The sequence below is a fragment of the Capricornis sumatraensis genome, chromosome 4 (assembly GCF_032405125.1).
Source record: "Capricornis sumatraensis isolate serow.1 chromosome 4, serow.2, whole genome shotgun sequence".
NCBI lineage: Eukaryota > Metazoa > Chordata > Mammalia > Artiodactyla > Bovidae > Capricornis > Capricornis sumatraensis.
In genome coordinates, this window is record NC_091072.1 from 103261443 (window position 1) to 103333531 (window position 72089).

General features: G+C 36.1%; 3 protein-coding genes and 3 pseudogenes across 3 annotated transcripts; all 6 read right to left on the minus strand.

The window, feature by feature from the left end:
* Window positions 1-5783: 5783 nt before the first annotated feature.
* On the minus strand, window positions 5784-6722 carry LOC138077890 (olfactory receptor 6C1-like). Its single transcript, XM_068970258.1, has one exon. The coding sequence runs from the start codon at window positions 6720-6722 to the stop codon at window positions 5784-5786; it is 939 nt and encodes a 312-aa protein (XP_068826359.1).
* Window positions 6723-14072: 7350 nt separating this feature from the next.
* LOC138078685 (olfactory receptor 6C3-like) lies at window positions 14073-15787 on the minus strand (annotated as a pseudogene).
* Window positions 15788-23045: 7258 nt separating this feature from the next.
* On the minus strand, window positions 23046-28603 carry LOC138078687 (olfactory receptor 6C1-like; annotated as a pseudogene).
* Window positions 28604-31619: 3016 nt separating this feature from the next.
* On the minus strand, window positions 31620-32558 carry LOC138079039 (olfactory receptor 6C74-like). The gene has a single exon (XM_068971854.1). The coding sequence runs from the start codon at window positions 32556-32558 to the stop codon at window positions 31620-31622; it is 939 nt and encodes a 312-aa protein (XP_068827955.1).
* Window positions 32559-43715: 11157 nt separating this feature from the next.
* Window positions 43716-44654, minus strand: LOC138077824 (olfactory receptor 6C74). Its single transcript, XM_068970115.1, has one exon. The coding sequence runs from the start codon at window positions 44652-44654 to the stop codon at window positions 43716-43718; it is 939 nt and encodes a 312-aa protein (XP_068826216.1).
* A 16189-nt stretch (window positions 44655-60843) lies between these two features.
* On the minus strand, window positions 60844-61686 carry LOC138077692 (olfactory receptor 6C74-like; annotated as a pseudogene).
* Window positions 61687-72089: the final 10403 nt, after the last annotated feature.

Consider the following 72089-nt stretch of genomic DNA (forward strand, 5'->3'; position numbering starts at 1 on the left):
TTTAATATTTTTGAGTAATAAAATAGATGTGAAATCTTACAAAAAATAGCACTCAATCTACTTTAGTTTTAGTCATATTCTTGACATTTTAAAGTTTTCTACATATACACTCCATTACTTATCCTTAGACTTCATTATTGTTGCAGCTTCAAGGTTCTTTCATAATTCTAAGTTATATAAGAACGTTATTAAATATTAAAAGTAACAAGGGAAAAATAAAATACAAGGGAACTTCCATCAGGTTATCTGCTGACTTTTTAACAGAAACTCTACAAGCCAGAAGGGAATGGCACGATATATTTAAAGAGAAAGATGAAAACGGAAGAACCTACAACCAAGAATACTCTACCCAGCAAGCCTCTCATTCAGATTTGATGGAGAAATCAAAAGCTTTCCAGATAAGCAAAAATTGAGAGAATTCAGAACCACCAAACCAGTTTTACAACAAAGGCTAAAGGAACTTCTTTAGGCAGAAACAAGACAAGGAAAAGACCTACAAAAAATAAGCCCAAAACAATTAAGAAAATGATAATAGGATGATACATATTGATAATTACCTTAAATGTAAATGAGTCAGATGTACAACCAAAAGACATAGACTGACTGGGTGGATGAAAACATATGCATGTATGTACTTCCAATTACTGTATCACTCTGTTTAACCTCCCAAACTGTATGGAATTATTTTCTATTATTAGGTTAATCATGTTCCCATTATAGCTTGTAATTTCAGGGATCTTTAAATTTTCTCTGGCTAATGATTGTGAAAACTGATAAACATCTTTTACTATTATAATTATTACTATTGTAACTATTACTCCTTAATGCCATTGTATCATGATTGGTCAACAATAGAATTCTATATCATCAACACTAACATTTAATAGGAAAATCTATAATCACTTTTTAAAATAAAGATGCATATCTGAAATATCTTGGATTTTTTTGAAAAATACAAATGCCTGGGTATTGCTTTTTTCCTCCAAAGCTCCAGATATGTTTCTAAGGAGCAGCCATGTTTAAGAAGAACTGGACCATAGGATGATCTTTTACTTTTATCTAGTTGGTTTCACTTTTTCTTTTTTTTTTATTTTTTATTTTTTAATTTTATTTTTACTTTATTTTACTTTACAATACTGTATTGGTTTTGCCATACATTGACATGAATCCACCACGGGTGTATACGAGCTCCCAATCCTGAATCCCCCTCCCACCTCCCACCCCATATCATTTCTCTGGATCATCCCCATGCACCAGCCCCAAGCATCCTGTATCCTGTATCAAACATAGACTGGTGATTCATTTCTTACATGATAGTATACATGTTTCAATGCCATTCTCCCAAATCATTCCACCCTCTCCCTCTCCCTCATATTCAGTACTCCCATCTCATTCAGCTTTTGTTTTCAGATTTCTCCATCTCTTCTACTTTTTTTTATGTCCTTTCTCAAGCCTTTATAGCAGAGTACAACAGTTTTCATATACATATATATAAATAGTATTTGTAGTATATATATATATAAGAAAATTTATGAATTTTTTCCTAAATAAAAAATTTGACATTTTGACTCAACTTGACTTAGTATTGATAAAATGCTATATTTCTAATTATAAAAATAGATATACAACAAGCAACAAAGTTTTATTGTATCACACAGGGATCTATAAACAATGTTGTGTAATATCTATAATGGAAAATAATTTGAAAAATAATATATGTGTATATGTGTAACTGAATTACCTGGCTATGTACCTGAAACATTGTAAGTCAACTATACTTCAATAAAGTATATATGCTATGAAATTTTTAAAAAGAAATGTAGCTTTATGGCACTCAAGGATGAGATTCTGCAATGCATTTTAAGATCACTATAGAAAATTATTCTAAATCATCCCACCCTCTCCCTCTCCAAACATGTACAATATCATATAAGAAACAAATCTCGAATCTAGGTTCGATGTAGGGTGCAGGATGATTGGGGCTGGTGTACTGGAATGACCCGGAGGGATGGTGTGTGTGTGGGCTAGGGGTGGGGGGGCGGGGTGACGCGGTGTGGGGGCGGGGGTGAGGGCAGGCAGGAGGTGGAAGCGGGGTTCAAAGGGATTGGGAACACGTGTACACCCAGGGTGAATTCATGTTGATGTGTGGCAAAACCAATACAATATTGTAAAGTAAAAAAAATAATAATAATAATAAATAATTTTTTTTAAAAAAAGGAAAATTATTCTACACTATAAAGTCTTTTAAGCATGTAAAGTGAAAGAAAGTGAAAGTGAAGTCGCTCAGTCGTGTCTGACTCTTTGCAACCCCATGGACTGTAGCCTACCAGGCTCCTCTGTCCATGGAATTTTCCAGGCAATAGTACTGGAGTGGATTGCCATTTCCTTCTCCAGGGGATCTTCCCAACCCAGGGATCGAACCCAGGTCTCCCGCATTGTAGACAGATGCTTTACCATCTGAGCCACCAAGGAAGTCATCAATAAAAAGTCACAGACCGTTACAATGTTTACTGAGCTTAAAAAAAGATTAGAAACTCATATATATATATGTATATATATATATAACTTCTTTACATTATTAATAGTACTTCTGATAATAATGAGGAGCAGGAAAAGAAAGAGGAGGGTAGAGATAATTTTTTTTTCAGCAATTACTATAGTCCAGACCTAAATCCCAGGGACGGGGGAACCTGGTGGGCTGCTGTCTGTGGAGTCGCAGAGTCGGACACGAATGAAGCGACTTAGCATGAGCCGCAGAAGCAGCAGACCTATTTTAAATGTTTTCTTCATATTGCCTCTTTGAATCCTACCAACAACTTTATGAGGTACCTGTAATTGTTATTCTCTTGCAGAAATATTTATCTTATCTTTTTCTCTGGAAATATTTTATAAGATTATTGCCCAATTGGTCAAAGTTTATGGGAAATTTTAAGACAGCAAGTGGATAGACTATCTATAGCCTACTGGGCAAATAAGGCTCATGAACTATTTTTATTAAAAGCTTTATTAAACATGCCTTAGCCTTTTCATTTACATGTTGTTCATAGCTGCATCCACACTACAGAGGGGGAGAGTTAGTTACCTCAAGGACTTATGGTCTACAAATTCTAAATTATTAATATATTATCCTTTTATAGAAAAAGTATGTCTTGACTGGTGATGTTGATAATCAAAATGCTCATACAGACTGCAAACAATTATAATAACCACTAAGGACTTTGCATAGTGTTATGTAGGGAGCTGCATTATCTGATAATATCAACATAAACTTTCTCATATCTTTTGCAATAATTTTACAGTTCTTTCAATTACCAGAACTACACCTATCTACAGTCTATGGTCGGAGAAGGCAATGGCACCCGACTCCAGTACTCTTGCCTGGAAAACCCCATAGATGGAGGAGCCTGGTAGGCTGCAGGCAAAGGGTCGCTAAGAGTCGGACACGACTGAGAGACTCCACTTTCACTTTTCACTTTCGTGCATTGGAGAAGGAAATGGCAACCCACTCCAGTGTTCTTGCCTGGAGAATCCCAGGGACGGGGGAGCCTGGTGGGCTGCCATCTATGGGGTCACACAGAGTCAGACACGACTGAAGTGACTTAGCAGCAGCAGCAACAGTCTATGGTATATTTTTTTGAGTCATTAAGATGTCACAGTTACCAATCAGGTCTAACTTCAGTATTTTCACATGTTTCCAATTAAGCTTAGAAATTATAGATGTCCAGCATGATGGGAGGAAAAAGTAACTGCATTACTTCCCTACAGTGTGGAAATCTCCTCAGTATGGTTTATAAGTTATTTTCTTTGTGTTTCAGCAAATGGTGTATCTAAGGCTCTCAGCTGAGTATAGTACATGAATACCAGAACTTAGTTCAATGAATTATGATTACATTCTTTCTATAATAATAGTTTAAAAGTGTAGGATGAGTTTGAGAACTCTTCGTTATTATTTCAGTTTTTGACTTCATGGAAAACATAGAAAAAAAAATATTCAGGGCCAGAATTGTATGATCTTGTACAATTGTTCATATAAATTCTAATCAGTACATTTTTCCATGTGATGTCATACTCTAATCTTAATACAAGCATTTTTAACAAGAAAATCTCAATTTTGTGTATAGTAAAACTTTGCTACTGTTAGTTTCTCTACTACTGATTAGGCATATCACTTAAACAGGCAATTTAAAAAAATTGTATGCATAAGCTATTATCTCAAAATAGCCACAGATATGAGAAAGTTATAAAAAAAAAAACACCTTAGTTATTGATTATCAAAAGACCAGCTTAACATCAAGCATTTATTTAAATATATAACTGACCATAGCAAATGTAGTCATAGTTGGTATCCAGCAACTACAAATTGGCAATTGGCATGGGTACTTGCCATATAACCTCTACAAGGATTAAATCATGTGCTGCTGCAACTACTGACCTTCACCCTCCCTGAAGGAGTGAGGGTAGAGAGAAGAAATGAGGCACTCTCTGCTCCAAGAAAACTGCAAGGACAGGTCTTCAGATAGTTAGATACACTCAGGAGCTGATTTTATGAGCCCAATTCTTGTATCTCCTCATAACCAGGAAAGTACAAAATTCTTCATGGTGCAAATTGTTTCTCATGACTGGCAGAAGCTTCATAAGACCAGCAGAAATTCTAAAATAATATATGCTATCCTTCCCCCGTACCTCTTTGGAACAGTTTCTCAGTTTTCTCAGAGTTATTTGAGGCACTGTCTCCTGGGTTGCTCATATTGCCCACCTAAAAACTTAACACACAGCTCTCAAGTTTTTCAAGTTGTCAGTTTCTTCAGGCTGTTTAAAAGAATTGCTATCGTATATATGTTAATATTGGCATTCCCCTAAAGCAGGTTCTGTATGATAATTTTCCCTAAGCAGCTATTCACTATAATAGTTTTTTGAATTGAAGAATAATATAGTGCTGTTTGAATGGCATCATAGACTCAATGGACATGAATTTGAACAAATTCCAGGAGATAGTAAGGAACAGGGAAGCCTGGTCTTCTGCAGCCAGGAGTCTGAAGTCCATGGGGTCGCAAAGAGTTGGACATGACTGAGCGACTGAACAACAGCACAGAAAATGTTAAACTCGATAATGGGAAAAGTTTTTTGATTTCTCAAGAAAATGTAATTACATTTTTCTTTTAGTTGTACTGTTTTTCACATAGTTAAAAAAGTAGGCCACAGTATGAAAAGATGAGTGCATGCAAAATTCTAATTAGACTGTCATATTATGTTTATAGTCTTTGTGTAGTAAATTAAAATAAGATTAAATATGATTTAATACTCACTTAATTTCTAGAAAACCTGATTTCTAGTGAGATTGTAAAACACTATTCTCTCTTGTGTGCACCTGCTCTGCCTCTTTCTGACTTTAATTTTCTAAAAGTTAGTGTTAAATAATTAAATTAAAAATGTTTCAAAGTAGGAAATACAATCACTCCCACAGTTACAGACTAGAAAAACCAGCCCTAAAGGAAGAAAAGTACATGAGAGAAGGGCTGCGATTTGAATGGAAAAAAACTGTATACTGTATAAGCATATATTTGTGTATATGTGTATATATATGAAGAATTCAAATTTGAATAGCAAAGAGAAAATATACGTATACAAATATCCTTGATAAACTGCTGGCAATAAAAATATGAATGATGAAAAATGAATCAAGGGAGGCTGTGTGGATATTAATAGATTTTGAAATTCCTGGATTTTCATTTAATTGCTTTTCATTCATTTGTGTCTAATTCATAAAACGGGACTTTTATTTTTCATTTGCTTGAGAAAAATACAGTCCTCTTTGCCGTGTCCATGAAGGCTCGCTTGACTTGCTGATTTCTTAGGGTATAGATAAAGGGGTTCAGCATAGGAGCTATGGAGGTGTTTAGCACAGCCACCCCCTTGCTCAAAGACACCCTGTCCTTTGCTGATGGATTCATATACATGAAAATGCAGCTGCCATAAGAGATGGAGATGACAATCATGTGGGATGAACACGTGGAAAAGGCTTTTGTCCTCTGAGTGGTAGAAGGGATCCTCAAAATTGTTCTGATGATATATGTATAGGACAGAATTATTAATGCTAAAGTGAACAAGAGAATAAACACAGCACAGGAAAACCCTACTATCTCTAGAAATTTGGTGTCTGAACAAGAAAGGTATAATAAGGGGAAATAATCACAACTAAAATGGTCAATAACATTGGACTTACAGTAATCAAGCTGTAGGAAGAGCATTACTAATGGGAATATGATTAAGAATGAAGCCAGCCAAGAGGCCAAGACAAGCAGTGTGCATACTCTGTGATTCATGATGGTCATGTAATGCAGCGGTTTGCAGATGGCAATGTAGCGGTCATAGGACATGGCAGCCAGAAGATAAAACTCAGTGACTCCCAAGAAAATGAAAAAAAATAACTGAGCCATACAATCATTAAAAGGGATGGTTTTATCTCCTGTAATAATAGTGGCCAAGAACTTGGGTATACTGACAGTTGTGAATGAAATTTCTAATAAGGAGAAATTCCTGAGGAAGAAATACATGGGGGTTTGGAGGTGGGCATCAAGTAGGGTCAGGGTGATAATTGTCAAGTTCCCAGTGATGCTGAGCATGTAGGTGATGAGCAGAAAGATAAAGCTCACAACCTGAAGTTGTGGGTCATCTGACAGTCCCAGGAGGATAAACTCTGTTATTTCTGTGTAGTTTCTCATTTTTTCTTCTTCTTCTTTAGAGTAACCTTCAGGAGAAAACATAAACAGAAGACACAGAAAAGGGGATTATCTATGTTCAGCACTGGGATTGGTCTCTGAAAGTAAACCTATTGTGCCCTGCTAACATAATTCAGGAGGTTGTTTAAAAGTTAATGAAATAGATAACTTGCTTTGAAGTAAGTTTTTACTACATGTCAGATTTGTGATTCACAAAGAATGCTACTTTATAAAATCTCTAGTTTACAAATTGGTATCAGGCTAAAAATATTTTTTAAAATCTTATACAAACAATATATCCTTCACATGAAAAGCAAGGATTATAATCTATGTTTTTCTCAAATCTAGGAAATACAGGAAGAGAAAAGCTACCTGTTGAGTCTTTAAAAAGAGTCTCCACAGGATCCCCTCCTATTGGGATACTCTTTGTCTTTTCTTCAACCTCAGTAAAATCATCCTATCCTAATGTCTGCCACCTAGTTTCTCATATAATGATTGTTTCCTAGCGTAATATAGAAAAACCAAATGTGTCAGGAGAAAGGCCACTCAGTTGCATATGTTTCCAAAAGGAAAATCAAGGAAGATAAATCTTTAGCTACAAGACAGATTTCTAAGTTTTGAGTCAGACTCACACTCAACTTCTCAACCTCCGACTCCTCTGAAGCCCCAGATAAAGGAATAAAGGAATCCAGGTCATGTATCTGTTTTGATGGTCTTCTCAGATATTAGATAGTCAAGAGTAGAAAGGAGGCAGAGTGGGTATTAAGTATATTGGATCTGTGTCATGAGCTAAGGAAACCAAAGTGTGTCAATATCTAAAATAAAACATTACCTTCAGGAGAACACTTATTTTCTTCCAAATCTCTCTATCTAAATATTATTAGCATTCTCTCTCTATCCATATGTGTATATCCTGATTTTTACATTATATTTTTATTTTATCTACATTAATATTCCCTTAATAGAAGTTCTATTTTGTCAGTCTACTAGTATAATTCATGAAAGAGCAATAAAGTCTTTATTTTGTCATCATAATAGTAGCAGAAATCATTTAACCAGTTTATTTCAATATCTGAATCATTGACTACAGTAAGTCTTTGACTATCTGGATCACAACAAACTGTGGAAAATTCTTAAAGAGATGGGAATACCAGACCACCTTACCTGTCTCCTGAGAAACCGGTATGCAGGTCAAGAGGCAACAGTTAGAACCAGACATGGAACAATGGCCTGGTTCCAAATTGGGAAAGGAATACATCAAGGCTGTATTTTGTCATCCTGCTTATTTCACTTCTATGCAGAGTGAAGCGAAGTGAAGTAGCTCAGTCGTGTCTGACTCTTTGCGACCCAACGGACTGTAGCCTACCAGGCTCCTCCCTCCATGGGATTCTCCAGGCAAGAATACTAGAGTGGGTTGCCATTTCCTTCTCCAGGGGATCTTCCTGACCCAAGGATCGAACCCAGGTCTCCCACATTGCAGGCAGATGCTTTAACCCCTGAGCCACCAGGAAAGCCCCAGAGTACATCATGTGAAATGCCAGGCTGGATGATGCACAAACTGGAATCAAGATTGCCCGGAAAAAATATTAACAACCTCAAATATGCAGATGATACCACTCTAATGGCAGAAAGTGAAGAGGAACTAAAGAGGCTTTGGATGAGGGTGAAAGAAGAGAGTGAAAAAACTCGTTTAAAATTCAACATTTAAAAAACTAAATCATGGCATCCAGTCCCATTGGTTTATGGCAAATAGAAATGGAAAAAGTGGAAGCAGTGACAGATTTTTCTTTTCTGGGCTCCAAAATTACTAAAGACAATGACTGCAGCCATGGAATCAAAAGATGCTTGCTCCTTGGAAGAAAAAGCTATGACAATCCTAGACAACATATTTAAAAGCAGAGATATAACTTTACCAAAAAGGTCCATATTGTCAAAGCTATAGTTTTTTCAGTAGTCATGTATGAATGTGAAGGTTGGACCATAAGGAAGGCTGAGCATCCAAGAACTGATGTTTTCAAATGATGGTGCTGGAGAAGACTCATGAGAGTCCCTTGGACTGCAAAGAGATCAAACCAGTCAATCCTAAAGGAAATCAACCATGAATATTCAATGGAGGGACTGTTGGTGAATGAAGCAGCAACACTTTGGCCACCTAATGTGAAAAGCCAACTCATTGGAAAATACCATGATGCTGGAAAAGATTGAAAGCAAACGGAGAATGGGGCAGCAGAGGGTGAGATGGTTAGATACCATCACTGACTCAATGGACATGAATCTGAGCAATCTCTAGAAAATAGTGAAGGACAGGGAAACCTAACATGCTGCAGTCAATGGGGTGGTGAAAAGCTGGACATGACTTAGTGACTGAATAACAATAACAATAACAAATTTCAATATCAGTTATTTTGTGAATTCTCATTAACTTGTAGCTTTTACATTCTAATGTCAGGAGAGAAGTTTTTGCAATAGAATACTTAATTTCAAGGTGTGGGTTTGTTGATTTGTTAGCATGTAATTTATTGTAACGTTGTAAAAGTTCTCACATTTTTTTTCTCTACAAACCTGAGCTCTCTTTTCATTTACTCCTCTGTATAGCAGAAAGTAGAGCTGCTGCTGATTTAGAGAAAATTCCAACTAAGGTCAATGGTGGCCAGTGCACTGGGAAAAAAATGTGATGTTCACATTAAAATGAACCTATCGTTTTGCTAATCCTCAATGACTAGAGAAAAAAGTTTAAGAGCATTTATAAGAAAAGCAAGCCTTACAAGCATAATGTCTTAGGCAAATTTATGGCAAGTCAAGTATTTGATAGATATTTAAAATTTAAAACTCATTGTTCTCAATGAACAATCCTCTGCAGTTAACAGCTATTTATGACTCTCATCTGTAAATCATTTTTGGTATGTGAGGTGTCAACCATTCCTGGGATGTTTTTGGTAATGTAATAAAGAATATATCCAGGTCTCTAAGTCATCATTTCATACTTTCCTTACTAATGGCTCATTCGCGTTTTTTCAAGTTCCAAGGATCTTAGATAGTAAGCTTCATGTTCCTTTATGTCTCTTTCTTTTTAATGAATTCTAATGTGTTGGATAGCTCAGTGTCAAATTAGGTTTGTGGATCTTTGAAAAAGAAAATCAACCTATATAATAAGCAAATATTTGTCATTGAGTTAAATAAAATTTGGAGTTAAATAACATAACTGGAAATTATTCTGAGGACACATCTGCTATTCCACAGTAAATTGTAAGAATGGCTTCTTTGAGAAAAGATCACCAGCATTCCCTAACTGCTACAATCTGAAAAAGCAACAATATGTAAACGTCTGTTAAGGATTGAAAGATTGTTTTCCTTATTTTATCTAAATTGTGAGACATGGGTGGGAAGCTCCATAAATTCCACACTATAAATGGAAATATAAATTAGCTTCTCACATTCTCTATATGTACTGACTTTACTATTCCTAGCTTTAAAACTCCTAAGAAGTCATAAGTAATGCTATGAACAAACATAAACTCAAGAGAGTTTGCACCATCAGTATTAATAAAAGTGCATATGTGCCCAGTCATGTCCAACTCTTTGCAACCCTATGAACTGTAGCCCACCAGGCTCCTCTGTCCATGGGACTTCCCAGGCAAGAATATTGGAGTGAGTTTCCTTTTCCTCCTCCAGGGGATCTTTCCAACCCCAGGATCAAGAAACTGGGTCTCTTGAATCTTCTGCACTGGCAGACGGATTCTTTATCACTGAGCTACGTGGGAAGCTCTAGGATTATTACACAGAATTCCAATTATCTGCCTTTCCCTATTAGTTAAGGATCTTTTTTGGTGTTAGGTTTATAAGTTAGGATAATTTGTCATAGAAGAGAACAGAATATTGGTTAAATTTTATATCTTGGGTAATAGTTTGGATTTATAACAACCCTAATTGCTTTCTAGAATGATTTGTTCCACTGCTGACTGTGCTTGCTGACATCTAATACCAGGGAAGAAATTCATTATGACTGTATTAAAAAAAATTCATAAGAAGAGTCAATTTAGATTATTTTCAGATTATTACCTTAAGACTATTTTTGAATAGTCCTACAGTTAGTTCAGAATTCTGTTTCTCTGACTCCTCTAAAAAAGGCAACTTTCTTTTTCTTAATGGAAAAGGGGAGTCAAATCAAATTAGTCAGATCAACACACAAACTCGTATGATTAGGAACAATGAAGGAAAAAAATGTAATCACCTAAATCACTATTTGTATCTGTGGGTTTCCACAGAGATATTCTGCTTATGTTGCTGCTGCTAAGCCACTTCAGTCATGTCCAACTCTGTGCAGTCCCATAGATGGCAGCCTACCAGGCTCCTCCATGCATGGGATTTTCCAGGCAAGAGTACTGGAGTGGGGTGCCATTGCCTTCTCCATAGAGATATTCTATTTCTCCCTAAATGTTTGTTTGTTAACTAGTATCTATATTTGAAGATAATTTTTAACCTAAAAGGGAAAAGAAATTCTTATAAAAATATAGCATCAGGTCTTAATTTTAATTATTTTGTGTGGGATTATTGGGGATTTGCATTCCAAGAGATCTGGATTAAAAATACAACTCTCTCTGAGTTATATGTTTTTTTCTTTCCCACTGTGAAAATGAGGATAATATTTCATAGAATTATTGTGATGGCTAACTTGATTAAAAGTAAAATTAAATTATATAAAATTTTAAAGCATGTATTCCCACACAATCAATAATGTTCTCTTTATTATTCCTACAAATAAAATAAATTATTACATTTGAGGAAGATGGTCCCACTATAAACAATAGCAACCATTTTGGAGGAAACTTATATGAGAGACAGTGCTGCGTGTGTACTTATTTCATTGATCTCATTGATTCATTGCAATAACCTTATGTTACCTTTGAAGAAACTGACAGTGAGAGATTAATTATTATAAACAAAAGCATACAGCTAGTTAAAGGTCAAATTGGAATTCTATACTATTTCCTCCTGAAACTGAAGCATGTGATACATATCAGACATATATTCAATGAGCAGGACCAAACTCAGAGTAATTTTCTGAAAATTAATAAATTAGTATGACAAACAGGAAACATAAACAGACTCATTCTTCAGAATCCTTGATATATACAGGAAGGAAAGGCAACCTCAAATTATTCATCATTTATTTCACTTGATGAAATGCTAAGCTAAGAATTAATAAATCAGTGCTAAGGAAAGGAGAGTTTACATTGGATTTTACTCTACAATCTTACCTCTATTTCTACAAATGCCTCACATTAAGTGGCAGAAACTATTAAAAAATATTGATAACTACTTCAAGTTTAGGTTAAGATATTTAGCATTTGTAAAAATACTCTATCTCAATACACTTGCAATTATCTTCTTTCTATAGTTATTTTTCTTTGATGTAATTTGCTTTGTAGCCATGGGAGCAAAAATGGTGAAGGGTAGCAAGATATCATTACTGTGGTTCTTCATGGACATGATTTTTATATGGATTTTTAACCTGCATAAGCCACAAGCAATTTTATCACAACATATGCCCATCGCTCATGGGAAGCACTGCAGTGAATCAAATGTGCCAACAGAGCCAAGAGGAAAATACTCTAAGGATTGTACATATGTTATTAATATTTGTGCCAATATTGAATTAGAAAACCTGGTGGGCAATGTCCAAAGAGATAGAAAAGCATGAGAAGCAGGGTAAAAACATATGGAATATGTTTTTGGAAGAGGTTTTCTGAATTCGGTACATCAGAATTTCCCTAAAGTATAGATATTTCTTGGTCTTGTTGACTGCAATATTGGGATGAATGAATCTTATGTGCAAACACTACATTTCCTTTCTTGTGTAATAAAATGTCCCCATAAAGTGGCTCACTAAGCTATTAAGTATAAAATAAATTATTCAAAAGATTAAATAGAGAGCAATGAAAAGAAGAATGAGATAAAATATCATGCTCAGTAAATTCCCATAGAAGGCATGAGAAGAGTTAGATTAAATAAATTTTAAAGTCTTCAATATGTTCCAAGAATTTTCACAGGTCATTTTCCCTTAATAATGGTGCTAATTGTTGAGAAGTATCTACTATCCAGAGGCCTCTTTTCATTTGATTGGTGGGCTGGGTTCTGGTAATTAATGAAAGCATGGAGTGGAGTGAAGTGACGTGTAGTCGCTCAGTCATGTCCAACTCTTTGCGACGCGATGGACTGTAGCATAAAACCTAGGAAATCTGCAAAAATTTACAATTCAGATTCCTTTAATCTAATTTTAGAAATGACAAAAAAAGATCTCCACATCTGTTGACTTAATCACTGTTATTTTCAACAAACATTGAGAACCTGCTGTCTTTGATACTATAGGACACTGTAGATACAATAGAATCAAAATAGATATGAACCCACCTTTACTCAGCTTGCTGAGGAATCTCCAAACACAAATCTGAGGACAGACATACTCAGAAAAGATTGGAGAGGCCCTCAGAGTCTCTAGGTGGATTGAGTAGTGATCATTTCCCTTGAACAAACCCAGCTTTAAAAGACTGGGAGAGGTGGCTGTTTTATCAAATGTGTACATAACAACATCAATTTACAAGGGACATAAAGAAGAGAAAATGATGCAAATAAAATGAATCTCAAAAAATAGACCCTAAATAAATGTAGGTTTATGAACACTTGACAAAGAATTCAAAGTGTCGTAGACATGAGTATTAAATTCTGGAAAGTGGCAGTGTTTTAGTTATATTACATTTATTTTTAATTATTTGATCATAAATATAATTTACTATGTATTTTAATGGAATTCACATATAAATTCTATAAAAATACATAATATCATGATCAATATTTACCTTCTATATATATATATTGAATTTCATGAAATAAAAGTCTCTACTTTAAAAGTGCAATGCACGACTACATATTATCTCTTTGGACTGAATTTCATGTACTGTTACATAGAATATATAGCTTCTTTACACCATAGGAAACTATCAGTGTTCACCTTGAAAATACATAGGAAATTATACACTCATTTTGAAACGCTATATTTGAAGCATAGTCTGGTACTTTATAGGATCCTTTCAGGGACTGATTAACAGAAGTAAAATGATCTTTTCACAATGTGCTTTGTCTTAAAGAAACACATTTCAATCTACAAAAATTCTGTAGGAGGAATAACTTTATATATTTTGAAATGTTGATAAGCAATGCACTGGAAAAACTTAGCTTGGAAGTGAAAGTAACAGATTGGGAAATATAACTGTCATATGGCAGGTTAAGAGGCTATAAAGAGCAAAGGTGAATGAATAGATGGTTAGGAATTTCAGGATTTAACCTGATTGTTCTTTAAATGTCCTTTATTTTTGACCAAAAAAAAAAAAAATTATTGGCAGAAAAGACTGCTTTATAGACCAAGTCTTTGAAGGCTTGTTTCACTTGCTTGTTTCTCAGGGTGTAGATGAAGGGGTACAGCAAGGAGGGCCACAGAGGTATTGAGAATGGCTACTCCTTTTGAAGAGGAGCTAAAAAGCCTCTTGATGAAAGTAAAAGAGGAGAGACAAAAAGTTGGCCTAAACCTCAACATTCAGAAAACAAAGATCATGGCATCCGGTCCCATCACTTCATGGGAAATAGATGGGGAAACAGTGGAAACAGAGTCAGACTTTATTTTGGGGGGCTCCAAAATCACTGCAGATGGTGACTGCAGCCATGAAATTAAAAGACACTTACTCCTTGGAAGAAAAGCTATGACCAACCTAGATAGCATATTCAAAAGCAGAGACATTATTTTGCCAACTAAGGTCCATCTAGTCAAGGCTATGGTTTTTCCTGTGGTCATGTATGGATGTGAGAGTTGGACTGTGAAGAAGGCTGAGCACTGAAGCATTGATGCTTTTGAACTGTGGTGTTGGAGAAGACTCTTGAGAGTCCCTTGGACTGCAAGGAGATCCAATCAGTCCATTCTGAAGGAGATCAACCCTGGGATTTCTTTGGAAGGAATGATGCTGAAGCTGAAACTCCAGTACTTTGGCCACCTCATGTGAAGAGTTGACTCATTGGAAAAAAACTCTGATGCTGGGAGAGATTGGGGGCAGGAGGAGAAGGGGATGACAGAGGATGAGATGGCCGGATGGCATCACGGACTCGATGGACATGAGTCTGAGTGAACTCCGGGAGATGGTGATGAACAGGGAGGCCTGGCGTGATGCAATTCATGGGGTCGCAAAGAGTCGGACACGACTGAGAGAGTGAACTGAACTGAACTCCTTTTGTCAACGATCCGTTTTCTTTGGGGAGGGATTAGCATACATGAATATGCAGCTTCCATCAGAGATGGAGATGACAATCATGTAAGAAGAACAAGTAGAGAAGGCCTTTTTTCTCTGACTGGCAGATGGAATTCTCAAAATATCCTGCTAATGTATGTATAGGACAAAATCACTAATGCCAAGGTGAATAGCAAACTAACCAAAGCAAAGTAAAAATCCATTACATCTAGAAGCCATGTATCTGAACAAGACAATTGTAAAAGGGGGAAATAGTCAAATGCAAAGTGATCAATGACATTGCAAGCACACTAATCCAGCTGGAGGAGATGCATAAGGGGCGAGAAAATGGTCAGAAACCCGCCCAGCCATGCACAGAGCACAAGCAGGCTGCAGAGTTTCCTGCTCATGATGGTTGTATAATGCAAGGGCTTGCAGATGGCAACATATGACAATGGCAGTTAGAATGTAAAATTCAGTCACCCCCCATGAAAACAGAGAAAAATAGTTGGGCTGCACAATTGTAAGAAATAATTTTGTCCCTGGTGATAATTGCCGCCAGAAATCTAGGGATACACACAGCAGTAAAGTAGATTTCTGAGAAAGAGAAATTTCGGAGGAAGAAATACATGGGCATCTGGAAACGGGAGTCCACCCAGGTTAGGGTGGTGTAGACAGGTTTCCAGTGACACTTAATACATATGTGATAAATAAAAAGAGGAAAATCACAATCTGAAGGTCAGGATCATCACAAAGGCCTAGGAGGACAAACACTGTGATCACTCTATGGTTCATTTTTCTCTCTCTCTCTCTCCTTTTTTTTTTTTTCTTTCTTCTTTTAAATATACTTAAGTGGAAAGTACATTAAAGAGAATAGATGAAAGGTATAATTTATTGTAACCAATATCATCATTATTAATGCAGTTCTAAAACTTTATAATTCATGTCAATGGTATTTTATTTTGATTATCTTATTTGCACTATTACTTAAGACATATTTGTGAATCCTGCTTTAAATACTAATTCTCTGATTCCAAATCTAGCAGATGATAGGAAATCTTCATACAATAAGTTGCATTCAGTTCAGTCAGTTCAGTCGCTCAGTTGTGTCCTGCTCTTTGCGACCCCATGAATCGCAGCACGCCAGGCTTCCCTGTCCATCACCAAATCCCGGAGTTCACTCAGACTCACGTCCATGGAGTCAGTGATGCCATCCAGCCATCTAATCCTCTGTCATCCCCTTCTCCTCCTGCCCACAATCCCTCCCAGCATCAGAGTCTTTTCCAATGAGTCAACTCTTCGCATGAGGTGGAGTTTCAGCTTTAGCATCATTCCTTCCAAAGAAATCCCAGGGTTGATCTCCTTCAGAATGGACTGGTTGGATCTCCTTGCAGTCCAAGGGACTCTCAAGAGTCTTCTCCAACATCACAGTTCAAAAGCATCAATTCTTCAGCGCTCAGTCTTCTTCACAGTCCAACTCTCACATCCATACATGACCACAGGAAAAACCACAGCCTTGACTAGACGGACCTTTGTTCCAAAGTAATGTCTCTGCATTATAAAGAGACAATAAGTGAAATAAATCAACGTTTTTCTCCTTTTCCAATTAAATCATTGTAGTTTTGTTGGAATAATCCTATAAAATATATCTTTTTTTTCTTTTTTTCTGTCATGTATTTATTAGAAGATCAGTTCAGTTCAGTCGCTCAGTCATGTCCGACTCTGCGACTCCATGAATTGCAGCACGCCAGGCCTCCCTGTCCATCACCAACTCCCAGAGTACACTCAGACTCCTGTCCATCCTCCTAAAACAGAAGTGGATGATCTCACTTCCTTCACAAGATCAAAATGAAACATAAAAATCTAAAGTAACAACCCAATACTTTTATGATATAAGAAATTAATGATTTACTTAGCAAATAAAATAAATGTTTAATGATGAAATAATTTAATTATCAATTTTATTTTATCAGCATTTATGAATGTAAGTATCAAAATAATATGAGAACAATGTATATATTTTACATATGTATTTAGAATAAATAACCTAATTGCTTTATTTAATAGGGGACATATTCACTTATTCAATGATTTGTCTTATAATTCCATTGAAATCATTAATATTTGGCATCTACTATGATTTGCTAGGAATGTACATATGGAAACAGTTTTAAGTTTTAGCTTAAAATGATATGCAGTATTCATATACTTTTCATTTTGCACTGAAGCACAAATTGAAAAGTAAGCCCTTGCCTCAGATCTTAGCAGCTCTGTTACCCATATTGTAGCCCAGTACATTTTCTGCTTGAATATCATTGTCTCTTAACTATTAAGCTTTATGAAAAATGTTTTATTCCCTTGTAGTTCTGCTCTACATTTTTCATGTGCATGAGATGACTGATTTAAAGGGATATTCCAGATATGTATAGCAAAACCTCTCCTATGCATTCATAACCTCTTCACTTAATTCCCAGCTCTGCTGTATATATCTTTCTGTGTATTTGGTTTGCTAAAAATTGTGAAAACTCCCTTCTCCTTATTTCATATATTCATACTTCTGCTATCAATAATAGAATGCAAAATCATTACTTCTCTGCTAGACACTATCAAATATCACACTAATCAAATTGAATTTTTTTCTCTGTTTTATGATGATTCATGAGAATAAAAATGTTCAGAAACCTTAAGAAGATGTAGAAATATACTATCCTCTTCAGTAACATCAGTCTAGAAGATTAAAGGAGAAATATTTACAGAAAGAATTGCAAGGGATATGGCAACATTTAGTTTTACAAGTATAGATTCTGGTGTCTTTGGGACTATGGACAGAGGTTCGTGACATTGTATATGATACAGGGATCAAGACCATCCCCATGGAAAAGAAAAGCAAAAAAGCAAAATGGCCAACTGAGGAGGCCTTACAAATAGCTGTGAAAAGAAGAGAAGCGAAAAGTAAAGGAGAAAACAAAAGATATAAGCATGTGAAGGAAGAGTTCCAAAGAAGAGCAAGAATTCATAAGAAAACCTTCCTCAGCAATCAATGCAAAGAAATAGAGGAAAAGACAGAATGGGAAAGACTAGAGATCTCTTCGAGAAAATTAGAGATACCAAGGGAACATTTCATGCAAAGATGGGCTCGATAAAGGACACAAATGTAATGAACCTAACAGAAACAGAAGATATTAAGAAGAGGTGGCAAGAATACACAGAAGAACTGTACAAAAAAGATCTTCACGACCCAGAAAATCACGATGGTGTGATCACTCACCTAGAGCCAGACATCCTGGTATGTGAAGTCAAGTGGGCCTTAGAAAGCATTACTACTAACAAAGCTAATGGAGGTGATGGAATTCCAGTTGAGCTATTTCAAATCCTGAAAGATGATGCTGTGAAAGTGCTGCACTCAATATGCCAGCACATTTGGAAAACTCAGCAGTGGCCACAGGACTGGAAATGTCAGTTTTCATTCCAATCTCAAAGAAAGGCAATGCCCAAGAGTGCTCAATCTACCACACAATTACACTCATCTCACATGCTAGTAAAGTAATGCTCAAAATTCTCCAAGCCAGGCTTCAGCAATACGTGAACCGTGAACTCCCTGATGTTCAAGCTGGTTTTAGAAAAGGCAGAGGAGCCAGAGATCAAATTGCCAACATCTGCTGGATCATGGAAAAAGCAAGAGAGTTCCAGAAAAATATCTATTTCTGCTTTATTGACTATGCCAATGCCTTTGACTGTGTGGATCACAGTAAACTGTGGAAAATTCTGAAAGAGATGGGAATACCAGACCTCCTAACTTGCCTCTTGAGAAACCTATATGTAGGTCAGGAAGCAACAGTTAGAACTGGACATGGAACAACAGACTGGTTCCAAATAGGAAAAGGAGTATGTCAAGGCTGTATATTGTCACCCTGCTTATTTAACTTCTATGCAGAGTACATCATAAGAAACACTGGCCTGGAAAAAGCACAAGCTGGAATCAAGATTGTGGGGAGAAATATCAATAACCTCAGATATGCAGATTACACCACCCTTATGGCAGAAAGTGACGAGGAACTAAAAAGCCTCTTCATGAAAGTGAAACAGGAGAGTGAAAAAGTTGACTTAAAGCTCAACATTCAGAAAACGAAGATCATGGCATCCGGTCCCATCACTTCATGAGAAATAGATGGGGAAACAGTGAAAACAGTGTCAGACTATGTTTTTGGGCTACAAAATCACTGCAGATGGTGACTGCAGCCATGAAATTAGAAGGCGCTTACTCCTTGGAAGAAAATTTATGACCAACCTAGACAGCATATTCAAAAGCAGAGATATTACTTTGCCAACAAAGGTCTGTCTAGTCAAGGCTATGGTTTTTCCAGTGGTCATGTATGGATGTGAGAGTTGGACTGTGAAGAAGGCTGAGCGTGAAAGAATTGATGCTTTTGAACTGTAGTGTTGGAGAAGACTCTTGAGAGTCCCTTGGACTGCAAGGAGATCCAACCAGTCCATTCTGAAGGAGATCAGCCCTGGGATTTCTTTGGAATAATGATACTAAAGCTGAAACTCCAGTACTTTGGCCACCTCATGCAAAGAGTTGACTCATTGGAACAAACTCTGATGCTGGGAGGGATTGGGGGCAGGAGGGTTAGGGGACGACAGAGGAAGAGATGGCTGGATGGCATCACTGACTCAATGGACATGAGTCTGAGTGAACTCTGGGAGTTGGTGATGGACAGGGAGGCCTGGCGTGCTGCAATTCATGGGGTCGCAAAGAGTCAGACACGACTGAGTGACTGATCTGAACTGAACTGAATAAAATAGATGTAAAATCTTACAAAGTAACAGTGTTAATCTACTTCATTTTTAATCTTGATATATGAAAATTTCTACATATACTTTTTTTTGCTTTTCCTTTGACTTTATTATTTTTGGAACTTCAGAAAACAAGGTTTTTTCACATTTCTAGGTTGTATGATAACTATTATAATGCACATAATGCCCTCACAGTTTTTAAAAATTGCTGTTATGTGGGATTAACTGAGTCCTCACTATCGATAGCAATATTTAATTGCAGTGGCAATTTTGTCCATCTTATTGTTCATCTTGGCCTTTGCATGTCTTTATCATGTCTTTGGCATACTAGTGAGAAACATCACAAAATACAATCTTTTGTTTCTTTCAGGGTCTAGTCATTGAATTATTGTTCCTTATTTCCTTTGTTTTTGTTTTTATTTTTCCCCAAGACTTTGATAGTGAAAATTGTATGTAATCAGCTAATAATCTGCCATACATTGTTATATAATTATTAATATATGAATAACAATCATATAATAGATACTTTATATTAAATACATTTATATATTTCAATGAAATAACTTTATTTAACATAAAGAATACAATAATGAATTCATATAATAAAATAATAATAGAGTCACTAATGCAGAACTAGAGCACTGCTGGGGGAAGTCTGCATGAGAGTTATTTACTGGAAGAGAGGCATTAGGAAAGAGTACAAAGAAAAATAGAAGAAAATGGTAGCATAACTCGTATCTGTGACAGGACCTGTACTGTTTTTATTTAACTCAGTAAAGGAGCATTTTGGCAGATGTCTCCCTATATCACAAGGATTGATACCTTTGTCCACTTCATCTTTTTTTCAACTCTATTGAGACACATTTGACATAGAACATTGTGTAAGTTTAAAGTGTACATGTTAATTTTATACACGTATATATTGTGAAATGATTACCACAGTGGGTTAGTAAACATATCTATCACTCACATAGTTCCTATTTACTTTTTTTGTGGTAAGCGCATTTAAGATTACTCTCAGCAATTTTCAGTTATGTAACACAGTATTCTGATATCAGCTTTGTGGTGATAGCGATCTGATGAATGTGTTTACCCTAAGAGCTCAATTAACAAGCAACAGGGAACTCTATATTCATGAAGGACACATGCACAGTAGTGTTTCACTAGATTAAACCCTCATCCTCATGATAGAGGCTTAGTCCAGGTTTAGATCCGGGGATTTTTTTTCTTTTGCAATGATACTCCAGAAATATGCTGAATTGATTTTTTTTTCATCTTTAGTATCCATTGTTGATCAATGGCTGGAGCCACTATTTTTTGTGGTACAAAATGGCTCTATTATTTTTAATCTGCTTTCCAATAAAATTTTTGTGCCATAATATCACTAGCACTTTATATATTTTTCCTGCTTCTCGGCAGTCAGGGATGATAGTTTGAAGTTATCTGTTTTTATTGATTAATGTTAACACTACAAAATTAAGCAAGCACAAGGTTTTTGTTTGTTGTGTTTTTTTTTTTTTTAAATCAGTTTCTTATATTGGCTATTGTAGCTCACAACCTCATGCAAGTACACAACTTTTCTGAGCATCAATGTACATACTTGTAAAAATAAGAAAATAGTGTCTCATCTGCCAATTAGTTTTGAAGTTTATATAATTATTTTTTAAATTTGTGAAAACAAATATTTAGACAACCACCATTATTCTTATACTACCTGGAATTTTATGGGAATACTATAAATAATATATATTTCTTGTAGAGAGCATTTATTCTTTTAGTTCATATGCTCAACTAGCTAGGTCAATTTATCCCTGGAATGAGGAATTGTTCAATATATGAAAATCAATCAATGTGAGACACTACTTTAATAGAACAAAGGATAAAAATCACATGAGTATCTCAATATATGTAGAAAAAGCATTTGGCAAAATTCAAAAACCTTTCAAGATAAAAGCTCTCAACAAACTAGTAATAGAAGTTACCTTGACACAATAAACAGCATATATGAAAAACCCACAGGGAATATTATTTGTTGTTGTTATTCAGTTGCTAAGTTGTGTCCAACTCTATGTAACCCATGGAATGTAGCATTACAGGATCCTGTCCTTCACCATCTTCCAGAGTTCACTCTAATTTATGTCCATTGAGCTGGTGATGCTATCTGACTATCTCATTCCTTTGCTGCTTCCTTCTCCTTTTGCCTTCAAGCTTTCCCAGCATCAGGGTCTTTTCCAATGAGTCGTCTCTTAGCATTAGGTGGCCAAAGTATTGGAGCTTCAGCTTCAGCGTCAGTACTTCGAGTGAATATTGAGGGCTGATTTTCTTTAGGATTGACTGATTTGATCTCCCTGTAGTACAAGGGACTCTTAAGAGTCTTCTCCAGCATCACAATTCGAAGGCACCAATATTCTGGTGCTCAGTCTTTATGGTCTGACTATCACATCCATACATGACTACTGGGAAGACCATAGCTTTGACTATACAGACCTTAGTCGGCAAAGTGATGTCTCTGCTTTTTAATACACTGAGTTTGTCATAGCTTTTCTTCCAAGGAACAAGTATCTTTTATTTTCATGGCTGCAGTCACCATCAGTTCAGTTCAGTTCAGTTGCTCAGTCGTGTCTGACTCTTTGCGACCCCATGAATCACAGCACTGCCAGTCCTACCTGTCCATCACCAACTCCCAGAGTTCACTTAGACTCACGTCCATTGAGTCAGTGATGCCATCCAGCCATCTCATCCTCTGTCGTCCATACACAGCCAAAAATAATTTGGAGCCCAAGAAAATAAAATCTGTCACTGTTTCTACTTTCTTCCCCCAGCTATTTGCCATGAAGTGCTGGTAGTGGATGCCATGCTGTTACCTTTTGGAATGAGTTTTATTCCAGCTTTTTCACTCTCTTTTTTCACCCTCATCAAAAATATGAAACATTATACTCAAATTAAAAACTGAAAACTTTTTTTTGTAAAATTAGAAACAAGCAAGGAGGCCCTTATATTCAATATAGTACAGAAAGTATATAATTGGACAAAATTGATCAATCAATAAACCAGTCATCTCTATTTGCAGGTGACATGATTTATAATAGAAAACTCTACACACTTTGTAAAAAACTTTTAAAGTTTCAGAACATAGAATCAACATTAAGAATGTAAGATGCATTTTTATACTATTAATAAGCTATCTGAAAAAGAAATTAAGTAAAAAATGAAAGTTGCAATAGTACCAAAAGGAATAAGGTACTTTGGAATAAACTTAACTAAAAAGGTAGAAGATACATGCATTGAAAAATGCAAATCTTTGAAGAAACTAAAGACATAAACACATGGGAAAAAATTCAGTACTTATGGATGAGGAAACTTATGTATATGTCCTGCTCCCCAACAAAATCAACAGACTCAGTGCAGTCCTGTCAAATACCAATGGCATTATTTTTTACAGAAACAGAAAAAAAATTCTAAAATTTATAAGGAATCACAAAATACCATGAATAGCCAAATAAATCTTCAGAATAAAAACTAAAGCTGGCTTCCAGATTTCAAAATATATTGAAAGCTATGATTATTAAATTGATAGAGTACTAGCATAACAATAGCCATCTTAATCAATTACACAGCATGGGGAGCCCAGAAAACACTCAGGTACATACAGTGAAATAATCTTTGAAAAGGGCACCAGAAACCCATAAAAGGGGAAAAGACAGTCTTTTGAAAGAGTAGTTATGGAAAAACTGGGCATCTACATGCAAAAGAAGGAAATTCTACCCTTAACGTTACACTGCACACAAAATCAACTCAAAACAGATTACAGCTTAAACATAAGACATAAAGTTTTAAAACTCTTTAGAAGAAATCGTAGCAGAAAAACTGAATGATATTGGACTGGGCAATGACTTAATGGATATGACCCCAGGAGCATAAGCAATAAAAGTAGATAGAACAGTGGGATTACATCAAAATAAAAAGCACTTTCACCACCAAAGAAAGAGTCGAAAAACAGCAGGGTGAAGAGACAAGCTATAGAATAGAAGAGAATATTACAAACACTGTATCCGATAAAGGATTAATGTCTAAAATATGTACGAAAGTCTTACAACTCAGTAGAACAAAACCAGGACAAACCTCCAAATCTAATAACTTAATTAATAAAAGGACTGAAGACTCAAGTATACATTTTCCCAAAGAAGACATAAAAGTATAAGGAGATAAATGGCCAACAGATATATGCTAGATGCTTAATGCCACTAATGTTCAGAGAAAGGAAGATCAAAAGGACAATATTAAGTCACCTCACACCTGTCAGGATGGCTGTTATCAAGATGATAAAAGACAAGTGTTGATGACGGTGTGCAGAATTTAGAATCCTGATACATTGTCGGTGGGAATGCACATTGTGCAGCCACTATGAGAAACATACAGATTTCCTTCAAAAATTAAAAATAGAACTACCCTGTTATCTAGCAACCCCATTTCCAGATATGTATCTAAAATAATTGAAATCAGGGTATGTAAGTGATAGCATTGTTATGTTCACTGCAGCAGTATTCACAATTGTTAAGATATGGAAAGGAACCCAAATGTCTAGGGAAGGATGAATGGATACAGAAAATACAGTAAATGCATTTAATGGGATAGTACTGGACTATTACTCAGCCTTAAAAAAGGAAAAATATCTCAATACATAGAACAGCATGGATGAAGCATGAGGGCCTTATGCTAAGTATCATAAGCCAGTCATAAAATGTTAAAAACTGCACGAATTCGCTTAGGTGATAAACCTAAAATTCTCAGACTCCTAGATTCAGATAGTGGAATGGTGGTTGCTGGGGGGAGAGGGAGAGGGAAATGTGGATATTGCTAATCAACTGACATAAAGTGTGTTATAGTCAACAACACTGTATCGTGTCTTTAAATTTTTCAGTGGATAAATCTCATATTAAGAGTTCTTATCACCTCAAAAGTATCATCTGTATATATCTGTAGTTTTTAGATGTGCAGGATAATGTTAATAAACATTATTATAATTTATTGATAGCTAACTATGTTATATGCTTTACAAATTCATTTTCATTTCTATAGTAAGTTATATATACCTGGCTTACCTGAACTTACACCTGACTTACTGATGGGAAAATATTTTCTTAGAGATTATAGAAACCTTAAGTTTTTCAGATATTCACCTTATTTAATATGCAAATTGTATTTGAGATAAGATAGAAATGGGGAACCCACACTTAACTTCCCTTTAACATTTGAATCCCCTTCTATTTTCCATCACTCCCATCCTCACCCCTCCCTTTGTTTAAAAAAAAGAAAACGTGGTATATCTCTCAAGTGTGTGTATCTCTTAATGATTATTAAATATGTTGCACCACTAATTTAGTTTGTACTTTCTATTACTAAAATGTGGTTTATATTAATGAGGGTTATTTTGGTATCTGTAATCACTACACCTACACACATACACCCACATTTCCAAATACTTTAGGCACCTATTAAGGCCTTGATACAGAGAAGGCGATGGCACCCCACTCCAGTACTCTTGCCTGGAAAATCCCATGGATGGAGTAGCCTGGTAGGCTGCAGTCCATGGGGTCGCAAAGAGTCAGACAAGACTGAGCGACTTCACTTTCACTTTTCACTTTCATGCATTGGAGAAGGAAATGGCAACCCATTCCAGTGTTCTTGCCTGGAAAATCCCAGGGACAGCGGAGCCTGGTGGGCTGCCATCTATGGGGTTGCACACAGTGGGACATTACTGAAGTGACTTAGCAGCAGCGGCAGCAGCAAGGCCTTAATAAGTGGAAGAGTATTTTAGCACATGAAATCCTAATTTTCTATACAAGGGGAGGTTCTGCTTTGTTATCAAGATTTTAGCTTCTACAAAACTTAAGTGATTTTGTTATAAAATAGTTTAAGGTACAAATAAACAAATAAATATTTTAGGGATTAAATAATTTAGATATATGCCCTGTTTCAAACTAGTCCTGAACTTGGGAAGGAGCTGTGTATATATTTCAGCTAGATAAGAAAATTGAGTTTACTTTATGTGGAATAGGAGAAAGTGAACTTAATCCTACATATCTAAAATAGTTATTTCTTCACCATATTCTACCACATATATGTGTGTCTACTGACTTCTCTTGAGTTACTATGGGATTTGGAAATAAATAGTGATCCATCTACCACTATATTTACAAAAGTACATATTGCTAAAAGACTATGTTTTTAATTAATGAAAACATTATTCAGTTCATTCAGTTCAATCGCTCAGCTGTGTCCGACTATTTGAGACCCCACGGACTGCAGCACGCCAGGCCCTGTCTATCACCAACTCCCGGAGATTACTCAAACTCATATCCATTGAATTGGTGATGCCATCCAACCATTTCATCCTCTGTCATCCCCTTCTCCTCTTCCTTCAATCTTTCCCAGCATCAGGGTTTTTTCAAATGAGTCAGCTCTTCGCATCAGGTGGCCAAAGTATTGGGTTTCAGCTTTAGCATCAGTCCTTCCAATGAACATTCAGGACTGATTTCCTTTAGGATGGACTTGCTGGGTCTCCTTGCAGTCCAAGGGATGCTCAAGAGTCTTCTCCAACACGACAGTTCAAAGCATCAATTCTTCAGGGCTTAGCTTTCTTTTTGGTCCAACTCTCACATCCATACATGACAGCTGGGAAAACCATAACTTTGATTAGATGGACCTTTGTTGGCAAAGTAATGTCTCTGCTTTTTAATATGCCATCTAGGTTGATCATAACTTTTCTTTCAAGGAGCAAGTGTCTTTTAATTTCATGGCTGCAGTCACCATCTGCAGTGATTTTGCAGCCCCCCAAAATAAAGTCAGGCACTGTTTCCACTGTTTCTCCTTCTATTTGCCATGAAGTGATGGGCCTGGATGCCATGATCTTCGTTTTCTGAATGTTGAGCTTTAAGCCAAATTTTTCACTCTCATCTTTCACTTTCATCAAGAGGCTCTTTAGTTCTTCTTCACTTTCTCCCATAAGGGTGGTGAAGAAATTATTAGGATATACCTTATTAACGTGTGCCATAAATAATCTTTCTGTTTTTAAATGAAAATACTCACATTTTTAAATAAACTCTACAGCATTTAAAAACATTTCCCCAGATAAATAGTGAAGAGACTTCCCTGAGGCTCTAGTGGCTAAGAATCCATCTGCCAATCAGGAGACACAAGTACAATCCCTGGGACAGGAAGATCCCATATACCATGGAGCAGCTAGGTCCCTCTGCCACAACTACTGAGCCAGTACTCTAGAGCCTACCAGCTACAACTACTGATGCCATGCACAATTATGGAAGTCTGCATGCCTAGAGCCCTTGCTCCACAACAAGAGAAGCCACTGCAATAAGAAACCCATGCACTGCAACAAAGAGTAGCTCCATCTTGCCTCAACAGAAGGCAAGCCCACGAGAGAAAGCCCACGAGAAGCAATGAAGATTCAGTAAAAAAATAAATAATAAACATAAATTTTTAAAAAACTATAAAATGGTAAAAAGAGTTTCTGTCAAATATACTGTAAATGAAATTCATAAGATTATATTTCCTGTGTTGAGTAAACTAAATATCACATCCAAACTCAAAACAGGAATTTATATTAAAGAATTTTTAACTTAAGAAATTGTAACTAACAAAATGTTCAGAAGAATGGGAGTCAGAAAGACATAAGAAAAGTTGTTCAAATTGAATGAGAAATGTATAAACAAATACGATTTTCAACTCCTAGGAATAAAAAGAATAAACAAGATTGACAGGGAAGTCATTGTGATTTGAATAAAATTCTTGATTATATATTTTTTAAACTTGCCCTGCAAAATGTCTCTAATTTATTATAGCACATCATTTTCATTTGCTTCTGAAAAATAGTCTTTCTTGCCACGTCCATGAAGGCTTGTTTGACTTGCTCATTCTGTAGGCTGTAAATGAAGGGGTTCAGCGTGGGGGCTACTGAGGTGTTTAGCACAGCAACCCCCTTGTCAAAGACACTCTCTCCTGTGCTGAGGGTTTAATGTACATAAAAATGCAGCTGCCATAAGAGATGGAGATGACATTCATATGGGAAGAACATGTGGAAAAGGCCTTTGTCTTCTGACTAGTAGAAGGAATTCTTAAAATTGTTCTGATGATGTATATATAGGACAGAATTGTTAATGCCAAAGTGAACATTAGAATAAACACAGCACAGGAAAACCCCATCATTTTGAGAAAGTTTGTGTCTGAACAAGACAGTTGAAGCAAAGGAAAATAATCATAGGTAAAATGGTCAATAATATTAGACCTACAGTAATCAAGGTTTAAGAGCAACATGAGTGCAGGGAATATGATTAAGAATGAAACTAGCCAGGAAGAGAAGACAAGCAGTGTGCAGACTCTGTGATTCATGATGGTCATGTAATGCAGGGGTTTGCAGATGGCAATGTAACAGTCATAGGACATGGCAGCCAGAAGGTAAAACTCCGTGACTCCCAAGAGAATGAAAACAAACAAACAAACAAACTGAGCAATGCAGTCATTAAAAGAATTGGTTTTATCTCCTGTAATAATGGTGGCTAGGAACTTGGGTGTACTGACAGTTGTGAATGATATTTCTAAGATGGAGAAATTTCTGAGGAAGAAATACATGGGGGTTTGGAGGTGGGCATCCAGCAGGGTCAGGGTGATAATGGTCAGGTTCCCAGTGATGCTGAGCATGTAGGTGATGAGCAGAAAGACAAAGATGACAACCTGAAGTTGTGGGTCATCTGACAGTCCCAGGAGGATAAACTCTATTGTTTCTGTATGGTTTCTCATTCTTCAGTTGCTTGTTTTTTTTTTTTTTGTTTGTTTTGTTTTGTTTTGTTTGTTTGTTTTTCCTCCTTCCAGGAGCCCTACAAGAGAAAGGACAAGGAATACACTAGAAGAGAGGATTACCAAATATGATGATCAGGGATGTAGAGCACCTTTTCATGTGCCTGTTGGCCATCTTTGGGAGAAAAATAATGTCTATTCAGGCCTTCTGCCCAATTTTTAATTGAGTTGTTTGCTAAGGAATGGCAACCCAGTCCAGTATTCGTAACTGAAGAATCTCATGGACAGAGGAGCCTGGTGGGCTACAGTCCGTAGGGTCACAAAGAGTTGGACAAGACTGAAGTGTCTTAGCCATCATGCACTGTTTCTGGACTTTCTATTCTGTTCCATTGATCTCTGTGTCTTTTTTTTTTTTTTGCAAGACCATACTGATTTGATGACTGTAACTTTATAGTATGGTCTGAAGTAAGGGAGTGTGAGATCTCCAGCTCTGTTCTTTTTTCTGAAAATTTCATTGACTATTTGAGATCTATTGTGCTTCTATAAAATTTTAGGATTATTTGTTCTAGTTTTGTGAAAAACGTCATAGGGATTTTAACAGGGATTTCATTAAATCTGTAGATAACTTTGGGTAGTGTGGATATATTAACAACATAATTAATTCTTTTAATCCATAAACACAGGATATCTTTCCATATATCTGCATCATACTCAATGCCTTTCATCAATGTTTTATACTTCAGAAAAGGATTATACTTCAGAAGATCCTCTCTGAAGAACATTTCTATTCTATTTCAGAATAGAAATATTTCACATCCCTGGTTAAATTTCTTCTTGAGCAATTTATTCTTCTTGGTGAAATTATTAATTATTATTAATTATTATTATGAATAGGATTGTCTTCTTGATTTTTCTTTCTAGTGGCTTCACTGAGCTATCCTTTGCTCTTATGCATAATGATAATGATTTTTATATCACACTATTGTTTCCAAAATTATATGATTTACATAAAATACCTACCAGTTTCTGTCATTTACTGAGTAGTTAATAAACTGAGTTCTTATCTCTAATAATATATTTGTTGTTCAGCCTACTTCAGTAGAGCTGAAAAGGTGAAAGCATTTAAGGATAAAGTATTTTAGCATTTCACATGGAAACCTTCTTAAGAAGTAAGTTGTACTTCTATTTAAAAGTTGTGTTAGATTTCCCATCCTAACACAACTTTTAAATAGAAGTACCTCCAATTAAAATAAATAAATTTATATTAAAAAAATAAAATCACACTTATTATTGTGGAAAAATAGATTGGATTGTGAATGGAAAACAAAAGTTGTGTTAGAGATCTAATTTAATAAAAAACAAACAAAAAAGTAGTAGTAAGTTCTCTGAGGATTCAGGATTCAGAGGGATGGTACTGGCATGAATAGAAATAATCAAATTGATATTTCATGGACAAACTGAAATAATGAAGATGACAGATGATGTAACTTTAATCTACCTTGGTACAGAAAGAAATAGGAATTGGGACATTTTAGTTTAAAACTGCTGCATCCTTATCAAGAGTTTCAGTACATGCTGTATGTTAAATACAGAGTAGATGATATATCTTTAAAATATATAAAATATTTCAGAATAGCTCAATGATAAAGTAGTGGTTTAACTTGAACTTATGTTTTTAAAGGACATTACTCTAATTAGCACATAACAGAATCAAAATTAGTAAGGAATTTAGAGAGACTTTGGCAACCCACTCCAGTACTCTTGCCTAGAAAATCCCATGGATGGAGGAGCCTGGTGGGCTGCAGTCCATGCGGTTGCTGAGTTGGACAGGACTGAAGCGACTTAGCAGCAAGTCTTATTTTAATTAGATTGTCTCAAAATGTATATATGTATGTACTTAAATTATCACCAAAAATGGAATGATTTGTTTAAATATACATTTTCCCTAAGATTATGTTTAAGATCCAAATAGCCTTTAATATATAGTTCATTTTATGGTTTTTAAACAAATATATAAAATTGTCTGGTCAATTACATATTATATGTAGTTTTCTTCCTGCCTATCATTTATTTTGCTCTTAAGGTAGTATTCAAATATACTTTCTTTTTTTAAATATAAATTGATTTATTTTGATTGGAGGTTAAATACTTTACAATATTGTATTGGTTTTGCCATATATCAACATGAATCTGCCACAGGTATACACGTGTTCCCCATCCTGAACCCCCCTCCCTCTTCCCTCCCGTACCATCCCTCTGGGTCATCCCAGTGCACCAGCCCCAAGCATCCAGTATCATGCATCGAACCTAGACTGGCAATTCATTTCATATATGATATTATACATGTTTCAATGCCATTCTCCCAAATCATCCCACCCTCACCCTCTCCCATAGAGTCCAAAAGACTGTTCTATACATCTGTGTCTCTTTTGCTGTCTCGCATACAGGATTATTGTTACCATCTTTCTAAATTCATATATATATACTTTCTTATAAAGCACTAATTTCTAAAGAATGTATTAAAATGATAATCATATTTAATAAACACTTAAAATATGAATATGAATGTTATATTAATTTGTTTTAATTTTCATTATTTTAAATAGAATGTGCATTAATAAATTAGTAGCATGAAAAATATACATGAATATTAGATTTAAATAGGTATTAAATGATAACAACTAAAAGGTAGTAATAACATGACATTACAAGCTGCTTCAAATATAGTTCAAATGTAAGGTTACTTTTAGGCTTGACTAACTAGAACTGAGAGATAAAGAAACAAATTAAAAATGTGTCTCAATTTCTTTTACATGTACAAAGAAGGTGAGATTCAAAATAAATATAGAAGAATATAAATAAAATTAAAATTCTAGCACAAAATTTGTGTAAAAATAAAGATTAATGTTGTAGAAATTAGAGTAAAAGCACAGGAAATATGTATTAGAACTGCATTGGATATGCTGTTGTTGATTGATGCCTTTTTGTTTATCTTCTTTATGTATAGTGCAAATCATATTCATTTCTTTGAGAAAGAAACAACTCTGTGTATCATATTCATTAAGGCTTTCTTCACTTGTTGGTTCCTTAAGGTATAAATGAAAGGATTCAAAAGTGGAGCAACAGAGGTGTTGAGCACTGAAATTACTTTGGAAAAAGATATTCTTTGTTTGACTGAAGGTTTAACATACATAAAGATGGAGCTGCCGTAAGAAAGGGATATCAAAACCATGTGAGAAGAACACGTTGAAAAAGCCTTTCTCCTATGACTAGCTGAGGGACTTCTTAGAATGGTCAAGGCAATACAGGTATATGGTATGATCACCATTACCAATGTGATCACCAGTGTCACCACAGCTGAGATGAATCCCATCATCTCAATCAACTTTGTATCTGAGCAGGAGATTTGTAGGAGGGGAGTTGTGTCACAATAGAAATGATCAACAACGTTGGAGGCACAGAAGTCAAGGTTTAGGCCATAGAGGAGTGGTGGAAAGATGACAAAGAATCCAGCAAACCAACAACTGAGGACAAGTTTCATGCAGATTTTACTGTTCATGATGGTTGTGTAAGGCACGGGCTTACAGATGGCAACATAGTGGTCATAGGACATTGCTGCCAGTAAGTAAAATTCAGACGCTCCAAGAAGAAAGGCAAAAAACACTTGAGTCACACAACTGTTATAGGAAATGGTTTTGTCTCCTGTTGCCATCATAACCAGCAATTTAGGGATGCATGTAGTAGTATACAAAATTTCTAAAAAGGAAAAATTTCGAAGGAAAAAGTACATGGGGGTCTTCAGGTGAGTATCTAGCAGGCTGAGTGTGATGATAATCAGATTGCCAGTGATGCTTAGCAAGTAGGTGAGTAGTAGGAAGATAAATAAAACAATTTTCATTTGTGGGTCACTTGTTAAACCTGCTAGAATAAACACTACCACCCTTGTATGATTTCCCATTCCAGTTTTCTGACAATTGCTCTGTCTGAATAGAAGAAAAAGAAAAAAAAAATGAACCCAAGGGAGACATAACAGGAATAATCATTATTTAAGGTAAAGTTAGGTAATGGTAACCAACTCCAGTACTCTTGGTGGAGAATCCTATGGACAGAGGAGCCTGGTAGGCTGCAGTCCATGGGGTCACTAAGAGTGGGACACGACAGAGCAACTTCACTTTCACTTTTCACTTTCATTCATTGGAGAAGGAAATGGCAACCCACTCCAGTGTTCTTGCCTGGAGAATCCCAGGGATGGGGGAGCCTGGTGTGCTGCCATCTATGGGGTCACACAGAGTTAGACATCACTGAAGCAACTTAGCAGCAGCAGCAGCAAAGCAATTTTTCATGTACAGCAAAACAAAGTTCATTCATGTTTTAAAAGTGTTTTATTTTTTCAGAGATAGTAATAGATGCATGCGCAAAATATCTGGATAGATTAATTAAAAGTTCAGCTTTCAGTTCTTTTAGAGAATTATCTGTATAACAGTAGTAATTGTTGATAGTTCTTATGTAAGTCGATCAGGGATATAAAGAACTTTTAAAGTATAATAAATGCTTTTTCTCTCATTATATCATCCAAGAGTTTGGGTATATGCCATTTCCTGTTCAATTAAGTTCTCAGACTAGAATCAAAATTATATATATCATTGAAGCCCAGGTTTCATACACACACACACTATTCATCCTCAATAAACAGAGCTAGGAGAAGGCAATGGCACCACACTCCAGTACTCTTGCCTGGTAAATCTCATGGATGGAGGAGCCTGGAGGGCTACAATCCAGGGGATCTCGAAGAGTTGGACACGACTGAGTGACTTCACTTTCACTTTTCATTTTCATGCATTGGAGAAGGAAATGGCAACCCACTCCAGTGTTGTTGCCTGGAGAATCCCAGGGACGGAGGAGCCTGGTAGGTTGCTGTCTATGGGGTCGCACAGAGTCAGACACGACTGAAGCGACTTAGCGGCAGCAGCAGCAGCAGCAGTACATCTTTTCCATTTTACTCAATTAATCAAACTCAAATGCCTGATTTTAGACTCATTTATCTTCATAGCTAACCTGATCCAATTTCATATAAGTTAATATGGGGCATTGGAAATAGTCTTATTTTCTGTTCTTGGGTTTCCCTGGTGGCCCAGTGGTTGAGAGTTCACCATGCAGTGAAGGGGACACCACTTTGACTTTGGATTCAAGAGAATCTCATATGCTGCACGGTAAGTAGGCCCCTGCATGACAACTACTGAGCCTGCACTCTAGAGCCTGTGCTCTGCAACAAGAGAAGCCACTCCAATGAAAAGCCCGTACACTACAACTATACAGAGTAGACCATACTCCCAGGAACTAGAGAAAGCCCACACAGCAACGAAGACCCAGGGTAGCCAAAAATGTGTATGCGTTAGTCGCTCAGTTGTGTCCAACTCTTTGTGAAGCCATGGACTGGCTGCCAGGTTCGTCTGACCATGGGATTCTCCAGGCAAGAATACTGGAGTGGGTTGCCATTCCTTTCTCCAGGGGATCTTCCCAACCCAGCGATTCAACCCAGGTCTCCTGCATTACCATGTAAGCCACCGGGGAAGCCCAGTGAAAAATAACTAGCTCAATAAATAGAAATTTTTTTAAGTCTTATTTTTTGTTTTTTATAGTATTTCCATCTCCTCAGTCTCTGATGTAACCTATGATTCCCATTTTGTATGCTAAAACAAAATCTGCAAGTACAGTCTGTACAGTCAATGTGTGTATTGAGAAATTGCAGTTTTCCTCTGCTGGTTATGATTCTGAGAATGGATGTGGTAGAATAAAGTGAAAAATAAGGATAAGGGATATAGAGGCAAGGAGATAAATATAAATATGGCATCATGAAATTGTATGAAGTGGAGGAAGTTAAGAGAAATATAAACATAATGCTAAAGCTCTATGTAAATCAAGAGAGGTAAGAAAAGTTTTTCAGGGATAGGGTAGTGAGTTTGAAGGAAAAATTAAAGTAAGGTTAAAATATGTAAATATTAAAGGAGGAAATTTTTATGAATGAAATTTCTCTCCATCTGCTTATATTCCTTATACTTACCTTTTTGTTCTCTATCTAAAATACAGACTGAAAACATGAACAATTTTGAGAGTAGCATAGTCTAAAAAAAGACGATTAACTGGCAAATTTCAATACATAATGAATCACATAATAGGGTGACACAAATATTGAGAGACACATATGTCCCTATTGTAAGGATATTAAGTGTCTGGGTAATGTGCAATTAAAGAAATATTGTCTATTTACAACTATTCCCCTCACTGGCATATATTGTGAGACAGATTGTTCAGGTTTGTACAGCCAGTAAAAGTGGACATGAAGATTAACTGAAAATGTGTTCTCTCTAAAGCTGTCCTCTTAGTAGTAAAACATTTTTATGAATAATTAGAAGCCAGAATATAGTATATTTGCTCAAATTCATGTATCAAAACCATACATATTAATATATATAAATTTATGAATGAAAAGAGATGACATTTTTCTTGGACATTATTTGAACATTCAGAAAATTGTGCAGCAATCTGTTATAATTTTTTTCTCATTTACACAATTTATCATAATGGCAACGATTGTAGAATGCATATATCTAAATAATCTTATAAGAATTTTATCATGTTACATCATTCCTTTGTCCAGCTTCACCAATCATATCACAGCAACAATTCCCCAATAGAGACTATAAAAAATTTACATTACAAACCATTAGAAAGAAGGTCTATGAACACAGTTAGGGTTAGCTGTATTAGATATTGTGAATACCAGCTAAATTTCAAAAAAAAAAAAAAAAGAATTTTAAGACTAAATTTTTGTTATGTTGCATTACACTTCTTTCACTGTTTTTTCCCTAAATCAAAATTTAAAAGGTAAAATAGAACTAATGTGTATATACCTATACACACATATGTATATAAAAGAAAACATTATCTTTACATTTTAAGACATACCAATTCTTTTCATATGTTGAGTCTTAAATCATTCTGCCAAAAACATTTAAAAATCCAACATCTTTTTTACAGAAGATATATATACATATTCATTCATGTGAAATATCTTTGCCTCAATATTTAGTTTTCATCATCATGCTGAACAGCATACTGATATTTCATTCCTCTCCAAATGCATTTCACTCCACTTCACAATCTGTGATTATAGTTTGTTACATATATTGCAAAGTTTGAAACAAATTGATTAGAACTTTTAACACAGTTTTTAGGCTACTACTTTAAAGTCCCCATTATATACTGAATACTTTTCTATGTACTACCCAGAGTGACATACAAATTAATAAACTCTTGACCACATGTAGTGTTTATGCCTTCTGTGCCCCAAAGGAAAATATCTGAAGATGTTGGAGAATTCTCAGGAGGATGAGTTTCATGAACACTATTTCCCAATGGACAACAAATTTGTATATTAGAAACTGTTCTCTCTAGGCACTAAATAATTTAATATATATATAGATATAACTGGTTTTAATGTATTTCCAAAGAATTAAGTATAATTTGTTTAATATATTATTGCCCTTCCACACATTCATGTTTTGAAATCCCAGATACAAAGATAAAGATTTGAAAGGAGAAAGAAAAAAGATTATTTTATTTTAATTAGTAATAAATACTAAGAACATTAGATGGAGAACATAGCTTGTTATAGAAAACACTGTATCTTAGGCTAAATGCATAATTATTAACAATTCAGGCATGCCCAAAGAAAAGTTGTTCTTTTTTGTTTCCTAAATAGTGTCTGTGGTATTGTCTAGTAGAATGCAAATTAATAGTTCACAATAACTGAGCATTCTCTATTTCTTCACTATAAATAGAATGTTCATCTATGTGTACATGTAGCTAGCCTTTCTTGCAACTTGTTGTGGTCATTTGACTAAATTCTGTTCAAAAGATGTAAACGGAGATACTTTGTGCAACTTTCAGGCATATCCTTTGATAAAAGGGGTTTGTTCTCCTCTTTCTCTCCCCCCATCCCCACTGTTATAATGCAGTTGGGATGGAAGTATTCTGAGCCATGAGTATTCGAAATTTCAGTAGGAATGGTGAATCAACAAGACAGAACACACTCAGGTTCCTGAGCTGATCATAGGCTACATCAGCATAGAAACACAAAGACTTAATGAAGGGTTTTCAGCATACCAGCCTGAATATTTAAATAAGATAAAAATAAACAATTTTTAAGTTACTGTGATATTTATCTTTCTCATACTCTACCAAATCTAGAATATCATACAAACCTAAGAATGGTATGAAGTTTTATTCCACTTAAGAGGCAAACAGGTTAGCCCATCACCACTTCACAAATATTGACAAAACAACACAGCCTACTGTCACAGAGACAGAAATTTTATTATTCACTGCATAGGTGAAAGCATGAGCTTCCTGTTCTCATATTTCCCCTTTTCCTCTAAATTCCATGAGAACCCCTAGTGGATGTTGTTTACAATATGCTCCCTTATCAATAATAACCTTAGAGGAACCCCAAAGTTAGTTAATCCTCAACTTTTTAAAGGGAAAAATCTGTCTAAATTTGTCCAATTAGAAGAGAATGTCTTTAATTTTCTGAAGGAAATGAAAAACATGCAAAAGCTGTAAAACATTCTTGAGAAGGCAGTCCAGGACAAGACTTCCCACAAGAGGTATAGACATATATACAAGTAAACCCACCTCTTATTTATAAAGCATTTTGACTACTGTTGAAATTTCTCATAAGCACATCATTCTGTTGAGCTCTCTAATTAAACTGAAGGACTTTTCTCTCACTCCTAAGGTGCAAGTCACAAATATTTCAGAAGAGTCAGCACTGACGAAGAGGGATGGTACAGGGGAGGAGGGAGGGGGGTTCAGGATGGGGAACATGTGTATACCTATGGCGGATTCATGTTGATACATGGCAAAGCCAATACAATATTGTAAAGTAATTAACATTCAATTAAAATAAATAAATTTATATTTAAAAAAAAGAAAGTTAAAAAAAAAGAGTCAGCCCAGTGCTCAGTCTTTCACACAAGAGATACAAACCCAAGTGTGCATGAGGTTTCTTAGAAAATGTTTACAATTTTGCTGCAAGAGGCACCCAGATTAAAATCTTATTTTACCAGCATAGCCTTCCACCTGGCTGGTAAGGCTTCAGGGTTCCCATTCTGTAACTTGGTTTTGGATGGAATGTTTTAATTCAGTCTGTTCTATTTGATTTAATCCAATTTAATCCTAAATCAATCCAATCTGTTCATGCCACCAGACATGTGATATTTTTCACCCTTACTCACTGGCTGAGAGTAGGGGTGGGAAAAGCATCAAGGAATATTTCTCCTTACGATGGGGGGTTGCTGCTAGTGACCTCCCCTATTGTGTCTTTTATCTTGATAACCTTTCTGAGTGAGGATTGAAGAACCAACTGTCATGTCCACTTAAGTTGCTTGCAACAGTTCAGGAGATCTGCAGTGGAGTGTTTTTCTTCTGGAGGGAGGCTCCAGGGATAGTTCTTACTGAAAAAGATCATAAATGTTCGTCCCAACTCATGCTTGCTAAGGTCTAAGGTATTCAAAAGCAGAGACATTACTTTGCCAACAAAGGTCTGTCTAGTCATGGCTATGGTTTTTCCAGTAGTCATGTATGGATGTGAGAGTTGGACTGTGAAGAAAGCTGAGTGCTGAAGAATTGATGCTTTTGAACTGTGGTATTGGAAGACTCTTGAGAATCCCTTGGCTGGCAAGGAGATCCAACAAGTCCATTCTAAAGATCAGTCCTGGGTGTTCTTTGGAAGGACTGATGCTAAACCTGAAACTCCAATACTTTGGCCACCTCATGCAAAGAGTTGACTCATTGGAACAGACTCTGATGCTGGGAGGGATTGGGGGTAGGAGGAGAAAGGGACAACAGAGGATGAAATGGCTGGATGGCATCCCAACTCGATGGATGTGAGTTTGGGTGAACTCCGGGAGTTGGTGATGGACAGGGAAGCCTAGCGTGCTGCGATTCATGGGGTCGCAAAGAATCAGACACAACTGCGCAACTGAACTGAACTGAACTGAAGGTATTTTCTCACTAAATGCTAGGTTATTCTGTCCCTGCAATTTCCAAAAAAATTGGTGCTCCTTTTCAGTTAGTATAATTTCATCAGTGTTTCCAACATCACCTACTCACACTCAGTCTTTTTTTAGAAGGGTCAGGTGACTGAATGACAAGTCCCTTTTAATGAAACTTAACCAGAATTGGAAAAGCTCAGTTTTCATTGCAATCCCGAAGAAAGGCAATGCCAAAGAATGCTCAAACTATGACAAAATTGCACTGATCTCCCACATTAGTAAATTAATGCTCAAAATTCTCCAAGCTAGGCTTCAGCAATACATGAACTGTGAAATTCCAGATGTTTAAGCTGGATTTAGAAAAGGTAGAGGAACTAGAGATCAAATTGCAAACATCCACTGGATCATCAAAAAAGAAAGAGTGTTCCAGAAAAGCATCTATTTCTGCTTTATTGACTATGCCAAAGCCTTTGATTGTGTGGATCACAACAAACTGTGGAAAATTCTGAGAGAAATGGGAATACCAGACCACCTGACCTGCCTCTTGAGAAATCTGATGGAGGTCAGGAAGCATAAGCAGAACTGGACATGCAACAACAGACTGGTTCCAAATAGGGAAAGAAGTATGTCAAGGCTATATATTGTCACCCTGCTTATCCAACTTATATGCAGAGTACATCATGAGAAACACTGGCCTGGATGAAGCACAAGCTGGATTCAAGACTGTGGGAGAAATATCAATAGCCTCAGATATGCAGATGACACCACCCTAATGGCAGAAAGTGAAGAACTAAAGAGCCTCTTGATGAAAGTGAAACAGGAGAGTGAAAAAACTGGCTTAAAACTCAACATTCAAAAAATTAAGATCATGGCATCTGGTCCCATCACTTCATGGCAAATAGATGGGGAAACAGTGGAAACAATGTCAGACTTCATTTTGGGGGGCTCCAAAATCACTGCAGATGGTGACTGCAGTCGTGAAATTAAAAGATGCTTGCTCCTTGGAAAAGTTATGACCAACCTAGACAGCATATTAAAAAGCAGAGACATTACTTTGCCAACAAAGTCTGTCCAGTCAAAGTTATGGTTTTTCCAGTGGTCATGTATGGATGTGAGAGTTGGACTATAAAGAAGGCTGAGCACCAAAGAATTGATGCTTTTGAACTGTGGTGTTGGAGAAGACTCTTGAGAGTCCCTTTGACTACAAGGAGATCCAACCAGTTCATCCTAAAGGAAATCAGTCCTGAATATTCATTGGAAGGACTGATACTGAAACTGAAACTCCAATACTTTGGCCATCTGATCTGAAGAACTGACTCACTTGAAAAGATCCTGATGCTGGGAAAGACTGAAGGCAGGAGAAGAAGGGGACGATAGAGGGTGAGATGATTGGATGGCATTACTGACTCAATGGATGTGAGATTGAGTGAACTCCAGGAGTTGGTGATGGACAGGGAGGCCTGACGTGCTGTAGTCCATGGGGTTGCAAACAGTCAGACATGACTGAGCAACTGAATTGAACTGAACTGGACCAGAATTAAGTGCAAATCCATAAGGTCCTCCCTTGTGAAGATGTTGCCACCTGGAAGGTGTGCCAACCAGATTGATTAGGGGATGTAGTTAGGGGAAAGTAAAATCTCATTCCCAAGAATAATCTAGATGGAATCTTGGGTTTTCCAAGTAGATGTGTATATCTCTCTATCCCCAAACCCCTTATTCTGATCACTACCAGGAAGAAATGAAAGGAGATAACTCCTTTCTGGGAAGAGTTGGATTCAGTGGCTACATCCTTAAACTAGGTCCCAGGGATAAGGAAGGGATGAGAGAGATGAAATCTGACTTTTGCTCATCAGTTTGCCTAATAAATGTGGTCAAATTGCAGTTTCTCCAAAGAGCTGAACACTTGCCAGAGATTAGTATCTAGAACCAAAATAGTGTAGATGCAACCAACTGATCCCTAACTTGAAATATTGGCAAAAATATGTGGAAATGCTGAATAGACATTTTTTTAAAAAAGACATGCAGATGGACAACTGACACATGAAAAGATAAATCAAAATTGTTATCACTGGAGAATACTGCAATGAGATATCAATTCACACATTTTAGAGTGACTATTATAAAAAAGACAACAAATAACAAGTGATGTGGAGAAAGTACAATTGTGACTTATTAGTGGGAATGTAAATGATGTAGCCACTATGGGAAATACTATAAAGTTCACAAAGAAATTAAAAATGGAACTACTATATGATCTAGAAATTCCACTTCTTGGCATTTATCTGAAGAAAATTAACTCATTCAAAAAGATATAAGGGCCCCCATGTTTACTACAGCATACTTTACCACCACCAAGTTATGACCATCATGGATGAATGGATATTCAAACCTTAATGAAGAGATGGTCATTTCTCCATTGTACCTTCTTCCTTCCTTTGTGCATGCATGCCTGCAGTCTAAGTCACTTCAGTCACATCCAACTCTTTGTGACTCCATGGGCTGTAGTCCACCAGGCTCCTCTGCCCATGGAATTCTCCAGGCAAGAATACTGGAGTGGGTTGTCATGCCCTCCTCCAAGGGAACTTCCCAACCCCAGGATAGAACCCGCATCTTTTATGTCTCCTGCACTGGCAAGCAAGTCTTTTACCACCAGTGTTATCTGAGAAGCCCTCTTCCTTCCTTTGTTGTAAACTAATTGCCCATAGATGAGTTAGTGTATTTCTGGGCTCTTTACTCTGTTCCATTGATCTATGTGTCTGTTTTTGTGTCCATAGCACATTGTTTTCATTACTGTGGCTTTGAAGTATAGTCTGAAATATGGAAGAGTTATACTTCCAGCTTTGATCTCTTTCTCAGGATCATTTTGCAATTATGGGTCTGTTTTGGGTCCATATAAACATTAAGAGTATTTATCCTAGTTCTGTGAAAAATATGGATATTTTGATTTTGTCATTCAATTGCTCAGTCATGTTCAACTCTTCATGACCCCATGGATTGCAGCATGCCAGGTTTCCTTGTCCTTCACTATCTCCTGGAGTTTGCTCAAACTCATGTCCATCAAGTTGATGATGCCATCCAACCAACTCATCCTCTGCCACCCCTTTCTCCCCGTGCCCTCAATCCTTCCCAGCATCAGGGTCTTTTCCAATGCTTGGCATCAAGTGGCCAAAGTATTGGAACTTTAGCTTCAGCATCAGTCCTTCCAAAGAATATTCAGGGTTGACTTCCTTTAAGATTGACTGGTTTGATCTTGCTGTCAAAGGGACTCTCAAGAGTCTTCTCCACTACACAGTTTGAAAATATCAGTTCTTTAGTGCTCAGCATTCTTTATGGTCCAACTCTCACATCTGTACATGCTACTGGTAAAACCATAGCTTTGACTATATGGACCTTTGTCAGCAAAGTGATGTCTCTGCTTTTTAATACACTGTCTGGGTTTTCATAGCTTTTCTTCCAAGGAACAAGCATCTTTTAATTTCATGGCTGCAGTCATCATTCTCAATGATTTTGGAGCCCAAGAAAATAAAGTCTCTCTGTTTCCATTGTTTCCCCCATCTATTTGCCATGAAGTGATTGGACCCAATGACATGATATTAGTGTTTTGAATGGTGAGTTTTAAGCCAGCTTTTTCACTCTCTTCTTTCACCTTCATCAAGAGGCTCTTTAGCTCTTCTTCACTTTCTGCCACAAGAATGATGTTATCTGCATATTTGAGGTTATTGATATTTCTCCTGGCAATCTTGATTCCAGGTTCTGCTTCATTCAGCCCATCATTCGCATGATGAACTCTGCATAATAGTTAAATAAACAGGGTGACAATATACAGCCTTGATGCACTCCTTTCCCAATTTTGAACCAGTTGTTTGCTCCATGCTCAGTTCTAACTATTGCTTCTTGACCTGAGTACAGGTTTCTCAGGAGGCAGGTAAGGTGGTCTGCTATTCCCATCTCTTTTCAGAATTTTCCACAGTTTGTTGTGATCCACACAGTCAAAGGCTTTAGCATATTCAATGAAGCAGATGTCTTTCTGAAATTCCATTGCTTTTTCTATGATCCAACGGCTGTTGGCAATTTGACCCCTGGTTCCTCTGCCTTTTCTAAATCCAGCCTGTACATATAGAACTTCTCAGTTCACATACTGTTGAAACCTAGCTTGAAGGGTTTTGAACATTACATGCTAGGATGTGAAATAAGTGCGGTTGTGTAGTAGTTTAAACACTCTTTGGCATTGCCCTTGTTTGGGACTGGAATGAAAACTGATCTATTTTAATAGGGAATCATTGAATCTGGGTACTATGGTCACTTTCACAGTATTAATTATTCTAATCCAGCAAGTTATTTAAGCTTTAAATAGGCTAAAGATTGTTACTCATAAGTGAGTATGATAATACCTGTCTTATACTGTTTTCAAGATGAAGGCTAGTACATTTCATAAACCTGGCCATTGTAAGCAATTAGTTAATGTTAGCAATAATTTATCTGGTTATTGCAAGGCAGTAATGCCTTAATATCTCTAGAGTTTCTTCAATCTGTTTCTAAAAATATACCAGAAGTCCAAGCCTGGTTGAAAATTTGAAACTATCAATGTGTATAGTTTAAGAAATGCATTAAATTGGTTTGTTCCAAATTTCTATTCAGAATTCAAACTTGGAATCCACTACAGAAAAGCTGATTAGGTGATCAAATCTAGGTGGGGTACTAAACTCTGCATAGAATATATACCAAACTGAATCTCTAAATTTATGAATGGTGGAAAGGAACAAGGAAAATTGAAGTCCCACTTCGTCTTCCTCTGAGGCAATTTTTAAAGGAAATCAACAGAGTCACCAAATCAAAAGGCAAATGAATATGATCACATATAAGAGATGTATTGTGATTTTAGCATGAGGAGAAAGTAGAAGTGAAAGTTAGACTGGGATTTTTAGGCAAGTCACAATGAACATTGTAAGTCATGTAAGATAGTAATATTATGTAGAACACAAACATAGAAGAGATGTACAACACACTTCACACTTCTTGATTTATTTTACTTATAAACTCAAGAATGTCATTAATGTTGTTCACTTCATTGAGAAAGCCTCAATATTTTTGATCATGAGCTTAAAAGCATATTTCACTTGTCTGTTTCTCAGTGTATAAATAAAAGGATTCAACATGGGGGCAACAGAAGTACTGAGCAGAGCTATCCCTTTATTTAAAGACGCTCTTTGCTTGGCAGAGGGTTTCACATACATGAAGATGCAACTTCCATAAGAAATGGACACAACCACCATGTGAGAAGAACATGTAGAAAAGGCTTTCCTCCTCTTTTGAGAAGAAGGTATCTTCAGAATAGTCCTAATGATGTTTGTGTAGGAGAGAATCACTAACACCAGAGTAACCAGGAGAGTTAGAATGGCTGAGAGAAGCATCATTATTTCTACTTTATCTGTGTCTGTGCAAGAGAGTTGTAATATAGGAGATACATCACAGAAGAAATGATCTACAGTGTTGGCTGCACAGAAATCAAGCTGGAGACCCACGAGGAGTGGTGGAAAAATTATTATGAAACCAGCCAACCATGATGCAAAGACGAGTAAGTTGCACACTCTGTCACTCATGATGGTCGTGTAATGCAGGGGTTTGCAGATGGCCACGTAGCGGTCATAGGACATGGCAGCCAGAAGAAAAAATTCGGTTGCACCCAAGAGAATAGTAAAAAACAGCTGTGCTGCACAGTTGTTGTAAGAAATGGTCTTATCACCTGTTGCCATACTGACAAGAAATTTGGGGATGCAGACAGTTGTGAATGAGATTTCTAAAAATGAGAAATTTCGAAGAAAGAAATACATGGGTGTCTTGAGGTGTGAATATAGCAGGGTAAGGGTGATGATGATTAGATTCCCAGTGACGCTCACTAAGTAAGTGAAAAAAAGGAGAAGAAAAATAACCACCTGTAACTGTGGATCATTGCTTAGTCCAAGAAGAATAAAGGTTGTTACTGTTGTGTGGTTTCTCATCGCTGACTTCTATTTAAAAAAAGAAGAAAGAAGAATCAAAAAGGAATAACAGCCTATAAAAATGTACTCGTATAATTTTTACTCAAAATTTCACTGAGTGCAATTCGTGAGGTTTTTTTGTTTGCTTTCTCGAGTGTCATAAATTCATGTGTTCCCAAAGGAAAACATAGTACATTGATAATCATATAAAAATAGAAACAATGAGAAAAAAAATAGTATCTTGTATTTTATGTATTTTCAAAGTTTACAATCTATTTAGTATACATTAAATTATTTACATAACTTTCCTCTTTCTTTATTAAAAGAATAATTTATGTTTATACAGATGAAAATACAAAGTGATGGAACTATCTTCTTGGGTCACAGATTCTAAAGCTACATAGAGCCTCCAAAGATCTTCAGAAAGCCATTTACTTAAGAAATGTTAAATGTCATTATCTTCATTTTACAGAAAGATGATTAATTCTACTCTGTCAAACATCTCTTTTTGTGTTTATTACAGTTTAAGGTAAACTTTATAATTCTGGAAGTCAGATTTCACCTGAAGTGAAATTTTCACCTTTAAAAATTAACATAACTTGACCTAAATATCCCTAGCTTATATAAAGTGGGAATTACTTTTACCAAACCTCTATAAGCTTCAATATTTAAATTCTCACAACCACTTTTAGTTCTGCTTTTCCCACTCTACCTGAAGATTTTAATTTACTTTCATCTTACTCACTCTGGTTGTGCTCTTTTTTCCGATATTCACTCAAGCAGATACAAAGTATATCATCCTGCATGGAGTGTGTTATATAGCACACTTTACTAAATATCTGCAGTAATGAGCAAGGTTCTAGAACAAGGAAAATAAATAAATTTAAATTAAAAAAACAATAAAAGATTATCTAGACATGCCTGGTGCATCACTGCTCCATGTGTCTCCCCCTGTCACCCTGGGAGCCACTTCTTATTTATTCACCTCTAACCTCATTTCTTTCTGGTTCAATACATGACAATTTGAAATTCTGTTAACCATTTTGTTTTTTTATTTTTTCATCTTCTTCAAAATCATCCTTACATCTTACATTCATCACCACAAAATTGTATCATCAATTGTTTCTAGAGAATGAAAGTATTTTCCTTAAGAATAATATGATATCATATCTGAAACTATTTTATCCCTATTATATTTCTATATTCCAATTCTGGACTTAATATGCAAACATCTCAAATGATTATAAATGAATACAATGCAACTAAAATTTTTGTTTTCCTTCTTTTACCTCGTTTGTTTTCTATCCTCTTCAATGGATCCTTTTTTCTAAATGTGTTTATATTCTAAATAAAATTTATACTCAGTGAGATTTTAGAAATATAAAGTTAGTCTATTTTAGGGGTGAAATGTATAGGCAAATATCAATAAATTGTGATGAGCTATATAAACTGCCAGAGTATTTTGTCAGAGGTAGATTCACAAATGGTTAGTCTATTTTATAGGGGCTTCCCTGGTGGCTCAAATGGTATAGAATCTTGCTGCAATGCAGGAGACCCAGCTTCCATGTCTGGGTCAGGAAGATCTTCTGGAGAAGGAAGTGGCAACCCACTCCAGTATCCTTCCTGGGGAATCCCATATACAGAGGAGCCTGGCAGGCTACAGTCCATGGAGTCACAAAGAGTCGACACAGCTAAGCAACTAGGCACACACACTAACCTAACCTTAAATTACAACATTCTAAACAAGTATTCTAAACTACTTGACAACATTATTTTCCTCCTAATTCCTCAAATAAATTCTTGCTGGGTAAAAGTAAAATAGTCATTGTTTTTAACTACTATTACAGTCCCAGGGAGACTTCCCTGGTAGCTCATCTGGTAAAGAATCTGCCTGCAATGCAGGACACCTGGGTTCAATCCCTGGGTTGGGAAGATCCCCTGGAGGAGGGCATGGCAACCCACTCCAGTATTCTTGCCTGGAGAATCCCCACGGACAGAGAAGCCTGGTGGGCTACCGACCGAGGGGTTGCAAAGAGTTGGACACTACTGAGCGACTAAGCACAGCACACAGTCCCAAGGGCTTCTGTAACTGCTTTGACAATTTACAGGTACAAGATAAGAGATCCTCTTATAATATTAAAATTAGACAGTTCTTGAAAGGCTTAAATTCTATTAAATTCAAAATGACTGCTTGATAAATACAAAAATAATTTCCCAAGTTCAGTCCAGTGTCATAATCCACATTATTTACACTGACTCTGTGTACTAAAGGAATACACATTTACAATTATCTGAGGTAAACAACATTCATTTAATAAAGAGCATTTCTGAGATTCTGTTTAATGCTGAGAAGAATATCTATTGAAAGCAAGAGTCTAGGAAATGAAAGGTTCAAAGATTTCTTATTACAATAGAACAATTGATTCCTTCAGTGTAGCTTTTAAAACAGTCAATTTAATGTTTCCTTTGTGAAAGAAAAATATTTCTAACTGCATGCCATCCTATTTCAACTGATAAACATGGATTGAATATTTCTTCCAGTTTCAGGCAATAAAGTTATTATAATTAAAATAAAAACAGACTTTTCCCCCAAACCTTAATGTCTTTAGTAGCAATTTCATTCTTGACTTTCTTCTTTTGACATGAGTTCCAGGATAAAGGCAATTTCTAGTGCTGCCTATCCATGTTTTCATATTTTGCTTTAACTTGCACTTTTATTTTGCATTCTTATCCAAACAACGTTAGCTTCAGTAATACACACTCAAATGTGTAAATTCAAGGATTTTATCACGGTAAGAAATTGTTTCATTTCTTCTCATTTTTTTAAGATAGGAAATATTCTCCAATTTATGTTTTCTTTAACTTGGAGCATATTTTTCAAGATTAGAGCAAAATAAATAGCTTTTTCTTGTTTTAAGCAGTTAAGAAAAAATAAATAAAAGGAGAAGATTTCAGGCTCCTTTTTATTTTGAAATGGTTCTGTCCTACATGGAAAGCCCAGTTGTTTATTTTGTAGGTTTAAGATTATAGGTATCATCCTTTTTTAAGCAGTATGCCATGTGTCTCAAGAGGATTAACTGATTTAAAATATTTTTTTAAAGGAAAGTTTTCCCTGGAGAACACTGCACAAGATGTTAAGACTATATGAAAAATGACTGAATGGAGAAATTATAATCCATAAACTCCATATAGCACAAGACAAAAACACTTTTTTTTTTCTTTGTAAGGCAGCTCTAAGCTGTAAGAGGGCTTCCCTGGTGGCTCAGATGGTAAAGAATCTACTTGCAATGTGGAAGACAAGGGTTCAGTTCCTGGATTGGGAAGACCTCCTGGAGAAGGGAATGGCAATCCACTCCAGTATTCTTGCCTGGAGAATCCCATGGACAGAAGAGCCTGGTGGGCTACAGCCCATGGGTTTACAGAGTTTGACACGACTGAGGGACTACACTTTCACTTTTCATTTTCATAAGATGCAAATCATAGGAATTTTTTAAAAAATACTGTTACCCTACATGTCCATGACAAATATACATTTTAAAAAAAAAAGAAGAAGAAGAAAAGAAAAATGAAAGACACCTATATTTTCAGTCCAGCAGGAAACATTTTGTAATTAGAAGACTGTCTGCGACAGCTGCCAGCATTCTAATCCAATAAACCATTACCTTCCACCTAGTCTTAACAATAGCCTGTAGGAGATGTCTAAATAATCTTTGCTTCCTTCCCTCATTCAATCCATTTTCTACAGAAAAGATAAAAATATGTTCTCTAAAATTTAATTCATATTATCCCACATCTTTGCTAAAATTATGTCCTGAAACCTAACTGAATGGCAAGGTACCAGGGACCAGCAAAGAATCCTTGGTGTAACTCCTCACTTCCTTCCTGTCCTATCTTCATGTTCTTCCACTCTTTTCTTTTTATATTTCATTCTCGAGCTCTTTGTCACCTCTCTCCCTATCTCTGCTCTCACTCCATCACCAAACTCCAGACTTCAGATTATTTTGGGTTGGCCAAAAAGTTTATTCAAATTTTTCCTTAACATTTTCATGGAAAAGCCTGAATTAACTTTTTGGCCAACCCAATATATCTCCATAAAAAAGTCAATTTGCGAGGTGACCATTTGTGAGGAGACATTTCTTTTCTCATGGATTTTATGTATAGACTTTTATTGTTTATAATTCTATCAATATTTATTTCTACATGTTATTTCTTCACTTTTTAAATCTGGTTCTCCTACAAAATTCCAGTTGCATCATAGTAGAACCTTGTCTATTATATTTGTCATCCATATAATTTTAGGATCTGGAATAACCCTGGTACTAAGTAGTAACTGAATAAATATATGTGATGAATTAAAAATGGAATTACCTTGATAGAAGAGCTGATGAAGTTTATTCTAAAATTTTGATGAAGATAGAACAGAACAGGAAATAAGGCAAATTCACTAAATATGACCAAGCATAGCAACAGGAAGTCTGGGCAGTAAGAATGGGGAGAATTTAGAGAAGATGGCACAAGGAATTCTACTCAATACCCTGTAATGACCTATGCTTCAAAAAAAAAAAAAAATTCAAATGCTACAACCAAGTGTTTGCATGCTGCAACAAAAATCAAAGATCCCACGTGCCATAACTAAGACTTGGTACAGCCAAATAAATAAATACAAATTTTAAAATATTTAAAAAGTGATTTAATTATTGTTATTTTTTCTTTTTTAATATAAATTTATTTCTTTTAATTGGAGGTTAACTGCTTTACAATATTATATTGATTTTGCCATTTTTCAACCTGAAGTACTATTTTAATAAAATTGCTTTTTTAAAAAAAATTGAAGATATACATTTGCAAAGTTCAAAGAGTGAAAAATTCTGGAACTCTGCCAATGAAAATTAGTAGCCTCCTGCTTCATCCCTCACCTATCATTTAGTCTTATTCTCTGGAGACTTCCAGTGTTAGTTTTTGTCCCCTTTGATATTTATTACTATTTCTTAAATGACATTTTCAGTTTAGGCTATTGGATTTCTAGTACGAAAAATTAGTTATTATTTTCTTGTATCCTTTACTCCTCCCCTGGGTTGGGAACATGCCCTGGAGAAGGAAATGGAAACTCACTCCAGTATTCTTGTTGGCTTCCCCAATGGCTCAGTGGTATATAAACTAGTTGCAATGCAGCAGACAGAGGAGACTTCCCAGTATTCTTGCCTGGGTAATCCCATGGACAGAGGAGCCTGGCGGGCTACAGCCCATGGGGTGCAAAGAGTCTGAGAAAACTTAGAGACTAAATCACCACCACAAAAATAATTTCTATTAATATTTCTCATTTTTATTATATTTTTCATATTTTTATAATGATCATCAGTTTTATCTTAATTTACACTATTTTGACAATGAAATTATTTTTCAAGCTGAGCAACATCTTTGTCTACATGGTTTTTGTCTATTTAACAATATTTTGTATCCACAGGGATCAATTTCCATTAAAATAATTGCATAAGTATTTACATATTTTTCAGTATTCCCAACTCAGGCTAGAATCCAGAAGTGCAGCTATATCCTCAAAAATAACAAACACATTAGGCAAGCTTGCATCTTCATTTTCTCTTTCCTCAGCATCATCTGTTCTGGAACACTTTTTGCTCCCAGCCATGTCAGTATGGATTTTTTCTAGGTTCGAAGTACAACTCTTGTATTGAAATGCTTGTTTCCCATATGCATGAAGAGTACTTTTACCTTTCTCCTCCTTTCAAGTGTAGTTATATGTTTGGGGGATGTTTGAACTTCCTAATATTGGAGTGCCATTCTTTAAGGCAGCAATAGCAAAATTATGAGAGCAAAATTTATAAATATGGAATTAGAAACATACATGAATGTTATTTAGAATAAGGAAAATCACAGCAAGCCACACATTAATTAAGCTATTAAAATCATAAAATGCAGAAGTGAGAATAAGGTCTGATCTACTTTAGTTGAACTTAGTAAACAAGGTCCCACACAGTGAACACAGGGTTGCCACCATCAGAACCAATACAAACCCAGTGAGGGGGCTGGACAAGGGAAAATAAAAATGCTGCAAACGTCTCCTTTGGTTTTCAGTGTATTTTTCTTTATTCAACACTTGCTTGGTTGTTGTAAACATTTGCTTGTGTCTAGAGTTCCAGAATAATTGATTCTGAAATTTTGGCTCGATATGTCTGTATTTCTGTGATGTTACATCCAGTAGAAAAATCTGAATGAAATGTTTGGCCAAGCTAATACTACAGGAAAAACTGGATACACAAATACCATCAAAGTATTTATGATCTGTGCTCAAACTATCAAAAGATTAATTTAGTAATCCAGTTCCCAGGAGCCAAGTACAAGCTGATAGCACATTTTGCTGTGCATAATGATCAGGCAATGAAACAGTCTGAACCACAACAGAGTAGTCATAGGACATAGGAATATAAAATTTGGAAGATCCCCCAAAGTGGGAAAAAATAATTAGCTACATTCTAGGAAATTGTTTAGTCTTTCATCACAGTAGTTATAAAAATTTTAGGAATATATATTTCAAAAAGAGAAATTTTGGATGAAAAATTACATTAAAAATTTTGGGATGACCCAGAGGGATGGTACGGGGAGAGAGGTGGGAGGGGGGTTCAAGATGGGGAACACATGTACACCCATGGCGGATTCATGTTGATGTATGGCAAAACCAATACAATATTGTAAAGTAATTAGCCTACAATTAAAATAAATAAATTTAAATTTAAAAAATAAATAAATAAAATAAAATAGGTTATTTTTGAAAAAAAATTTAGGTAGGGATTCAACATTGTAAAGAGGATAAATTCTTGATTTATCTCAAGAATTTACTCTCAACCACCTATTTGTGAAACAGAAACAGGAAAATAACAATTTTCAGTAAAGTTTAAGCTATCAGTCCAAGTCAAATGAACTCTATTTCCATGATTGATTCTTATTTCCCTTTTGTGAATCTTAACAAAACTACACAATAAAGATGATTAAAGTGGCAATAGAAGTGGTTTTTTTGTTTTTGTTTTTTTGTTTTTTTTTAGTTTCACAACCAAAGAAAGGCCTATTTGAAGAGTCTTAACCATGAGGAAGTATTTTTCCCTGCGTAAAATGTCACATAATAGCTGAAGTCATATAACAGACAGACCTAGAGATTGCTATATTCTAACAGATATTCCCCTCTTTAAGAACTTGTATAGCTCTAGTTGCCAATACATAAATCACCTTATTGTTTACAATTTGATTCCTTACTTTATAAATATTCTAAAGAGTTATTTTAAAGAACATGTTAGTCACTTGTAGTGATATCTAAGAAAAAATTACTGAAGTTCATTTGAAATATTAAAGTCAACTATAATCTATGGTCCAAAGGGCTCCTCTTAATAATAGACTTTTAAGTCCATGTTATTTCTACACATGGACTACATGTTATTTCTACAGATATTTCTACATAATTTTATTTATACTTTTCATGGGCTTCCCTGGTGGCTCAGTTGGTAAAGAATTCGCCTGCAATGCGGGAAACCTGGGTTCAATCCCTGAGTTGGGAAGATCTCCTGGAGAAGGGAACGGCTACTCATTCCAATATTCCAGCCTGGAGAATTCCATGGACTGCATAGTCCATGGGGTCGCAAAGAGTTGGACATGACTAAGCAACTTTCATTTCACTTCATACTTTTCACATTTCATTTTTCCATCCAGTATCTGAATTTAACTTACAACTTATAACCACCAAACAGTGTTCATGTATTTAACACAGAAAATCTCATTTATTATTTTTAAATAAGTATCTTATTTTTCGCTAATTGTATTAACTTGCAATATATTTATTATACTGTTTTATCTTTAGTCCAAGTAATGAGTTTATGCTTTCAAAATCTGTATCATATAAAAGGACGGAACTTTAAGAAAGCTGAGTGAAACAAAAACCAAAAATGCTTTCCTTTATCATCTTCCTTATGATACATGGGAAAATATGTGTACTATTTATAATTTGTAATTCCTTCAACTCATTGATTGTTGTACAAACCATAGGAAGTAGGCTTATATATCCAAGTGACTTTCGAAAGCTGAGTTAGGTATTTTTTGTCAATAATATGTTGGTCATTTTCCCAAAAGACAGCAGTCTTCTGTAACTTCTTATGACCCTTATTGTATTATTTTTGGAAATATCTACATTTCCTTTAACTCTTTAGTTCTACTGTTTTTGTACACTTGAGCATTTTGCCATTTATAAACTGGTTATATTTATTCACACAGACATTTCTAAAATGTTTTAACTGAGAAATGCTGAAAGTTAAAATGGTTGAAAATTGTTGAGTTATCAATTTTACTAGACATAATGAAAAGTGAAAGTGAAGTCGTTCAGTCGTGTCCGACTCTTTGCGACACCATGGACTGTAGCCTACTAGGCTCTGAGGAGCCTCTCAGTCCATGGAATTTTCCAGGCAAGAGTACTGGAGTGGGTTGCCATTTCCTTCTCCAGGGGATCTTCCTAACCCAGGGATTGAACCCAGATCTCCCACACTGCAGGCAGATGCTTTACTGTCTGAGCCACCAGAGAAGCCCAAACAACCAGTGGCACAGGGCCCCACCATGGGGCTGGCGCACCCACCCCCTCACCTCCCACAGACGGGGGGTTCTGCCCACGTGCTCTGGCAGTCGCGGCGACGGCCACTGCTCACTCAAGAGAGGCAGCAACTAGACATAATACTTTCATATTATTTTTAACAGTTTGATTTTCTATTACAGATGCTCTATATACAGTATTTCTATGATGCACTTGTTTAGTCTCTAAGTCGTGTTCAACTCTGTGTGATCCCATGTAGTGGTAGCCCGCCAAGCTCCTCCATCCATGGGATTTACCGGCAAGAATACTGGAGTGGATTGCCATTTCCTTCTCCAGGGGATCTTCCCAACACAGGGTTCAAACCCACATCTCCTACTTAGCAAGTGGATTCTTTTACCACTGGGCCAGCTGGGAAGCCGGTACATTTAACTGTTTTCTCTAAGGTCTGAATTTAAGCATCTGTGGAAAATAATTTTAGTAATATTTTCCCACTTTTCTTGGTCCACCTCCATGTATTATATTTCTCCTCTTACTAATCACTGGGCTTGCGGTGGCTCAGTCAGTCCAGTATTCTGGCCTGGAAAATTCCATGGAGTATGGTCCACGGGGTCGCAAAGAGTCAGATATTACAGAGCAACTTTCACTAATCACTACTTCTGATCGTTACTACTAGTAATCACTTACTAATCACTGCATAATTCAGTACTCCGCAAAAGGAGTACTGAAAACTAAAATCTTTCTAAATTTGTTTCCATGATTCTATTTTTTCCGTCATCAACACCTTTTATTTTATTTATTTTTTAAACTAATTTATTTATTGAAATTGGAGGCTAATTACATTATAATATTGTGGTGGTTTTTGCCATACATTGACAGGTATGATTCTATTTTTTAGATCTGTCCTCTTCAAAATGATCTTATCTTATACTTACCAAACTATCTTTTTGCTCTTATGTGAAATTCTAACTATTATACTATATTTTTGTTTCTAGAATTATATATAAAACTGCTACCAGTGCCTTTAATGAGTTCTCAACAAAACAGAGATCTTATTTTAGTATCATGTTTGCTGTCCAGCAGTAAAGCTGACGCATTTCAAGGTAAAGCATTTCAGTACTTCAGGCAGAAGCTCAGCTGACTCTGTATTAAAGAAACTGTGTTACTTGCTCAAGAACAGATTTTTTTTAAAAAAAGCACTATTAAACTATCTGGAGATTCAAATTCAGACGCCCATGGTTGTGGGTCTATTAGCTATAAAGAAATGCAATGATACAGACTAAACAAAATGGCAGAGAAGACAAATAACATAACTTTAATGTTCCTGGGAGTGGGCAGAATAGGAATGGGGAAGTTGTAGTTTAGAAGTGCTAGACCCTGAATTGTAGAGCATCTGTGCAATATAAGTAGTAAATGACAGACATTTAAAAATATATAAGTGAAACATTTCAAAATAGCTCCATGATAAGTTACTGGTTTAACTTGGATAGTGTTTTTTAAGCAAATTCTTCCTGACTCACACATAACAGAATCAAAACTAAAAAGAACACTGAGAGAGCTATAGGTTTTACTTGTATAAGATTGTCCCAATATGTTACATGTTTTTTTCACATTCTGTGCTCTTAAAATTTCTAAAAGTTAAATAGTGTTCCAAGATCATTAGATATATATTCTCAAAATGAAATATTGATGAAGTAAAGTGATAACCGATTTTTAAAATGTTATTCCTGAAATCATATTCCTGACACATATCTTTTAAGACATAGTTCATTAACTGGTTGTACCAAAACCTGTAAAATTGTCCTGTCACTTATATACTATATGTATTTTTCTCCTTGGCTATATATTTTTCTGGTCTGTAGTAAGACAGCATTTTTCAAACATATTTTATTCAAATCAAAAATTTTTATTCAAATTCAAAATCAAAATACTAAAAGGAAATGAAAAAAATATTATAGTCAAATGCACAAACATTTCTAGAAAAAAATCAGGAAAATGATGTTTACCTGGGAAAACCTTTTTTACTCTATTTAATATTTTCAAATTTTGGTCATGACACACAAATTGATTTGAGTTCCCCAAATTCCAATCACTTTATGACTAAGAAATCAAAAATCCTTAAAAAAAACAACAGTTTATTCTGTCATCTTGGTTTCCCTGATAGAAGATATAGCTATGTATACATTGATACTTATGATAATCTGAAAATATTACTGACTAGCATTGTTTTCTTTATTTAACAGTTATTTACAAGCAGCTTTCAATAATTTTCAGAAGTATCCCAAGTTACTGAAAGGTGTCTTTTTATATATGGAAACAGCAAATATGTTTTACTGTAATGTTTTATTAATATTTTATTATTTAATATTTATATTTATTTATTATTATACTAAGCACAGGCGGCTGTGACCAGCGCATTAAGCGTGGGCGGCTGCGACCGGCGCACTAAGCGCGCCGAGAGGAGCTACCCCACGTCCGAGGTCAGGGGCAGAAGCCAGGAGGACCCCATGCCCGAAGGGCAGTGGCCAAGAGTAGTTACCCCGTGTCCGAGGTCAGGGGCAGTGGCCGAGAGTGCCAGGCTGCGAAGGTGCAGGAACGGACCAGAGGAGCCACCCCGCGTTCAAGGTCAGCAGCGGCGGCTGGGAGGAGCCACCCCACGTCCAAGGAGCTGTGGCTGCACAGGCTCAGGAGGGCCTAGAGGAGCTATCCCATGTTGAAGGTCAGAAAGGGTGACAGTGAGGAGATACTCTTCATCCAAAGTAAGGAGCAGCGGCTCTGCTTTGCTGGAGCAGCCATGAGGAGATACCCCACGCCCAAGGTAAGAGAAACCCAAGTAAATGGTAGGGGTTGCAAGAGCATCAGAGGGCAGACACACTGAAATGATACTCACAGAAAACTAGTCAATCTAATCATACTAGGACCACAGCCTTCTCTAACTCAATGAATCAAAGCCATGCCTGTGGGGCAACCCAAGACGGGTGGGTCATGGTGGAAAGGTCTGACAGAATGTGGTCCACTGGAGAAGGGAATGGCAAGCCACTCTAGTATTCTTGCCTTGAGAATCCCGTGAACAGTATGAAAAGGCAAAATGATAGGATACTGAAAGAGGAACTCCCCAGGTCAGTAGGTTCCCAACACGCTACTGGAGATCAGTGGAGAAATAACTCCAGAAAAAATGAAGGGATGGAGCCAAAGCAAAAACAATACCCAGCTGTGGATATGAATGGTGATAGAAGTAAGGTCCGATGCTGTAAGAGCAATATTGCATAGGAACCTGAAATGTCAGGTCCATGAATCAAGGCAAATTGGAAGTGGTCAAACAGGAGATGGCAAGAGTGAACATCGACATTCTAGGAATCAGAGAACTAAAATGGACTGGAATGGGTGAATGTAACTCAGATGACCATTATATCTACTACTGTGGGCAGGAATCCCTCAGAAGAAATGGAGTAGCCATCATGGTCAACAAGAGTCCGAAATGCAGTACTTGGATGCAATCTCAAAAACGAGAGAATGATCTCTGTTCGTTTCCAAGGAAAACCATTCAATATCACAGTAATCCAAGTCTATGCTCCAACCAGTAACACTGAAGAAGCTGAAGTTGAACAGTTCTATGAAGACCTACAAGACCTTTTAGAACTAACACCCAAAAAAGATGTCCTTTTCATTATAGGGGACTGGAATGCAAAAGTAGAAAGTCAAGATACACCTGGAGTAACAGGCAAATTTGGCCTTGGAATGCAGAATGAAGCAGGGCAAAGACTAATAGAGTTTTGCCAAGAAAATGCACTGGTCATAGCAAACACCCTCTTCCAACAACACAAGAGAAGACTATACACATGGACATCACCAGATGGTCAACACCGAAATCAGACTGATTATATTCTTTGCAGCCAAAGATGGAGAAGCTCTATACAGTCAACATAAACAAGACCAGGGGCTGACTGTGGCTCAGATCATGAACTCCTTATTACCAAATTCAGACTGAAATTGAAGAAAGTAGGGAAAACCACTAGACCATTCAGGTATGATCTAATCAAATCCCTTATGAGTATACAGTGGAAATGAGTATATAAATAGATTTAAGGGCCTAGATCTGATAGATAGAGTGCCTGATGAACTAGGGAATGAGGTTCGTGACACTGTAAAGGAGACAGGGATTAAGAACATCCCATGAAAAAAAAATGCAAAAAAGCAAATTGGCTGTCTGGGGAGGCCTTACAAATAGCTGTTAAAAGAAGAGAGGCAAAAAACAAAGGAGAAAAGGAAAGATATAAGCACCTGAATGCAGAGTTCCAAAGAATAGCAAGAAGAGATAAGAAAGCCTTCTTCAGCGATCAATGCAAAAAAATAGAGGAAAAGAACAGAATGGGAAAGAAGAGATCTCTTCAAGGAAATTAGAGATATCAAGGGAATATCTCATGCAAAGATGGGCTCGATAAAGGACAGAAATGGTATGGACCTAACAGAAGCAGAAGATATTAAGGAGAGGTGGCAAGAATACACAGAAGAACTGTACAAAAAAGATCTTCACGACCCAGATAATCACGATGGTGTGATCACTCATCTAGTGCCAGAAATCCTGGAATGTGAAGTCAAGTGGGCCTTAGAAAGCATCACTACAACAAAGCTAGTGGTGGTGATGGAATTCCAGTTGAGCGATTTCAAATCCTGAAAAATGATGCTGTGAAAGTGCTCCACTCAATATCCCAGCAAATTTGGAAAACTCAGCAGTGGCCACAGCACTGGAAAAGGTCCATTTTCATTCCAATCCCAAAGAAAGGCAATGCCAAAGAATGCTCAAACTACCACACAATTGCACTCATCTCACATGCTAGTAAAGTAATGCTCAAAATTCTCCAAGCCAGGCTTCAGCAATATGTGAACTGTGAACTTCCAGATGTTCAAGCTGGTTTTAGAAAAGGCAGAAATCAGAGATCAAATTGGCAACATCCGCTGGATCATGGAAAAAGCAAGAGAGTTCCAGAAAAACATCTATTTCTGCTTTATTGACTATGCCAAAGCCCTTTGACTGTGTGGATGACAATAAACTGTGGACAATTCTGAAAGAGATAGGAATACGAGACCACCTTACCTGCCTTCTGAGAAATCTGTACGCAGGTCAGGAAGCAAAAGTTAGAACTGAACGTGGAACAACAGACTGGTTCCAAATAGGAAAAGGAGTAAATCAAGACTGTATATTGTCACCCTGCTTATTTAACTTCTATGCAGAGTACATCATGAGAAACGCTGGACTGGAAGAAACACAAGCTGGAATCAAGATTGCCGGGAGAAATATCTATAACCTCAGATATGCAGATGACACCACCCTTATGGCAGAAAGTGAAGAGGAACTAAAAAGCCTCTTGATGAAAGTGAAACAGGAGAGTGAAAATGTTGTCTTAAAACTCAACATTCAGATAATGAAGATCATGGCATCTGGTCCCATCACTTCATGGGAAATAGCTGGAAAAATAGTGGAAACAGTGTCAGACTTTATTTTGGGGGGCTCCAAAATCACTGCAGATGGTCATTGCAACCATGAAATTAAAAGTCGCTTACTCCTTGGAAGTAAAGTTATGACCAACCTAGATAGCGTATTCAAAAGCAAGAGACAATTCTTTGCCGACTAAGGTCTGTCTAGTCAAGGCTATGGTTTTTCCTGTGGTCATGTATGGGTGTGAGAATTGGACTGTGAAGAAGGCTGAGAGCCGAAGAATTGATGCTTTTGAACTATGGTGTTGGAGAAGACTCTTGAGAGTCCCTTGGACTGCAAGGAGATCCAACCAGTCCATTCTGAAGGAGATCAGCCCTGGGATTTCTTTGGAAGGAATGATGCTAAAGCTGAAACTCCAGTACTTGGGCCACCTCATGCAAAGAGTTGACTCATTGGAAAAGACTGTGATGCTGGGAGGGATTGGGGGCAGGAGGAAAAGGGGACGACAGAGGATGAGATGGCTGGATGGCATCACTGACTCAATGGATGTGAGTCTGAGTGAACTCTGGGAGTTGGTGATGGACAGGGAAGCCTGGCTTGCTGTGATTCCAGGGGTCACAAAGAGTCGGACATGATTGAGTGACTAAACTGAATGAACTGAACTGATAATATTAATATGGAGAAATATCAGTAACCTCAGATATGCAGATGACACCACACTTATGGCAGAAAATTAAGAGGAACTAAAAAGCCTCTTGATGAAAGTGAAAGAGGAGAGTGAAAAAGTTGGCTAAAGCTCAACATTCAGAAAACAAAGATCATGGCAACTGGTTCTATCACTTCATGGGAAATAGATGGACAAACAGTGGAAACAGTGCCAGGCTTTATTTTGGGGGGCTCCAAAATCACTGCAGATGGTGACTGCAGCCATGAAATTAAAAGATTCTTACTCCTTGGAAGGAAAGTTATGTCCAACATAGATAGCATATTGAAAAGCAGAGACATTACCTTGCCAACAAAGGTCCATCTAGTCAAGGCTATGGTTTTCCCAGTGGTAATGTAGGGATGTGAGAGTTACACTGTGAAGAAAGCTGAGAACTGAAGAATTGATGCTTTTGAACTATGGTGTTGGAGAAGACTCTTGAGAGTCCCTTGGACTGCAAGGAGATCCCACCAATCCATTCTAAAGAGATCAGCCCTGGGATTTCTTTGGAAGGAATGATGCTAAAGCTGAAACTCCAGTACTTTGGCCACCTCATGAGAAGAGTTGACTCATTGGAAAAGACCCTGATGCTGGGAGGGGTTGGGGCAGGAGGAGAAGGGGGCGACAGAGGATGAGATGGATGGATGGCATCACCGACTCTATGGAGGTAAGTTTGAGTGAACTCCGGGAGTTGGTGATGGACAGGGAGGCCTGGCCTTCTGCGATTCATGGAGTTGTAAAGAGTCGAACACAACAGAGAGACTGAGCTGAACTGAACTGAATATGTTTTATTTATTATGTTTTATTATTAACTTTTAAAATATGCTAGTAAAATAATACATTTTCATCTCCAATTTAAATACTTGTAAATGCTACCAATTCTCAAATACAATCTAAGCAACTAGGTTTTATGAAAATTATTTTAAAATAACAATCATTTAAAAAAAATCTCTAGTTTGACCATCAACACTAAGGGTTAATCTCTGCAGCAATTTTCCCTCATTAAATTAAATGGACTATGTACAAATATATTGGTAGTATTACAAATGGACATAAATAAATATTAGCTTAATTAGATTTTAACTAAGTACAAGTAAAGGATTGCAATAACATTTACATTGCATGCTACAGTAAATATAATTTAAATAAAAAGTGTTGTATTCTTGGCTAAATAGACAAATAGATGGTTTGAAAACTTAGGTATACTTCTTTCAGCTTATAAAAAGAATAGAAAGTGTGTTTTTTTAAATATCTATTGAAGAACATAAGGAAAAAGATGTGTTGTAACAAAGATTTTTGCAAAAATAAAGCTTCAAAGATACAAAGATGAATGGAAATAAAAGAAAAAATGTATCATAAGCTATAATTGGATACAATGTTATTACTATAGACCCCACTGTTTATTTCATTTATTTAAAATTAAATATAATATTCATTTGTATAAGAAAGAAACAACCCTGTGTATCATAGTCATGAAGTCCGTTTTCACTTAGTTCTGTAAGCTGTAGATGAAAGGGTTCAAAAGTGGGGCAACGGGTATTGAGCACTGCAATTCCCTTGGAAAAAGATATTCTTTCTTGGACTGAAGGTTTTATATATATGAAGATGCAGCTGCCATAGGAAAGAGATACCACAATCATGTGAGAAGAACATGTTGTAAAAGCTTTTTCCCTCTGGTTCGATGAAGGAATTTTTAGAATTGCTATCACAACATAGGTATATGATATTATCACCATTACTAGCGTGACCACAAGAGTCATTGCAGCAGAAATGAATCCCACTGTCTCAATTATATGTGTGTCAGAGCAGGAGATCTGCATGAGGGCAGTTGTGTCACAGTAGAAATGATCAACAACATTGGAGGCACAAAAATAGTTTTAGATCTAAGAGGAAAGGTGCAAAGGTGGTAAAGCAGCCAGCAATCCAAAAACAGAAGACAAGCTGAATGCAGATTTTACTGTTTATGATGGTTGTATGATGCAGGGGCTTACAGATGGCAACATAGTGGTCATAGCACATAGCTGCTAGCAAGTAAAACTCAGAAACTCCAAGAAGGAAGACAAAAAATACTTGAGAAACACATCTACTATAGGACATGTTTTTGTCCCCAGTTGCCATCATAACTAGCAAATTAGGGATGCATGCAGTAGTATAGAAAATTTCTAAGAAGGAAAAATTCTAAAGGAAAAAAATACACGGGTATCTTGAGGTGAGGATCCACTAGAATGAGTATGATGATGATCATGTTGCCAGTGATGCTCAGCAAGTAGGTGATAAGTAGAAAGATAAATAATATGACTTTCAATCATGGGTCATCAGTCAAACCTGCTAGAATAAACAGTCACTCTTGTATAATTTTCTATTAATATCCTCTACTTTTCCAGTTCTATGTAGGGAAAAAAGAAAATGGTTTTAGTGAAAAAATAATATTGGTAACTAATGTTCAAAGAAAATTTAGCAAAATTATGTTTCAGATAGATTAACACAATTCACATTTGTGTTTTAAAAATGGTTATGCCAGGAGGAACAGTAGTTTGCATTTCCAGCGTATATAACAGATGATTCAATCTTAATTCACAATTCTAAAATAGCCTAGATGATGGAAATAAATGTTGATTGATAATATGTGAATAAGTTGCAGGGAATTTAAAGCATACGAAAATGCTTTTTCCTCTGTTGATTTTATTGTAAGGGTTGGGATGAATGCCAGTACCTGTTTAATTGAATGCTTTGCATTATTAAAGCAAAATGATACCTGTCATTACATGTATATCAGCCCTTCTTATGCATTTAACAGACACACACACATGCACACATTCACACACACATGGTCCTAGCCACCATCAATGAACAGGGCTAACATATCTATACCATTTTAATTAATTAATCAAGTCAAATGCCTGATACTCATTTCCTTTACTTGCATGGCTAATGGAATCCAATTTATGATTAGTCAATATGATAAACTGGGAAAGTACTTATTTGCTGTGCTTACTGTCATGTACTTTCTCTCAATTTCTGTTACCATTCTCAAAATTCCCCTTTTGGAATCCTGAAACAAAATTAGCAGAAATAGTATGAAATTTTCAGTATATGTTATAAGAAACTAATGTTTTCTTCTATATTACAAATCTGAGAGTAGACATGTAAGAAAAAGCAAAAATAAGAATGCAGGATATAGGATCAGATAGAAATATGCAAATATGTGTTCAGGAAACTGTAAAAGGCTTAAGAAGTAGAAAAAAAGAGAAAGAAAAAGCAAAGCATAATGCAAATGTAGAACATTAAGAAGGGTTTTTAGAGATAGGAGAGTTAATCTAAGGAAAAATTTGAAAGAAGACTGAAAATATGCAAGTTATTTTCAAATTAAAATACATAAATTAGTAAGTGAAGATTAGTAACTTAGTAAAAATTAGGAAATAAAAATTATAAGGAGAAAATTTTGACCATTTAAAATTTTTCTCCATCTGCTCTTATTATCTACAATTCTCACTTTATTCTTTTGTCATAGAGTAAAAATATGAACAAATTTGAGTTCAGCATAGCCTGAGAGATGAGTCACCAGTTGGTACATTTCAAACATATACTGAATCTTAGAATTACTGACAAGTTTAGGAGGCATATGATTCCTTATCATAAGGATATTCAAACATATGAGTAACATGTAATTCCAGAAATATTAACTATAGAGATCTATTCTCATCACTGGACATACATGAAGTGGGACAGTCCTATTGTTCAGGTTTGCACAGATAAAAATTTGAAGGTCAGGATCAAGTTGAAAGAGTTATATCTTTCAAAACTGTCCTCTTAAAAGTACATTTTGTACAAATAATTTTATTGCAGATATACTGCATTTCTTTTCTTTTAATTTTTATTTTTACTTTATTTTGCTTTACAATACTATATTGGTTTTGCCATACATTGACAATAAAAAAGATTAATGACCTCTCTAAGGAACTGTTACTTCCTTGGTATCTTCAACAGGAAGCATATAAAATGATTAAGGTTTTGTGAGAGATACTAGATAAAACAATGCTTACTGCACTGAAAATATCAAGATTATTATTTCCAACTGCTAAAATATACATTATTATTATTAAAGAAGTGTACATATATTTATATATATTATATATATATATATATATACATATATGCATAAAAGGATAAATAAAGTCATTCCATAACATCTGGAGAAATTTAAGCAGAATTCTAAGAAAAAAAAGGGGGGGATCTGTGTCATAATCATCTTAAACTGTAGACATATTCAAAAAGAAGTGACTATTAATCTTCCTGGACAAAGTTTCAGTTCAGTCTCTCAGTCGTGTCCGACTCTCTGCGACCCCATGAATTGCAGCACACCAGGCCTCCCCGTCAATCACCAACTCCCGGAGTTCACCTAAACTCATGTCCATCGAGTTGGTGATGCCATCCAGCCATCTCATCCTCTGTCGTCCCCTTCTCCTCTTGCCCCCAATCCCTCCCAGCATCAGGGTCTTTTCCAATGAGTCAACTCTTCTCATGAGGTGGCCAAAGTACTAGAGTTTCAGCTTCAGCATCATTCCTTCCAAAGAACACCCAAGGCTGATCTCCTTTAGAATGGACTGGTTGGATCTCCATGCAGTCCAAGGGACTCTCAAGAGTCTTCTCCAACACCATAGTTCAAAAGCATCAATTCATCGGCACTCAGCTTTCTTCACAGTCCAACTCTCATATCCATACATGACCACTGGAGAAACCATAGCCTTGACTAGATGGACCTTCGTTGGCAAAGTAATGTCTCTGCTTTTGAATATGCTATCTAGGTTGGTTATAACTTTTCTTCAAAGGAGTAAGCATAATACAATATTGTTAAGTAAATAATAACAATAATAATAATAAATTTAAAAAATGTTCATGGCTGCAATCACCATCTGCAGTGATTTTGGAGTCCAAAAAATAAAGTCTGACACTGTTTCCACTGTTCCCCATCTATTTCCCATGAAGTCATGGGACCAGATGCCATGATCTTCGTTTTCTGAATGTTGAGCTTTAAGCCAACTTTTTGACTCTCCTTTTTCACTTTCATCAAGAGGCTTTTTAGCTCCTCTTCACTTTCTGTCTTAAGAGTGGTGTCATCTGCATATCTGAAGTTATTGATATTTCTCCTGGCAATCTTGATTCCAGCTTGTGTTTCTTCCAGTCCAGCGTTTCTCATGATGTACTCTGCATATAAGTTAAATAAGCAGGGTGATGATATACAGCTTTGACGTACTCCTTGTCCTATTTGGAACCAGTCTGTTGTTCCATGTCCAGTTCTAACTGTTGCTTCCTGACCTGCATATAGGTTTCTCAAGAGACAGGTCAGGTGGTCTGGTATTGCCATCTCTGTAAGAATTGTCCACAGTTTGTGGAAAATAAAGTACCAGTGTTAATTTTCCAGACATATCTGCCATTTCATGTCATATATGACCTGTTTCTTTTCTCCAAATAGTTTTGTGATATTTTTTTATTGGATCTCAGATTGATCTTTAATAACAAAGCAGTCTCTACCTTTCTTATGTGGAATGAATATTTATCTATGTATATAGTTGGTCTCCTTGCAACTTATTGTGGCCATATAACTAAATTCTGTCCAAAGGATATATTAAAAGAAGATACCTTATTCAATTCCATGGATTATCTTCTGATATAAGCGGTTATCCCTCCTCTTCCTCTTTACATCCTCTCACTACTGAAATGCTGATGTGATGGCGAGTCATTTGCAGTCATTATCATTAGAAACTACACAAGGAATGGTGAATACACAAGATAGAACACATGCACGATGCTGATACAATTGTAGGTCATACCAGCATTAAAACATGATTTTATGGAACAGTTTTACATACCAAGCCAGATTACAATAATTCTTTGTTCAAAGAGCTCTGATATTTGTTGATTGCTGTCCAATACCAAATAAGTTACAAATTTCTTAGTTATTTAAAGAAATATTAACTATTTACAGATTGTGTGCTAAATATGGTTAGATCATCTTGGGTCTCTCTATTGGTGTCATTTCCATTGTTTTCAGTCATTTGACCTCCCTCTGGTACACCTGTAAATTTTTTAATCTATACTCAAAACTATTTGCAAATGTTAAAGGCTCTGGATGACAAGTTATGTATACAAATAGAATTTAATATATCACAGCACACAGGTAAAGTCTGATGACCTTGACAAAACAAATCAGTTCAGTACAGTTCAGTCACTCAGTCGTGTCCGACTCTTTGCGACCGTGTGAATCGCAGCATGCCAGGGCTCCCTGTCCATCACCAACTCCCGGAGCTCACTCAGACTCACGTCCATTGAGTCTGTGATGCCATCCAGCCATCTCATTCTCAGTCGTTCCCTTCTCCTCCTGCTCCCAATCACTCTGAGCATCAGAGTCTTTTCCAATGAGTCAACTCTTCTCATGAGGTGGCCACAGTACTGGAGCTTCAGCTTTAGTATCTTTCCTTCCAAAGAAATCCCAGGGCTGATCTCCTTCAGAATGGACTGGTTGGATCTCCTTGCAGTCCAAGGGACTCTCAAGAGTCTTCTCCAACACCACAGTTCAAAAGCATCAATTCTTCGGTTTTCAGCCTTCTTCACAGTCCAACCCTCACATCCATACACGACCACAGGAAAAACCATAGCCTTGACTAGACGGACCTTAGTCAGCAAAGTAATGTCTCTGCTTTTGAACATACCATCTAGGTTGGTCATAACTTTTCTTCCAAGGAGTAAGCGGCTTTTAATTTCATGGCTGCAATGACCATCTCCAGTGATTTTGGAGCCCCCCAAAATAAAGTCCAGCGTTTCTCATGATGTACTCTGCATAGAAGTTAAATAAGCAGGCTGACAATATACAGCCTTGACGTACTCCTTTTCCTATTTGGAACCAGTCTGTTGTTCCATGTCCAGTTTCCACTGTTGCTTCCTGACCTGCATACAGATTTCTCAAGAGGCAGGTTAGGTGGTCTGGTATTCCCATCTCTTTCAGAATTGTCCACAGTTTATTGTGATCCTCACAGTCAAAGGCTTTGGCATAGTCAAAAAAGCAGAAAGAGATGTCTTTCTGGAACTCTCTTGCTTTTTCCATGATCCATCGGATGTTGGCAATTTGATCTCTGGTTCCTCTGCCTTTTCTAAAAGCAGCTTGGATATCAGGAATTCACTGTTCATGTATTGCTGAAGCCTGGCTTGGAGAATTTTGAGCATTACTTTACTAGCATGTGAGATGAGTGCAATTGTGTGGTAGTTTGAGCATTCTTTGGCATTGCCTTTCTTCGGGATTGAAATGAAAACGGACCTTTTCCAGTCCTGTGGCCACTGCTGAGTTTTCCAAATGTGCTGGGATATTGAGTGCAGCACTTTCACAGCGTCATCTTTCAGGATTTGAAACAGCTTAACTGGAATTCCATCACCTCCACTAGCTTTGTTAGTAACGATGCTTTCCAAGGCCCACTTGACTTCACTTTCCAGGATGTCTGGCTCTAGATGGGTGATCACACCATCATGATTATCCGGGTCATGAAGATCTTTTTTGTACAGTTCTTCTTTGTATTCTTGCCACCTCTTCTCAATATCTTCTGCTTCTGTTAGGTCCATACCATTTCTGTCCTTTATCGAGCCCATCTTTGCATGAAATGTTCCCTTGGTATCTCTAATTTTCTTGAAGAGATCTCTAGTCTTTCTCATTCTGTTGTTTTCCTCTATTTCTTTGCATTGATCGCTGAAGAAGGCTTTCTTATCTCTTCTTGCTATTCTCTGGAACTCTGCATTCAGATGCTTATATCTTTCCTTTTCTCCTTTGCTTTTCACCTCTCTTCTTTTCATAGCTATTTGTAAGGCCTCCTAGACAGCCATTTTGCTTTTTTGCATTTCTTTTCCATGGGGGTAAGATTATCCAAATCTGTTTTTCATCATTTTTGAGAAATAATGAATTCATTATATTTATTCTTAGGGTATAAAATTTCAGCACTCTGAACTAAAAGCCTACATTTTTACCCAGGCTCTTGAATCTTCATAAACTATAACTGTCAACATTTTGCCTTCAGTGACTAGTAGACAAAAAGAATTTCTTCTCAGAGGTTTAATCTGTTAACTGTTGTTTTATGCATGCAGGCTCAGGTTTCCATTGTGTTAGTCGCTCAGTCTTGTCTGACTTGTGACCCCATGGACTGTACTGCCCACCAAGCTCTTCTGTCCTTAGGATTTTCCAGCCAAGGATTCTGGAGTGTGTTGCCATTTCCTTCTCCAGGGGACCCAGGGATCGAACTCGGGTCTCATGCATTGCAGGCAGATGCTTTACCATCTGAGCTACTAGGGAAGCCCCCAGGTTTCCATTACTTAAGGATTAAGACTGATCAAATATGTTCAGGGAAACACTGAAAAAGTTCAGGCTTGGTAGTCATCAGTTGCTTTTTCACAAATTCCTGATACTACTGTAAAAATTAAAACATATATTAAAGAAACAAGCATTGGCACACTGTTATTAGTTAAAATCCTGAATGCATTTGTATTTCATTATTTTTCCTAGGACAAGAGAAGTTTGAAAAGTTGCCATGGGTTGAGAAGTACATAGTGATACAGAGATAATATTTATTAGACAGAACAACTATATACATCCCTTTTGATCATGAGTGTAGAAAATCCAGCCTGAAATTTCAAGGGAATCTAGCTTTTGCTAAGGGTGGTTACAGGAAATCAAGACAAGTGATTGGTATTTCTCTTCCCCAATTCTTTTCTGATTTTCTTTATACTATTTTCATAGTCATGTAAACATACTATATTTAGTAGCTTCCAAAGACCCAGGTTTATTTTTTCATAGCTCTAACTATAACAGAAAAGAATATTTTCTCAAACATTTAGAAAACTTTATTAAATTGAGTTTTACTGAACTGATTTTGGCCTCATGCCAAACTATGCTTTATGGATGATTTTCTACCTGAATAAAGAAATAAATAAAATGATTGGGGTAGAGCTAAAGATATATGTGTATATGTGTGTGTGTGAGAGAGAGAGGGATTGTGAAACTAGCCTGTCACACAGATTATCTGACAAATTATCTATATAATTCAAGACAATTCATGTTGATAATATGCCATATGGTAAATGTATAAGGAGCATCCTCCAAGTATTAATATATACCTGCCCTGCGATGGTACAGAGGTTTCCAGCTTTTTAAATGGCTTGGCACACGTATTAATGACAAGTTACTACTTGCAAATTATAATACCAGCCTGATGTAACCTGGTACTGCATCAGGTTACTAAAAGTGTCTTTTTGTTTCTGAGTGTCTGAGAGCCTGAAAGGCTCCTTTTTGCACCTCCAAACCCAATTGCTAAAAAGTACTTATCATTATCTTGGCAAGTCTGTAAACCACTCTTGGACACAAGCTTACTGGGAAATGTTGAAACTGAATAGAACAAGCCTATGGAATTAAAAAAAAATGAATTTGAGTTCTGTCTCTCTTAATAACAAATGGGATTCTGGAAAATTTACTGTAGCTCATTGAAGTTCACCTTTTTCACAAGGTAAAATAAGACTAACTCATGATACAGGATAGTTTCCTCTGTTTTCTTTTTATTTTGAACATTCAGATAGTATATGTAGACCTCTAGCATGATGCCTGGAATGGAAATGGTAGTTCTTATTAGTTATCTAAATGATATTAAATGATTTTTTTTTTTTTTGGCCTACCTTACTATAGCAGGCTGCTTTAGGTATCTGGAAGGAAAGTCTTACTCACAAATACAGAGTGTCTGTGATAACTATCCCTGTATAACTGTCCTTAATATCACTTGCAGTAGTTGTAGAAATTGGGGTGTTTTGGTTTTAGAATTTTATGGACTTTAAGGTACTGGTTATAGTAAACATTATGTAAAAGAATAAGAATTTTCATAGAATTAATGCATGTTTAGTTTTCCCTTTTTCATTTATCCACTAAAATGTGTCTTCTTTATTGTTTTTATATTTGAAAATGTAAGAAAAGGGCATGTATAAGTTAATCAAATGTGTCAAATAAATTGGGAGATAGTTGAAGAAAATTATGTAAATTGGAACTTTAACCATGTCATACACCATCTTTTTCTAAGATAATTTTTATTATAAAATATGTATAATGAAAATTTATAAATATACACTACAGAGAGCATAGTATAAATAATACCAATGAACCCATCATTCAGCTTCAACTATTATAAACATTATAGTATTTTTGTTTAGTTGATATCACTGTAATATTTTTTAGTGCACGATTTTGAAACAAACAACAGACATCATATCATGTCAACTCTATATACTCCATTGGTAACAGAGAAGGAATTTAAAGACATAATTCTAATGACATTATCACATTTTTCATATTTAAAATTAACCAGGCACTTAAAAAATGCCACTTTGCAGTTTTCTTGGTTAGGTTACTATGACTCTGAGATCTACATGTTCAGTTGATGGATATGTATCTTACATTATTTTAATCTAGAATAATATTTCCAAGCATTCCTTTTTTCTATGCTTTTGGCATGCTGAAGTAATTAGATTATTTTCATACACAATATGTCATTTTCTAAATTGAACAGCTGGATCCTTATGATGTTATTTAACATGATCCTCTGAGTCCTATATTTCCTATAAAATGGTAGTTTATGTATAGACATCTGATTTTTAAATAGTTTTAAAACATACAATTTGAATTTTACCAGAAGTCTTTTTAAATTACACTTTACATGCTTATAATCACACTCTATTCCTCAGTTCAGTTCAGTTGCTCAGTCATGTCTGACTCTTTAAGACCACATGGACTGCAGCACACCAGGTTTTCCTGTCCATCATCAACTCCTGGACCTAACTCAAACGCATGTCCATTGAGTTGGTGATGCCATCAAACCATCTCATCCTCTGTCGCCCACATCTCCTCCTGCCTTCAATCTTTCCCAGGATCAGGGTCTTTTCAAATGAGTCAGTTCTTCACATCAGGTGGTCAAAGTATTGGAGTTCAGCTTCAGCATCAGTCCTTCCAATGAATATTCAGGACTGATTTCCTTTAGGATGGACTCATTGGATCTCCTTGCAGTCCAAGGCACTCTCAAGAGTCTTCTTTAACACCACAGTTCAAAAGCAGCAATTCTTCAGAGCACAGCTTTCTTTATAGTCCAACTCTCACATCCATATATGACTACTGGAAAAACCATAGCTTTGACTAGACAGACCTTTGGCAAAATAATATCTCTGCTTTTTAATATGCTATCTAGGTTGGTATTAACTTTTCTTCCAAGGAGCAAGCATCTTTTAATTTCACGGCTGCCGTCACCATCTGCGGTGATTTTGGAGCCACCAAAAAATAGTCTGTCACTGTTTCCATTGTTTCCCCATCTATTTTCCATTAAGTATGGGACCAGATGCCATGATCTTAGTTTTCTGAATGTTGAGCTTTAAACCAACTTTGTCACTCTCCTCTTTCACTTTCATCAAGAGGTGCTTTAGTTCTTCTTCACTTTCTGCCGTATGTATGGTGTCATCAGAATATCTGAGGTTATTGATATTTCTCTCGGCAATCTTGATTTCAGCTTGTGCTTCATCCAGCCTGGCATTTCTCACATGCGCTCTTCATATAAGTTAAACAAGCACGGTGAAAATATACAGCCTTGACATACTCCTTTCCCAGTTTGGAGCCAGTCTGTTGTTCCATGTACAGTTCTAACTGTTGCTTATTCCTTAGTACAATTAAATAAATTGATTTGATTTTCTTGTTTCTGTTACAATTATTCTTATTTACAACTGGATTAAGTGATTCTTAAAAAAAAAAGAAAGAAAAACTCCTGTGCTCTACTTTGTTTTTGTTTTCCTAACAGTGTATGCGAATATATGCAATAATATAAATGAATTAGTAATTAACATTACTCTTTGCACTCAATAGTTATACTTTCAATTAGACATTATAATATCTCAAAATAAGCTTGTTATCATCACATTATTATTTTTAGTTATATACTTATGCTATTATGTAGAATCTAAGGAACATAGTTCCAAAATGAATAAGGAATAGCTGATAAAGTACTAAATGTGATCTCACTAGGCTGCATTTTATTCTTAATCAAAGTTACCTAGGTAGAGTACACATATATGACTCAATATTTATTAACTACATAGAATAAAATGTAACAGAAATATGACATACAATTTTTTTATTACACTAGCATAGTGTGAGTGATTTTTTAAATTCTAAAGATGAAAATTAACATTTTCTTTTGTCTAAAGACAAGAAAAAAAAGTTTAATTTCAACGTCCCCCTTTTAATATATTTCTTTAAAAACAATAGAAAATGTGCAAAGGACAAAAAGCCAGGACATGAATAAACAGTCTCAAGAAGCCATATCATATCATTGTTTTGAATGTATTAAGCTTTTACAGAAATTCAAATAGGAGAACAAAATTTTCTGAACATATATAGAACTACTTTACAGTCTCCATGAGAAATACATATATTTTATTGAAATAACCTTTCAAATATTTGTTACACTTAAGTGAAAGAAGAAGAGTGGAAGGTTTCAAATTTGAGAATGCTTATAATGGAACAGAAAAAGAAAGTTTTGATATTTTTAAATGGAAAACACGATTGACATAAAACAGCTAAAGGTAAACACCATGACACTTCAGAAAGAAGTGAAAGGACAAATAATAAATAATACAATAGGGAAGCTTGGAACAAATCCAAGTTCCTCCTTTACT

Excerpts from the sequence above, each read along its gene's own strand:
- LOC138079039 (XM_068971854.1), bottom strand. The coding sequence starts at position 32,558 with ATGGGAAATCATACAAGGGTGGTAGTGTTTATTCTAGCAGGTTTAACA.
- LOC138077824 (XM_068970115.1), bottom strand. The coding sequence starts at position 44,654 with ATGAGAAACCACACAACAGTAACAACCTTTATTCTTCTTGGACTAAGC.
- LOC138077890 (XM_068970258.1), bottom strand. The coding sequence starts at position 6,722 with ATGAGAAACTACACAGAAATAACAGAGTTTATCCTCCTGGGACTGTCA.